The sequence below is a fragment of the Cervus elaphus genome, chromosome 27, assembly GCF_910594005.1.
Source record: "Cervus elaphus chromosome 27, mCerEla1.1, whole genome shotgun sequence".
NCBI classification, from domain to species: Eukaryota; Metazoa; Chordata; class Mammalia; order Artiodactyla; family Cervidae; genus Cervus; species Cervus elaphus.
Genome location: NC_057841.1, coordinates 28,684,908 through 28,745,554, shown reverse-complemented (window position 1 = coordinate 28,745,554; position 60,647 = coordinate 28,684,908). Strand labels below are relative to the sequence as shown.

Genomic DNA, 60,647 nt, shown 5'->3' with positions numbered 1-60,647 from the left:
CCCAAAGAATGCTCAAACTACTGCACAATTGCACTTATCTCACGCGCTAGTAAAGTAATGCTCAAAATTCTCCATGCCAGGCTTCAGCAGTACGTGAACCGAGAACTTCCAGATGTTCAAGCTGGTTTTAGAAAAGGCAGAGGAACCAGAGATCAAATTGTCAATATCTGCTGGATCATTGAAAAAGCAAGAGAGTTCCAGAAAAGCATCTATTTCTGCTTTATTGACTACACCAAAGCCTTCGACTGTGTGGATCACAATAAACTGTGGAAAATTCTGAAAGAGATAGGAATACCAGACCACCTAACCTGCCTCTTGAGAAACCTGTATGCAGGTCAGGAAGCAACAGTTAGAACTGGACATGGACCAACAGACTGGTTCCAAATAGGAAAAGGAGTACGTCAAGGCTTTATATTGTCACCATGCTTATTTAACTTCTATGCAGAGTACATCCTGAGAAATGCTGGGCTGGAAGAAGCACAAGCTGTGATCAAGATTGCCAGGAGAAATTTCAATAACCTCAGATATGCAGATGACACCACCCTTATAGCAGAAAGTGAAGAGGAACTAAAGAGCCCCTTGATGAAAGTGAAAGAGAGTGAAAAAGTTGGCCTAAAGCTTAACATTCAGAAAACTAAGATCATGGCATCTGGCCCCATTACCTCACGGGAAATAGATGGGGAGACAGTGGAAACAATGTCAGACTTTATTTTTTTGGGCTCCAAAATCACCTCAGATGGTGACTGCAGTCATTAAATTAAAAGATGCTTCCTCCTTGGAAGCAAAGTTATGACCAACCTAGATAACATATTAAAAAGCAGAGTCATTACTTTGCCAACAAAGGTCTGTCTAGTCAAGGCTATGGTTTTTTCAGTGGTCATGTATGGATGTGAGAGTTGGACTGTGAAGAAAGCTGAGTGCCGAAAAATTGATGCTTTTGAACTATGGTGTTGGAGAAGACTCTTGAGAGTCCCTTGGACTGCAAGGAGATCCAACCAGTCCATCCTAAAGGAGATCAGTCCTGGGTGTTCATTGGAAGGACTGATGCTGAAACTGAAACTCCAGTACTTTGGCCACTGCATGTGAAGAGTTGACTCATTGGAAATGACCCTGATGCTGGGAGGGATTGGGGGCAGGAGGAGAAGGGGCTGACAGAGGATGAGATGGCTGGATGGCATCACCGACTTGATGGGCATGAGTTTGAGTAAACTCCGGGAGGTGGTGATGGACAGGGAGGACTGGCGTGCTGTGATTCATGGGGTCGCAAAGAGGTGGACATGACTGAGTGACTGAACTGAACTTAACTGATGGTGGTGGTTTAGTTGCTAAGTCATGACTGATTCTTGCAACCCCATGGACTATAGCCCTCCAGGTTCTTCTGTCCATGCGATTCTCCAGGCAAGAATACTGGAGTGGGTTGCCGTTTCATTCTATAGGGGATCTTCCCAACCCAGGAATTGAACCCAGGTCTCCTACATTGTAGGCAGATTCTTTACTGACTGAGCTACAAGGGAAGCCATTTATCCCTATGTATGTGTACTTTTTGCAGTTTTTTCCTTGTTGTTTTTTTCATATTGTTGTGGTTATTAAAGATATTTGATATGATTTCAAGATTATTGAGGTTTGTTTTGTGGCCTAGTATGTGATCTATCCTGGAGTGCAATTGAAGAATGTGTATTTGGCTCGGGTGGGATGTTAACTGTATTTTCCTCTGTCCACATCTGTAAACCTCAAAGGGAGGGTGCCTGGTCCTCTTGTGTCAGAGTTCTACCATGTCCTCTCACTTGGCTTTTCCTCTCTGTACCAGAAATGCTGTGTCTGGTTCCCTCAAAGACCTTCAGACAAGCCCACCTTTGACAGCAAGGAAATAGTAATACTGAGACTGAGAAAGTGAAGTGCTAGGGTCAGGGGAGTGAGGCTGAAAGTGAGGCTGAGGGAGGGTGATGAGGGGATTGAGAAGCTGGTGAGAGGGAGGGGAAAATGATGCCATGACTGGGAATCTTCCCAGAGCATAAACTCTGAACTTTCTAGGAGTCAAGAGGACAAGCTAAAACTTCAGGTGGGTGCAGTTTTGAGACTTCTGGAGGCCTATGCCTTCTCCCTTAATTGAGGCCCCACTTTACATCCCTTCAAACATACTAAAATGTACTAAAAAGTACTGACATTCCACATTATGCAAATATAGCTTCTCCATAAAATATTGGGTGTGGCTCTGCTTTTGAACATATTTGTTTGTAACCTTTAATTTTTTATTGCCTTAAAAAATTTTTAAATTTTATATTGAATTATAGTTGATTTACAATGTTGTGTCAGTTTCAGGTATATGGCAAAATGATCCAGTTATACATATAGTCATTCCTTTTCAAATTCTTTTCCCATTTAGGTTATTAAAGAATATTGAGATTGAGCAGCATTTGCTGTGCTATTCAGTAGGTCCTTATTGGTTATCTATTTTAAGTATAGTATTGTGTGTATGTTAATCCCAAACTCCCTATTTATCCTTTGCTACCCATTGCCTTTCTTAGTAATCATGTTTTTTTGAGTCTTTATAAAGTGAGAAAGTCTTATTTGTACATTTTTTTCAAATGCAGAAATAGTTATGAATATTAAATGAGATGACAAATGAGTTTGACACAGGAGATTTGGTACAACATTTAAGTAGACATTTATTAATTTCACATCTGTAGCTTTGTTGTTAGCTGAGAGGAAATTTTTTTCACCTAGATCTGTCTCAAGCATTTGTGTGGACAGCTTACTGTTAAAGCTCGTTGGCTCTAGGCCCTGTTTCTATGGAGCCTAATGGATAAAACAGCTTGCTTACAGTCCTCTGACTTGATGGTTTGGGCTGCTTCCTGGAACTGTCATGAAAAAACTGCCTGTTCTTTCAAGAGAATTCAGTGCAGTGTCCATCTTGGGGAGATGGGCCACTGTGAAAGGAGGCAGCTTCCATCCTAACATTTTTGGGCCACAAACCCCTTTGTTAGTCTAATAAAGCCGGATCCCTTCTCAGAATAAAGTTTCAAATGCACAAAATAAAATATATAGAATTACAAAGAAAACCAATTATATTAAAATACAGTTATCAAAACAAATATATTTGTGACAGTAATACAAATGTTTATTAATGTATTAAATGACAGGATTTAGCTGTAGTCCTCATAACTATCATAATTCTAATCAGCAATGAGTATAAAGAATATTTTGAGATATCAACACATTGATCTGACATGAAAATATTTTTTTTGTCTTTAAAATTAAACTTTATTTTGAGATAACTATAGAGTCATATGAAATGTAAGAAATAATACTGAGATATTCCACATACTCTTTATCCAGTGTCCTCTCTGGTAATGCCTTGCAAAACTATAGGACAGTATGATAATCAGAATATTGACATTGATATAATGGAAATGCAAACATTACTATTACCATGTATTACCCTTTTATAGCCACATGTACTTCATTCCTGCCCCATACCTCTTTGAAAATATTTGCTATTTTTATTGATGACAAAGTCATAGATACCACTAGGGTTTTTAGCCTATTTTTGTGATGGAGGGAAATGTTATATTTTAACTAGAAGTGAATGATATTAAGATGCAATTATTTCCTCTGTTTAATTCATAGAACCCCTGAATTCTGTTGATGGCTATGGATCTCACGTTAAGCTCAATGGATGGTGAGGGATACCCTCCCATCATGAATTATTATGTGGGAGGATTATAGACACCAAGTAACTCTCAAATCTGAGAGATTCTGTTTCTGATCTCTGTACTGTACTGTGGTGTTCTTAGTCGCTCAGTCATGTCCAACTCTTTGTAACCCCATGGACTGTAGCCTGCCAGGCTCCTCTGTCCATGGAGATTCTCCAGGCAAGAATACTGGAGTGGGTTGCCATGCCCTCCTCCAGGGGATCTTTCTAACCCAGGGATCAAACCCAGGTCTCCCACACTGCAGGCAGATTCTTTACAGTCTGAGCCATTAGGAAAGCCCAAGAATACTGGAGTGGATAGCCTATCCCTTTGCCAGGGGAACTTCCAGACCCAGGAATCGAACTGGGGTCTCTTGCATTGCAGGCGGACTCTTTACTAGCCAAGCTACCTGGGAAGGCCCCTCTGATCTCTAAGTTCCCTAAATCTTCTGATAGCATATCAGTTAGAAAGTAAGTGCCCTGGAGTATTTGAGATGTTCACAGTGATTTCCAATCTGGAAATTCTTTCCAAATTCTTCCTTGTTCATAAACTCATACTGGAAAACACCTATGTAAGTGCAAAAGATAATCTATGATAGAGTAATTCTCAGAAGTTTCTAAAGTCACTTCACTCTACAGGTCTGGTTTGAGGGCCAGTTGGTGAGATACGCAGTTTATTCTTGGCTCCTGGTCCTCCGACCTGAAATGTCTAGTGCTGGTGGTAAATTCCCTAAGCCTACATGTAAGATGACATTTATTTCCATGATAGCTCATTATCTCTATCCTCTCTCTTTTCTCAGATGAAGATGAAATAGTAGCTTGTATGTCCTGCCTGCTTTGTCTGAAAACAATGATGACTTAATCAGCTGTATCTGTGAGGTGTCATTCTTTTGTGTCCCAGGCCCATTCATAACCCTTCAGAACTCTCGTCTGGGGAGCCAGCTCCATGGAAACACTGACCAGTGGCTTGAATTATGACACTTGAAGCAAATGCTTTTCTTTCCCTTCTATTCTTACCCAAACCTGCAATGAATCACATCTTGCCTACACTGTGCACACATTTCCCTTCTGGCCACACAAAGTGCAAAACTTGAGGACCCAGAACCCACAGTGGTGTTGTTTAGGTCACTGTGTCATGTCTGACTCTTTTGTAACCCCATGGCCTGTAGCCTTCCAGGCTTCTTGGTCCATGGGATTCCCAGGCAAGAATACTGGAGTGGGTTGCTGTTTCCTTCTCTAGGAGATCTTCCTGACCCAGGGATCAAACTCATGTCTCTTGCATTTGCAGGCGGATTCTTTACCACTGAGACCCGGGAAGCCCCGGTCATAGAAAAGCTGAGCATTATTTGTCTGTGGCTGCAGGTTCCCATGATGTATGTATGAGGATCAACTGCTGCTGCTTCTCACTGCCGTGGTGGGGGCCCGAAAGTCCGGTGCTCATGGCACTTTTGTTGTGACTGTTCCGCATCTGAGGGCAGAGTTTGTAGTTTAGGGTGATGGGGCTCCCCCTCTCCTTCTTAACTCACTGGGCACTTTGGTGGCCTGTAAACCTCATCAAAGTCAGGCTGTCTGTAGTCTTCTCCCCTTGTATTGGCTCAGGAGCCCATCTCTCCTTTTAAACTGACTTTCTAAATCCAGATAAAGACTCCAAGCAAGTGTTTCACTGCTTGACCTTGGCACTTGGAGCATACCTGAGTCCTTCCAGTTGATTTAAATGTCCCTGTAAACTGTTTAAGAGCAGGGCTCATGTCATTTGTTTCTAAATCTCCATCATCTAGCACAGTGTCTGGCTGTGGCTCTCTATAAGTATTTTGGAACAAATGCATGAATATATTTTTTTGAACTTTTTATTTGTATTGGGGTATAGCTGATTGACATTGCTGTGATCATTTCAGGTGAACAACCAAGGGACTCAGCCATACATATACATGGATCCATTCTCCCCCAAAACCTGCTCCTCTCCAGGCTGCTGCATAACATTGAGCAGAGTTCCATGAGCTTGGTGTCCAGTTTAAATGCAGCAGTGTGTACATGTCCATTCCAAACTCCCTAACTATCCCTTCCCCTCCTCCTTCCCCTGGCAACCATAAGTTTGTTCTCTAAGTCTGTGAGTCTCTTTCTGTTTTATAAGTTCATCTGTAGCATTTCTTTTCAAATTCCATGTATAAGGGATGTCTTATGATACTTCTCCTTCATCTACATCTCTGATGTCTCCTGTGTTGGCAGGTGAGTCCTTTACCACTCGCGCCCACTGGGATTCCAGGCACTAACTTTATATATATAACTTTAAAAGCATACCAAACAGGCCCGTTTGTTTTATTATTTCTATTTCATACATAAAAAATGTTGAGATTCAGACAGTTTCTTTCCCATACTCAGGTAGCTAATAAATAGGTGAAGTTCTTAGCTAAAGGCCTAAACCCCAGTCATTTTGAGTCTGGTTCTATTTTCCCCTCGCTGTAAGGCAACAGCTCTCAAACTATGGTCCACAGACCCCTGAGTGTCCCTGAGACCCTTTTAGGGCTCCACAGGCCAAACTACTTTTGTAAAATCCTGAACTTTTGACCTGGGATTTTTCTGGTGACCCGGTGGTTAAGACTCTGAGCTTGCAGTGCAGGGGGCCTGAGTTCCATCCCTGGTCAGGGAACTAGATTCCACATGCCCTGGAGTCTCTAGTGCCTAGGTTCAGTGATTGTGGTACGCAGGCTTAGTGGCTCCATGGCATGTGGGATCTTCCCGGACCAGATATTGAACTCATGTCGCCTGCTTTGGCAGGCAGATTCTTTACCACTGAGCCAGCAGGGAAGCCCCTTAAATTGTTATTTTAAAATAAATTATGCTCATTTAAATTTTTTCTCAGTTTTTGATTCTTAATAAGGTCAGTATTGTGTGATAACTCAGAACAATAAAATTTCTTTGGGGTTTCCTCAGTCATTTTTCAGAATGAAAATGGGTTTCAAGAGAACATGTTGGGGATGGATACCAGAGGGGAAGAGATGGGGCGGGAGGATTTGGGAGATTGGGGTTGACACTTACACACTATTGATACCATGTATAAAATGGACAATTGATGTGAACATACTGTGTAGCACAGAGAACCCTACCTAATGCACTATAGTGACCTAAAGGGGAAGGAAGTCCAGAAGAGGGGACACATGGCTTACTCATTGTGCTGTACAGTAGAAGCTGGCACAACACTGTAAGGCAACTACACTGCAATAAACATTAATTAATGAAAAAAAGAAGAGCAAAGGTTGGTGGACAGCTATAGAGGACTGTACACGTGACAAGAAGGACCAGGAGCCAGACACGTGGCTGAGTGCTTCAGGGAATCTTCTATTCACAGCTGACGACAATGAAGTGAATCACACAATCAAGCTTTTCTTAGTAGTTTTTGTGGTTTAAGCGGCTCAGGCTGAATGTTACTGCGTGTTCAAAGCTGGAGCCCAGAGAACGGAAGGAAGAAAGAGGACTCAACTCTCAAATGTCCTTTGCTTCTGTCCAGCAAGTTGTCTTCCTCCAGAGGGAGAGAAGGCTTGAGCAGGGCCCCTGATGCTCAGACCCAGCGCAGCCGAGTCCAGTTCCTGCCCCACGGCACCAGTCCAGGCTTGTGACTGGGTGAGACCCAGTATACCTCCTGCTCTCTTTCTGTTGTTCCTTGGCAGATAGTGCCATTTATGTGTTCGTTGCAAAGTAGTTGTCACTTTAGCACATGCCTGGGTGGCTTATCTTCACAGGACACTATAAAACAAAATGAAACAAAAAGCCAATGCAGGGGAAAACAAGCTGGATGACGCATGGGCACATGGAAGGTGTCACCTGCTCGTTGTTAAATCAGATTAATTGCACTTCAGTGATTGTATCTAAGGGCCTAAGAGTGTCACCTTAGCTGACACAAATAGCCAATGATCCGTGCACTCAACATACATGGTTTTGAGGAAAAACACTTACGTGTTTTTTTGATATATGAACTAAACTAGCTGCTTTTCTCATTAGATAAAAAAACCATATTTACTTAAAGAACAACTGACAAACTATGGTAATTGGGTATTTGGCAGAAATTTCCTCAAAAACAAATGGAGTGAGCTTACACTGAATACTGCCGTATTGATGAATAGCTTTTTACACTGTGTTCGTGTTGGACACACACAACCCCACCCCTGGGAAGGACTCTTATGTCACTTTGCACGTAAGTCTGATTTGGCCCAAGGAAACTGTGAAAACTTGATCTGTGCACAGGCAACCCAGAACAATAGGTCACAACAAGGTCTTACTTTTCTTCCCAGTGGGAAATGTTAGGTTTTTTTTTTGTGTGTGAAATGTTAGTTCTTATTGGACAAAAACATACAGGACAAAACCATGTGGTTTTATTGGCCTCTGTGCCCATAAAAACATGTTACGTGACTAGTGCCATTGCAGTAGATCTATAATGAGAGTGATTTCTAGATACTGATTTTCAATAGTTCATTCTCATTTCTTCCAATAAGTGTTTACCAAACACCTATTAAGTGCCAAGCACTGGCACTTACAAATTTCAGTGAGTGGTTTATATATAGTATATATAAATAGTAACTATATAATATATGTAATAACTATAACTTTGGGTAATGACTGTCATACATAAGTGCAACCAGAACACAAAGAAGGAGTGATTAATTCCTTCTTCCAAGTCTTTGCAGGCTTGAGATACAGGAGTAGTAAACTGGATTGGAGTTGGAGGACATTACTCTTTTTTTGGGCTGCACCGTGTGACTTGTGAGACCTTACTTCCCCGTCCAGAGACTGAATCTGTGCCCCCTGCACTGGAAGGCTGAGTGGTTTTTTTAAACTTTTTTTTTAGCTTTTTATTTAATATTGGAGTATAGCTGATAGTCTTAGGTTCACAGCAGAGCAACTCAGTCATAATATATGTGTATCTATTCTCCCCCAAATTCCCTTCCCATCCAGGTTGCCACGTAACATTGAGCAGAGTTCCCTCTTGGGAACATGTAGGTCCTTGTTGGTTATCTACTTGAAATATAGCAGTGTATATATGTCCATCTCAAACTCCCTAATTATCCTTTCCCCCAACCCTTCTCCCTGGTAGGCAGAGTTCTTAACCATTGGACTGCCAGGAAATTCCCTGAGGCCATTAAACCTCTTGAACAGTCCCAGAAAGTAGATGTACAGGTATTAGCTTGGAGCCATCTCAGTTGGGACCATTTCCATCACAGAGTTAATGGATGCTTCCTGTGGACCTGTTTGAGCTTGGGGTGAATTCTTAATGACACCAAGCCAACTGAACTAGACTAGGGTTGCAGAACTTTACAAGCTACCTGGTGCTCCTCTTGTAGTGGTGGGAGGAAGCTGTTTATCTCGTTCTGCCACAGCAATTTCCAACCCCCATCCCCCACTCTTTCTTTGTGGGCTGCCTTTTAGTATAAAACAAGTACAGAGATTTGAAGTAGGATCATCTGTCTCCCCGAGAACAGAATTGTTCCTCAGGGTCTCAGCCTACTGGCTTCTTGAAATCTGAAAGATTACTCTTTGTCCTTTGATATTTCTCTAACATCAAAGATGTGACTGTATTGTCCTTGGTGCTCCTCATGAACTATAATAAATAACATCTTTGTCTTCAGCCAGGGTTATAGCTGACAGTCAAGACACTTGTATTAAGTGGCAACAGTAGTCACCTCTAGTGTGACCAGTAGCCATCTCGTCAACAGGTGATCATCTGCAAATAAAAGAAGAGCAGCAAAACTGTGATGGTTCATTTCATGTGTCAACCGGGCTAGGCCACAGTGTCCAGATATTTGCAAACTCAGATATAAATGACCCTGTGAAAGTATTTTAGGTGATATTAACATTTAAATTAGTAGACTTTGAGTAGCAGATGACTTGCTCCTACTGTGAGTGGGCCTCATCTAATCCACTGAAGGATTGAAGCAATGAGAGACAGAGGTCCCCAGAAGAAGAGGAAATTCTGCCTGCAGACTGTTTTTGAACTTCTTTTTCTTTTTTAAAATCTGCAACATCAGCTTTTCTCTAGGTCTCCAACATGCTGGCCCACTCTGCAGATTTTGGACTGGCAAGCCTCTGCAATGACATGAGCCAATTCCTTAAAATAAATTTCTCTATCTATATATATATATCCTATCTGTTCTGCTTCTCTGGAGAATCCTGAATAATACAGAAACATACCATGATTTTGGAAAAAGGGGTAAGAAATTGTAATTTTGGGGAGGGGCTTAGAAGATCTGTGTGATAAATGTGATTGTGTCTGCTCAACATATGGGGATGCAGATGTCTTAGGAGCTCTCTGCCCTTCACTTGGCTGGGACATTACTGAATTTGTGTCCCCTAGCTGCCCAGGGACTTCTATCATCACCACACTCCCCATTCTTTTAGTTTTTCCTAGATCCATTTAGTTAAATTTAAGTTTGTGTACTTTCCCAATACATTATACAAGTGCTTATAAGATTTCATAAAAGTCTAATATTGGGAAACTAATAAAATAACTTACAAAACTTTTTTCACCCAGTTTTATTGAGATATAATTGACATACAGGACTGTGTAAATTTAAGGTGTCTTGATGACATATATAATAATTTGACTTACCTACATCATGAAACAATGATCACAATAAGTTTACTGAGCATCCATCATCTCATGTAAATTCAAAATTAAAGAAGTAGAAAAAAAATAGTTTCCTTGTGATGAGAACTCTTAGAATTTACTCTTAATAACTTCCATATATAGCATACAGCAGTGTTAATTATATTTACCAGTTGTACATTATATCCCTCGTACTTATTATCTCTCTCTCTCTTTTTTTAACTTTTATTTGCATTTATTTTCTGTGGCATTTATTCCCAGGCCATAAGTTTCTGTTTTTTCAGTTTCTTCTGGGATATCTTTTTCTTCTGTGCAACCTCCTCTTCTGGTTTAGGAACACTGTTCTTTTTCAGTAAGGATCATCTCAATGTGGCAGGGAGAGCTCATGTAGGGGTTGATCCGACCGCGAGCTCTGTAAGTCCTGCGCTGCATCTTGGGGGCTTTGTTCACTTGGATGTGCTCAATGACCAGAGAATCTACATCTAAGCCCTTAAATTCAGCATTACTCTCTGCATTTTTGAGCATATGCAGTAAAAATTCAGCACTCTATTTGGGCCACCGACCCTGCGTCTGAGAGGGTAACAAGCAGGAAGGCCAGGGTTCTCCAAAGGGAAGAAATAGGCTGCAAGTGCCAGACATTTTTCTCTCTCTTAAGCGACAGGAAGAAACAAACTAGCGATATTTTTTTTTTCTTCTCCATACAGATTTGAAAGGAGGTTTCTCTTAAAATGCTGTGTTGCCATGACACCTGGTTTCACCGCTGAAGCTAACTATTCTCAAACCTTGAGTTAACCAATACATTTTTTTTCTTATGGAAATGTTTGTCTTAAGATATGTTAATTTACCCCAGACTCTGTAAATTCCGCCAAATGGCCCAACCTACTTACTCAGATATTGTTCCCCTAATCTATGTAAACAAAACTATTTGTTTGGTAATCTGCCCTTCTACAAGATTCAAGTCAATCGTTTATGGCCGGGGATGAATTATCTGGTGCCATTCCCGATTTTAAGACATTCCTTTCTTTTCATTAACAGACTGTGAGTGACTATATAACATCCAGCTGAAGACTAGAAGGGGGGTACTCTTTCTGCCCCCTTCTGATGCCTATGTCAGAAGCTTTCTCTATGTCCTTTATACTTTAATAAAACTTTATTACACAAAAGCTCTGAGCGATCCAGCCTCATCTCTGGCCACGGATTGAATTTGTCTCCTCTGGAGGCCAAGAATCCTGGCGTCTTATCGTTCAGCAACAACCTTTCACGTCCAGCCCCACTGTTTGGCCTGTGCACACCTACCAACTCCACCACTGTAACGACGGAATGGCACACATCACTTCTTTAAAGTGACATCCTTCAGATACTTGGTGGTTTTTTGGATATGCATACCCTTTATGGCCTGGGCAGTTTCACGAGTGTTCTTAAAGTGAACACGAAGATTTGAACCTCTTGGTTTGCATGATTTTGTGGGGTTTTCTGGGTCAAGTGAATAGCGCACCATTTTTAGGGATCAGCTCAGGCCGCTTACTGGAGAAGGAGCTTATTATCTCTTTTTAAGTGAAAGTTCATCTAGAGAGGTACATATTCCATGGACAGGATGTTGACCGTCTCAGAAAGTGAGTGGATCTTACTTATCTTATGACTGGAAGTCTGTGCCTTGTTACTGTATTCATCCAATTTCCCTCCCCCACTCCTGCCTCTAGGAACTGAAAATCTGATCTTGTTTTCTATGAATGTGTGTGTTTGTTTGTGACCTGCAACACTATGTTAGTTCCTGTTGTACAACATCGTGATTCAGTATTTTTATACATTTCGAAATGTTCACCACTACATGTCTAGTCACTATCTGTCACCAAAGATATGACATAGATACTGACTGTATTCCCTGAACTGTACACTTCATACAAATGACTCATTTATTTTGCAAGTGGAAGTCTGTATTTCTTAATCTCTCTCATCTGTTTCTTTACTCCCCTCACCCTGTCTCCTCTGGTAACTGTGTGTTTGTTCTCTGTATCTATGAGTCTGTTTTGAAAAAAAAAATTTTCTGAAAGGAAAATCAAGTGAAGGAAACAGGTACCACAAGAAGCAAGATACAAAGTCTTTTGGATCTTTGTTGCAATCTCTCTGCTATTTCTTGTTAGGAAGTTCTTTACTCATGGTCTGCTACTCTCAGGTCTAGAATGAACTCATATTCCCTGAGGATGTATAGAACTACATTCCTAAGAGAAATATGATTTCCTGATGGTTTAAGATGCTTTCAGAACAATTCATAAGGCCGAGAATCTCAAGCACAGGATTCCCTGTTTATGAATCCCTGTTCCTTCCATACTACCTGGGAGAAAGGAAGACCAGGGGAGGACCAAGAATCAGAGACAGATGTTTTCCCGGGATCTGACTGCAGGTTCTGAGATGAGCTTGAAAAATTTTCCTGGGGGGCAGGATAAAACCGCAGGTGTGTTAGACCAGGTCAAGTATAATTTCTGCATTAAAGAGTATCACTGACAACCCCAGAAAGAAGGAAATGTAAAAGCTATCCATTAATTGTAGTCAAAACACATTATAGTTGGATTTCAGCTGTGCCTCTACAACTCTGTGAGATTCGTAGTGAGGCTGTGTCCGTTTGTTGTATTAATAATTAGGGTTCAAAACAGACTCTATCAGTCCTAGGATGCTGCCTCCTCTCTTCCTGCTTCTAGTTCCCTAACTTCAAATGTGAACTGCTTGTCCCGACACACATGGAATGCAGTCAGGAGTCTCAGCTTCACGTCTTGGCTCACAAAACAGACACGTGTAATAAATACCTTTAGCTTTTTGTAAACAAAGTTATCATTTTGGGTCCCTATCCATACAAGTGGAGACATTTAATTGTAGCAAATTCAAGATTTCTTTTACCCCTAAGAAAGGGGCTTGTGCCTAAACTTAACAGCCGAGGCCCCATCTGCTCCTGATGTCATCTATCTTCACAAGCATCCTCTGAAACTTCCATCCGTCTGTCTGGGCTGGCTGTCATTATGTGCAGTCTGCTGTGGAGACATTCCTATCCACATGGCCCATCAGACCTGGTCCTTTTCTTTGTTACTTCTGGGCACTCTTGGCCTCAGAGGATTTATTCTCCTCCACTGGTGGCTCAGACAGTAAGGAGTCTGCCCACAATGCAGGAGGCCCGAATTCTATCCCTAGGTTGAGAAGATATCCTGGAGAAGGGAATGGCAACCCCTCCAATATTCTTGCCTGGAGAATTTCAAGGACAGAGGAGCCTGGCAGGCTATGGTCCATGGGGTTGTAAAGAGCCGGACACAACTGAGAGACTAACAGACACACACACTGAAGACATGACTTCTTTTGTAGAGCATTGTTGTTCCCTTGGATCTCTTACCAGGAAATAGGTGTGTTTGATTTTGGATCTCACAAACTATCTGCATGTTCCCCAGGAACAAATGAGAAATTGATCATCCCCACCATCTTTAACTTTCCCTTTTAACTCTTTTCCTATTCTCAGAGGGTGGGCTGATTGCTTATATTCACAAAGAATCCTCCCTTCACAAAGTAAATCTTTTGTCTATGCATCATGTCTTTTCATATCCTTTATTTATTTATGGTTGTGCTAGGTCATCGTTGCTGACGGGCTTTCTCTAGTTGCAGCAAGGGAGGCTTCTCTCTAGCTGTGATGCAAGGCTTCTCATGCGATGGCTTCTTTTGTTGCAGAGCACAGGCTCTAGGGCCTTGGACTCAGTAGTTGTGGCACATGGGTGTAGTTGCCCAGTGGCACATGGAATCTTCCTGGACTAGGGATTGAACCCATGTCTCCTGCATTGGCAGGTGGATTCTTTACCACTAAGCCACCAGGGAAGTCCTCCGATCTTTTTTTACTAGCGCAGAATGCGGCAAAGCCCGGTCTTGAATGAAGGAAATACTGAGGGGGAAAAATTCACATTTCAAAAGTATTATCCTACGTCACACTTAAGCTGAGAGTGAAACTGTGTGAAATGAGAGAGCAGATTGTCTCTAAAGAGAAATTACCCCAAGAAGAAAAAATGAGCAAGAACTGAGAGATGGGTTGGAAACATTGGTTTTTCAGTGTTCTCTTGACTTTGTTTGATGGGAATATTCATGAGGGACATGTGTTGCTGTTTTGCTACTTTAGATGTGAATGTCAAGTAGGCCAAATTTCTAGGATATTAATGGATTTTGTATTACAAATCAATACATTTTTATTAAATGAATGAACAACAAATAGTGATGGACATAACTAGATATATTAAAGCAGCTCAGGGCTAGAAAAGCAGAAAGAACTTCACAGATGTTTACATTTGAAAGATTGAGATTAGAAATTAACTTGGTATTATTGTTCTCAAGTGGCAGTTAATAATCTTGGGGCACAGTATTGCACATTAGAGAACTTATTTCGTTAACAGTTCTCAGTCAGGCGCTTGGCTATTGAATGTTGACACAGGGGAAATAAAAACCTACAAAAAAACAACCAATGAGCTCTGCAGAGCTGTGCTACGGATTTGGACTTTAACTTTTTGATTGGAGGTATTACTACGGCAGTCGGCTGACCTGCCAGAAGGATCATTAAGATCAAAGGCTATACCTTATGATGTTTGCCTTTTAAAAAGTAAATGCTACGCTGAATTTCATAGTTCACAGCTTTCAGCTGGAAGTGACAGCATGAATTCTTGGTATCTGCCTTGGTTTCTGTGCTCTCCTGCCCTCCTCTTGGTTTCTGGCTTGGTAAGGAAACAATATAGGGAAAAAAATTAGAAAAACTGGGGATAGTTGATACTTATTACTAAAGAACAACCTGTCTGTTTTTTGTTTTTTAAGGAATTTCAAAATGTTAATGAAATTAAATATTGTTTGTTTGTTTGTTTGTTTTGGTGAGCAGGGGCAGGCAGAGTACTGGGAGTGAGAAGAAGACGCCCCAGAGGAAAAGTCAGGGACATGAGATAAAATTACGTTTTCTCTGCAGTTTCATTGTTGTGTAACAAGTTTTCTTACGATAAGATGGAAATTTGAAAATCATTCCGTTTTTACTAAGGAATGTGATATGTATTGCTGTTATAGGAATGTGAGATGTGACGGAGTGAATAATGAATGTCATGGGCACAGCCAGTACTTAAGTTTTGTATCATGGAATATCTTCTTCTTCATCAGGTTAGACCAGTCTTTCTACAATGACAGGTAGTTGGTGCCACAAACCAACTTGAGGTTTTATTTATTATTTTTATTGGAGTGTAGGTGATTTACAACGTTGTGTTAGTTTTAGGTATGCAGCAAAGTTAATCAGTTATACATATAATCCACTCTTTTCCTTTCTTTTTTTTAAAGATTCTTTTTCCATATAGGCCATTACAAAGTATTGAGTAGAGTTCCCTGTGCTATACAGTAGGTCCTTATTAGTTACCTATTTTATATAAGTGGTTTGTACATGTCAATCCCAATCTCCCAACTTATCTCCCCCTCTAACACCCCCTGGTAACCATTACTGAGGTTTTTAATGAAGTGTCAGATGCCTGGGGAGAATCTTTATTTGTGATTTTTAAATAACAATTATTATGTTGAGCTAATATTCTGTGAACAGAACTACCTCAGTGAGAACAAGAGATACCATGGGAGACTCATTAAAACTGTAATTATGAATGAATGCTTGGTAATGTTTTTTCGGGAGGTGTGTTGGCATTCATCTGTGAGGGTGTGCCTGTGTATGGCCAAGGTGTGAGACAATCAAGACACTAATTAATATAAAAAAGCGTGGTCACCATCCAACCTGTTTATCCTCACTGCTTGCCAGATACCCCAATTGATTCTAGCATGGAGATTCTAGTACCTACAGGTAATCTGTATTTAAATAAAATTGTCCCTTACATTTGTATGACATTTTATTATAGTTTGTCACATTGTTTCACATTACATCATGTAACTGTCATAATACCCAGAAAGCCAGCACTAACCACATTGTACAGATACTCCAAGTATCCGAGTACCAGGAAGGTGAACTGACCTGCTGGTAATTGGTAGAAGCAGGAATAAAAGCCAGACCTACTGTCTATAAGTCCATGAGCTTTTTAAACTGGACTTCATTATGAAATCTCAGGTTTACTTAGTTTTCTCCACTGGGTATGTGGTCTGGGTTTCATTTAGTCTGCACCTGCCCACTTGCTTCAGTTGTGTCCCACTCGTTGCGACCACATGGACTGTAGCCCACCAGGCTTCTCTGTCCATGGGATTTTCCAGGCAAGAATACTGGAGTGGGTTGTCATTTCCTCCTCCAGGAATCTTCCCGACCCCGGCATCAAACCTGCGTCTCCTGTGTCTCCTGCCTTTGTTGGTGAATTCTTTACCGTTGAGCCACTGAGGAGCCCTTCATTTGGTCACTTGTAGAGAATTTATTTTCAGTTTGTTGTTTTCATGTGCAAAGTATAGCCATAGATTTTTTTTTTTCTGAAGTATTTGGTATTGACTTTGAAGACAAAGTCTTGAGTGAAATGTGACATTAAACCATGGTTAATGAGGTCTTCAATAAAATTTTCTGTTTAAAGCATCATTATAAATTATAATGTTTTAATGCCTAGAATAAGTCATTAGATTTTTCAAATGAAGCTCCATGAATTCTTTAGAAAGTCATGTTTAATGTGAACACTTATTGGAGGGCAGGACTCATGTTCTGCCTTCTTTTGAATCTGAGAACTTGGCTTCTTGCTTCACCCCTTCAAATTCATACAACAGACTGTTTCATTTTTTATATGAAATGAGAAGACCCTTGGGTCAAAAAGTTAACTTAGACTCTGATTTAGTTCTCTTGAATACATGCCAGAAACTAATCCATAATATTAAGGAAAAAACAAAACCCCACAGATGGCTAGATGGAAATTGGAATCAATAAGACTATTATGTCACAGACATCATAATAATATCATTTTTTTATGTGTTTGTTTCCCAGCCAACTCCAGAAATCTTTGGTGAGTCTATTTTGAGTTTTGCCCTATGGGACTGAGCAGGGCACAGCACACATAGAAAAAGAAGGTCGTGTGAATAATAGAACAACAGAACAGAAGAACTTAGGACACACTTCATGCTAAGCACAATGCATGCTTGCACTGAACTTTGATCAAGCACTGGCTTCTTTTGATTTATTGAAGAACATTTTATTGTTTCTGCTCAGGGATTCCACATACTCAGCAAAAAAAAAAAAAAAAAAAATAGATGATGGTATAAGAAAGTCCAACATAGTGACTGACATATTGGCATCCCATAAATGTCTACTATTGTTATTTTTGCTACCTTTGTGCCAAATCAGATAAACCTGATGTCCTTCCTATTCAGTTGTACACTTAGAGACTTGGCCATATTATCTACCTTTTGAAACTTTAGAATAATTCAAATATAGATTAGGAATTTTGCTTGAGAGCTCCAAGGTACACTATTAGCAAGGAATATACATATATGGATTGATTGAACTAAGTTTACCTTGTGTAAACATTTGCTTCCTATATAGTCATCTAATCTAGTCTTTCAAATTAATATTATATGGAGTGACCAATTTCTTATTCCTGAAGTTGTCATTTAAGGGACATGGATAAAACAAGAGCGTATGTATGCAAAACTCCATAGCCCCAAGCCTGACTCAAGGGAGGTTCTCAATCAATCAATCAATCAATCAATCAATGTATATTGAATCAGAGCATGGTACTCTCTTATCTGAGACAAAAGAAACTTGCTTACTCCTAATCAGTGGTTGATAAAGATTTTCTTCTTTCATAAGCACAACATTCAATGTGTTTTTGTTATTTTTGTTAAAGATGTAGATAATGGACTTGACCGGGATATATTTGATATCAATGAAGGTTTGTGGATTTTTAATTTTACATTCTTTATTAAGTGGGGAGTTTGAATCCAATTTGCTAACAAAAATTTTTATCTTCCTTCTTAGATCTGGGACTGGATCTTTTTGAGGGAGACATCATACTTGATGAGGTGAGTTGAAACAATGTAAGGAAGAACTTTCAATTAATCACTGCAAGCTGAAATCAAGTACCTGACAATGATGGGGCAGTGTGGACTTTGTTAAACCCAACTGTCTCTAAGGATGTAGGATCATAGTTGACACATTTAGTCAATGAATACATTATGTGCTAAGGGATTCACATAATGGTATCTTCATCATTCATTACTCAGATTCTTTGTGGTTGAAGACTGTCACTCACCTTGCACGCTTTGCTCTTACTGATCTAAGTGATTTTCATTATTGCAATGCTTCCCTGGTAACTCAGCTGGTAAAGAATCCGTCTGCAATGTGGGAGACCCCTGTTCAGTTCGTGGGTCAGGAAGATCCCCTAGAGAAGGAATAGGCTACCCTCTCCAGTATTCATGAACTTCCCCGGTGGCTCAGATGGTAAAGAAACTGCCCGCAATGTGGGAGACCTGGGTTTGATCCCTGGGTTGGGAAGACACCCTCGAAGTGGGCATGGCAACCCACTGCAGTATTCTTGCCTGGGAAATCCCATGGACAGAGGAGCCTGGTGGGCATGGGGTCACAAAGAGTTGGACATGACTGAACATAAGCACACATGATATTTTTGTTTTTAAATAGAACCTCACTGATTAAAGCTAGTTGAAGCAAAATTAAATTGAATTGGTAAATTTAATGATTTAATTATCACTTATCATTCATAATTATAATTAATTATAATTATAAATATAATTAATATAATTAATATATCATTAATAATTTAATTATCATAAGAGAGAGATTTTGTGATTTTTACTCCGACAGCTGAGAATAGTGTTGCCACGTAAAGATCCTCCTAAAATATTCATAAAGAGTACTGGTTCTTACTTCGCCATCATAGCACACAGATAAACACAGGTATCATGTTTAAACATCCCTCAACCCCCATATGAACTTCAACTCAAGAAACAGAGCTACAGTGTTTGAGGTTTAGTCCTTGGTCTGCTCTTCTCCCCTTCTTGATCCGATCCTGTGTCAGGGCTTTAAATGTCACCTCTATGCTGACGACTCCAAACGTATAACTCTGGTTCATTCCTTCCCCCAAGTTCCCGACTGGTCTATCCTGATGCTAATCCGTCAGTTCCATTGGAATATTTATGAGATACCTCAACATAATGTGTCCTCAATTCAACTCTGATTTCCCACGAAAGCTGTCCCTCTCCAGTTTTCCCTCTTGGTAAAGTCATCACCACTCCCTCTCCCCACTCCACTGAATAATAAGTAAAAAATCCAGGAGTCACCTTTGCTTCTTCCCTTTTCTTCACCTTGCCATCCTCTCCTTCACTAAGTTCTAACATTTCTATCTCCAGTGCATCTATACTCCTAAGAATCCACTTTTCTTCGATTTATCTACTTCAAATGCAGATCTCCTAGAATCGTTTCTACTCTGTCCCTGTCCCCTGTCCTCCACAGCAAAGTGATCTTTTAAATTAGCAATGCCACCTTTTTACTTCCCGCCTTGAGACTCTTCAATGGCTTCCTCTTGTATTTAGAATAATATCCAGATTGACCCACAGCCTCCAGGACCTTGCATGATTTAACTCCTGCCTACCTTTCCTCCCATCTCCTCTCCTCTTTAATCTCATCTCATTAGCACACTGGCCTCAAACATGCAAGAGATACCAAGCATATACCCACCTTGGAGTAGAACAATGACTGTTTCCTTTGTCTAGAATGATCTTTCCAAATTCAGTTCAGTTCAGTCGCTCAGTCATGTCCGACTCTTTGCAACCCCACGGACTGCAGCTCACCAGGCTTCCCTATCCAACACCAACTCCCGGAGTTTGTTCAAATTCATCTCCACTGAGTCAGTGATGCCATCCAACCATCTCATCCTTTGTTGTCCCCTTCTCCTCCTGCCTTCAGTCTTTCCCAGCATCAGGGTCTTTTCAAATGAGTCTACTTGTCGCATCAAGTGGCCAAAGTATTGGAGTATCAGCTTCAGCATCAGTCCTTCCATTGATTATTCAGGACTGATTTCCTTTATGTGGACTGGTTGGATCTCCTTGCAGTCCAAGGGACTCTCAAGAGTCTTCTCCAACATCACAGTTCAAAAGTATCAATTCTTCAGTGCTCAGCTTTCTTTATAGTCCAACTCTCACATCCGTACATGACCACTGGAAAAACCATAGCTTTCACTAGATGGACCTTTGTTGGCAAAGTAATGTCTCTGCTTTTTAATAAGCTGTCTAGGTTGGCCAAAGCTTTTCTTCCAAGGAGCAAGCGTCTTTTAATTTCATGGCTGCAGTCATATCTGCAGTGATTTTGGAGCCCCAAAAAATAAAGTCAGCTACTGTTTCCACTGTTTCCCCATCCATTTGCCATGAAGTGATGGGACCAGATGCCATGATTGTGGTTTTCTGAATGTTGAGTTTTAAGCTAACTTTTTCACTCTCCTCTTTCACTTTCATCAAGAGGCTTTTTAGTTCCTCTTCACTTTCTGCCATAAGGGTGGTGTTATCTGTGTATCTGAGGTTATTGATATTTCTCCCAGCAATCTTGATTCCAGCTTGTGCTTCATCCAGCCTGGCATTTCACATGATGTACTCTGCATGTAAGTTAAATAAGCAGCGTGACAATATACAGCCTTGACGTACTCCTTTCCTGATTTGGAACCAGTCTGTTGTTCCATGTCCAGTTCTAACTGTTGCTTCTTGACCTGCATACAGATTTCTCAGAAGGTAGGTCAGGCAGTCTGGTATTCCCATCTCTTAAAGAATTTTCCACAGTTTGTTATGATCCACACAGTCTAAGGCTTTGGCATAGTCAATAAAGCAGAAGTAGATGTTTTTCTGGAACTCTCTCACTTTTTCAATGACCCAATGGATGTTGGCAATTTGATCTCTGGTTCCTCTGTCTTTTCTAAATCCAGCTTGAACATCTGGAAGTTCTTGGTTCACTTACTGTTGAAGCCTGGCTTGAAGAATTTTGAGCATTACTTTGCTAGCTTGTGAGTGCAAATTGTGTGGTAGTTTGAGCATTCTTTGGGATTGCCTTTCTTTGGGATTGGAATGAAAACTGACCTTTTCCAGTCCTGTGGCCACTGCTGAGTTTTCCAAATTTGTACTCAATATGCCAGCATTTTCACAGCATTGTCTTTTAGAATTTGAAATAGCTCAGCTGGAATTCCATTACCTCCACTAGCTTTGTTCGTGGTGATGCTTCCTAAGGCCCACTTGACTTCACATTCCAGGATGTCTGGCTCTAGGTGAGTGATCACACCATCATGATCATCTGGGGCATGAAGATCTTTTTTGTATAATTCTTCTGTGTATTCTTGCCACCTCTTCTTAGTATCTTCTGCTTCTGTTAGGTCCATACCATTTCTGTCCTTTATTGTACCCATCTTTGCATGAAAAATTCCCTTGGTATCTCTAATTTTCTTGGAAAGATCTTTGGTCTTTCCCATTCTACTGTTTTCCTCTATTTCTTTGCATTGATCACTGAGGAAGGCTTTCTTATCTCTCCTTGCTATTCTTTGGAACTCTGCATTCATATGGGTGTATCTTTCCTTTTCTACTTTGCCTTTCACTTCTCTTCTTTTCATAGTTGTTTGTAAGGCCTCCTCAGATAAACATTTTGCCTTCTTGCATTTCTTTTTCTTGGGGATGGTCTTGATCTCTGCCTCCTGTACAATGTCACAAACCTCCGTCCATAGTTCTTCAGGTGATGTCCAAGGAAACTTTCAAGTCTGGCTCTTTCTTATCACTCTCATTTCACCTTCCATGTCATCCTTTCAAAGAGTCCTGTCCTGACCACTTTATCTAATGCACTCCCCCCAATTCCTTTATTCTTGTTCGAATCTCCCTTTTTATTTCCTCTGCTACTATTAAATAGATCCTGTTTAAACTTTTTTCTTACATGCCATTTGTCTCCTCCACTAGAGCCTGAGAAATGAGGAGACATTGGTACTTTTGTTACCAATGGATCTCTTTTCTCTTGAACAGTGTTCATTTCATTGACTGGATGAATACATTAATGAAATATTATGTTTTCTATTCCAAAAATTTCAATATTTTAAAATTTTTTGAAAACTTTGGTATAGCTCATGTGGAACATTTTCTCATATTGTGAGATCAAGATGATTGAAGTTTTGCTATCACTTCTTTCTTATATGTTTTTAAATCTTTAGTATAGGAAACTAGTCTATGAATCTACCATATTTGTAGCCCAGTTTTACATCAGTCATTATTTACATGATTTTGCATGGTTCCTTCTTCAACTTCATCAACAAAGTTAATGATAGTAATTAATGATTTCCCATCAGGCAATCATAGAATTGTGAATGAACTGATCACATATCCTGTGCCTCCCTCTCACTCATCTGGCTTTTACAAATGCTTTGCCAAAACCCTTCAGGGAGTTAGGGGTTTTGAGGGGCCTGAGCCACTCATCTCCTTGCATGGCCCTGCAGTAAACATTTCTTTGCTCCAAACTCTGATGTTTTGGGCATATAAACTTGCACTAACACTTAAAAGGATATGTAAAAATATGAATAATTGAAGTGAAATAAGATTAAAGGAAATATTAATGCTTGCCATTCTCCTTATTAAAAAAGAGAAGTTAGTGATTTCTTCCTAAAACTTTTGTTATGATATGATAAAAGTAGGTGTATACACACATGCGTACATGCATACACACACAGACAGTTTGTTTAGGTTGCCTTGTTGTTATTTAGTTCCTAAGTCCTGTCTAGATTCTTTTGCGACCTCATGACTATAGCCCGCCAGCCTCCTCTGTCCATGGAATTCTCCAGGCAAGAATACTGGAGTGGGTATTCCCTTGTCCAGGAGATCTTCCTGACTTATGAATTGAACCTGAGTCTCCTGCTTTGGCAGGCAGATTCTTTACCACTGAGCTACAGGGAAGCCCTTAGGTTGCTTGGGAAAGCTTAAAACTTCTTTTATTTCTGGGTTAACTATTGCTTGTTTCATAGTTTTTGACTGATACCTTCAATGACTTCTTTCTCACTTATTTTTGACAGATACAAGAAAGAAATGCCATCGTTGGAGAAAGATATAGGTGGCCTCATACTATTCCATATGTTCTAGATGAGAGCTTGGGTTAGTATGAAATTTGGAGTGTGCACAAATAACGTATGTTCCTAACAGAATAGGATGACGGTATTTTCAAGGGAAGACTCACATGGCCATTAAGCATTTTGTTTGTTGCTTTGTGTGGCTAAGTGTGTGTGTGTGTGTGTGTGCATTATCAGTTGTGCTTGACTCTTTGTGACCCCATGGATTGTAGCCTGCCTAAATACACTTATGTAAAAATAAATCAGCAAAATGAAGAATGAACAGAACCTAGATGATTTTGTATGAAATATTTGCTGAGTTTTGACCAGTAAAGGGCTTCCCTTGTGGCTCAGCTGGTAAAGAGTCCGCCTTCAATGTGGGAGACCTCGGTTTGATCCCTGGGTTGGGAAGATCCCCTGGAGAAAGGAACGGCTACCCACTCCAGTATTCTGGCCTGGAGAATTCCATGGACTGTATAATCCATGGGGTCGCAAGAGTTGGACGTGACTGAGCAGCTTTCACTTTGACCAGTAAAGGGATTAATTCAGCCAAGGTTTACGGAGCGCCTACTCTGTACTGGACAGTTGGAACATAAAGATTCAGAAGCTAGTCTTTATTTTAAAGGAGAGGCTTCATCTATGTTCAGACTTCACTCATGACTGAAAAACAAGCAGCAAACAAACAAACAAAACTCTAGGAACTGTCATTATTTTACTAACATTTTATTTTGCCAAGTCAGGAATTTAGTAAGAACCCACTTTCTTTTAATCATCCTTTTTTTATAAAATAAATAATGTTTTAATACTAAAAAGTCAGAAGAATCTAGTCCAAAAGAAGGGGCAAGTTTTCTGTATTAGAAATTTATTGTCATGGAAAACACTAAACAAAATTCTCATTTTACCCATGGATTAGTAAAAATGATATCACTGACCAGCATCAGTTTAGGAACTGCCATTTGGGAAATTTTCACTTAAGTATCATTTATTTGGGCTTCCTCAGTTGGCTTAGTGGTAAACAATCTACCTGTATACAGGAGATGCTGGAGACAGGGTTGGATCCTTGGGTCTAGAAGATCCCCTGGAGGAGGAAATGGCAACCCACTCCATTATTCTTGCTGGGAAAATCCCATGGACAGAGGAGCCTGGTGGGCTATACAGTCCATGGGGTCACAATGAGTTGGACATGACTGAGCGGCTAACATCATACGTTTCAGTGTGTGTGCTCAGTCATGTCCAACTCTTTGCGACCCCAAGGACTGTAGCCCACAGGCTCCTCTGTCCATGGAATTCTCGCGGCAAGATACTGGAGTGGGTTGCTCTTTCCTACTCCAGGGAATCTTTCTGACCCAGAGGTTGAACTCGTGTCTTTTGCATCTCTTGCATTGGTAGGCAGATTCTTTTTCACTAGCACAACCTAGGAAGCCTCATTTCAGTAGAGATAATTATAAATCAAAAGCTAATTATATAGAATGGAATACATATTATGATTGATATGTTCAAAGAGCTATGGGAGCCCATTGGAGGACATTTAACTCAAACTAGATATAAAGGCATATACAATAGGGGGCAAGTGACCCTGTGCAGTAAGGCTGCTGTGAAGCTTGTGCAAGTTGTACTCCACACATGGGTGCCTGGGGAGGGGGGCAAGTGGGACTGAAATTAAGTTTGCATTATATTCATCAACAGGCATTCATCTCTTTGAATAAAGTGCTATTCATCCACCTACCAAGACAGTCCTGGCAGTATCTGTTCAGATTTGATGCCTGTTTCTTCCTTCCCTCTTTCCATTCTTCCTTCTTTCCTTTCTTAATTAAAGTATGTTTGATTTATAATATTGTGTTAGTTTCTGGTATACAGTGAGGTGCTTCTTTCTAAGCCCACTGTGTGGGCTAGTGCAGCCACTGACAGCAAGCGAAGGATGCTCTAAGCAGACAGATCACTATGTGCAAAGGCATGGGGAAAGGAGAAAATCACTGGTTAGAATTAGGTTGATAGTGGGGAGATAATGAATTTGAACAGGTAGGCAGAATCCAGCCTTGAGTCTTTCCTGTGTTAAAGAACTTGGTGTGTATACCAAGGGTCATGTGGAACCACCAAAGGTTTTAGTGCAGAAATGAGATCATTATCATTCTTGTTGCAGTCCAGAAGATGTATTATCAGTGGGGCAGAAAAAGAGTAGGGAGATCAGTTAGACTGTTGAAGAAATTCAGAGAAGGATTAAAACATTTCTAAACCAAGACTCTCTCAGTGATGATAGACAAGAGTGAATCATTCTAAGAGAACCTTAGGAAGCAATTAGATTCGGTGATTGTGAGAGATCAAGAAGAAGGTGGGTCTAGGGAAAGAGGGGCTAGTGCCCAGGATTCGTTCTTAGGTGACTGGGTGGATGGCAATGACTTTAACAAGAATAGGGAATATGTCTTGAAGAGGGTAAGATGGAGAAGTATGGTGGAAATTGCTTTTTGGCATGCAGAATTTGAAATGCTTCAGGCTCACTGTGGTGGAGACATCATATGATGTCTTGGTGTCTGGTCTGGTCATTCAAGATAGAGAGATCTAACAGGGAGTTACTAAGGGTATGGGAGATGGTTGAAGCCATGGGTATGGATGAGTTTTTCACTGATACCTTGCATATCACACATACGCCATAGATAATGGATCTTTCTGGATGACCCAGGAAGATTGTATTGAGTTAGATGGCAGAGTGGAATTCAGCCTGGGAGAGCAACTTTTTGGAATTGATATAGATGGAAGATCTGATAGAAGTTTTTGAGAAGGCAAGACTGGCCATAAACAAATGAAAAGCCAAGAGTAGGGTAGAAAAAGCCAAACAACAGTCATTCATAGAATTAGAAGCTATGAAGAGTTGTGTAACATGAGGAGAAAATGATGTCCATTGACTTTCGGAATTGACGGGGATCTGAAACACTTTATTAAAATATAAATTTTTTTTCAGCTTTATTGAGGTATAATTGACATGAAATTGTTAGATACTTGGTATACATTGTAGTGATTTTACATGTGTATACATTGTGAAAGGATTCCCCCGTTGAGTTAGCTAACACATCCATCACCTCACGTATTTTTCTTGTGCGTGTTTGTGAGAACATTTATGTTCTACTCTCTTAGCAAATTTCAATTGTGCAATACAGTGCTATCAACTATAACACCAAGTTTTACATTTGATCCTTGGGCCTTATTTATCTTATAGCTGAAAGTTTGTACTTTTACTAACCTCTCCTTATTTAAATATTTATTTTTGGTTTTAATCTTTTGATTAAAAGTTTAAAAATACTTTTGTTTCAAAATCACTTATATGTATATATACATGATTAAAACTTTATATATATAAAACTGTATTCTCCTGTGTTCCATGAAAGACCAGTGAGCTTTTTTTTTTTTTTCTTTTTAAATTTGGCTGCACCAGGTCTTTGTTTCAGCACATGGGATCTTCTATCTTCACAGGGGCATGCGGGATCTTTTTTTAAGTTGCGGCATGCAAATTCTTAGTTGTGGCATATGGGGTCTAGTTCCCTGACCAAAGATTGAACCCGAGCTTCCTGCACTGGGAGCATGGAGTCTTAGCTACTGGACTACCAGGGAAGTCCCCAGTGAGCTTTAATTTGACTGTACCTCTTAGGTTATTTTTGCCATGCATTTTACCTAAAGCTTATATGTCCTAACCATATAAGCTTTACATACCTGTTTCTTTTTTTTTTAATTTTTGCTTTTTAATTGAAGTGCAGTTGATGTTTAATAATATGTAAGTTACAAGTATACAACATAGTGACTTAAAATTTTTACAGGTTATACTACATTTTTGCTCATTATAAAATATTGGCTATATTCCTCATTTGTACAGTATATCCTTGTAGCTTCAGTTCAGTTCAGTCGCTCAGTCGTGTCCGACTCTTTGCAACCCCATGAACCGCAGCATGCCAGGCCTCCCTGTCCATCACCAACTCCTGGAGTCCACCCAAACCCATGTTCATTGAGTAGGTGATGCCATCCAGCCATCTCATCCTCTGTCATCCCCTTCTCCTCCTGCCCTCAATCTTTCCCAGCATCAGAGTCTTTTCCAATGAGTCAGTTCTTCGCATCAGGTGGCCAAAGTATTGGAGTTTCAGCTTCAGCATCAGTCCTTCCAATGAATATTCAGGACTGATCTCCTTTAGGATGGACTGGTTGGATCTCCTTGCAGTCCAAGGGACTCTCAAGAGTCTTCTCCAACACCACAGTTCAAAAGCATCAATTTTTCTGCACTCAGCTTTCTTTATAGTCCAACTCTCACAGCCATACATGACCACTGGAAAAACCATAGCCTTGGCTAGACAGACCTTTGTTGACAAAGTAATGTCTCTGCTTTTTAATATGCTGTCTAGGTTGGTCATAACTTTCTTTCCAAGGAGTAAGCATCTTTTAATTTCATGGCTGCAGTCACCATCTGCAGTGATTTTGGAGCCCAGAAAAATAAAGTCAGCCACTGTTTCCACATTTATTCCCTTATTTGAGCCTCCAAACAATTTTCAGGATAGACACTAGCCTCATTAAGCTTTGATAAAAGGCCCAGACAAGCAAGCTCCTTAGACATTCAATTCAAAAACAGTCATGTGGTGGTCAGTGTCATCACCCCTTATTTTAAGGATGTGTTAAATATGAAGTAATGATCCAAATGTGATATTTACAATACAAAAAATGTAGAAACAGTTTAAATATTTGATAACAGGAATTTACTTATATGTTACAGTCATATAAGGTGGCTATTAAAATGGTAAAAATAGTATTTCATGATGAAGCAAGATTTAAGATGTATTACTTAGTGAAGTGGAGAAGGAAATGGCTACCCACTCTAGTATTCTTGCCTGAGAAATTCCATGGACAGAGAAGCCTGGCAGGCTATAGTCCATGGGGTTGCAAAGAATCAGATATGATTTTGTGACTGAATATTTAGTGAAAAAATAGTTTATAAAATATTATGAAGGCTGAGACTTTATTGTTTATAAAAATATGTGTATTGCACATGTATTCATAAGAAAAGTATGATAAATGTGCTTGGTTATTTCTGTGTAATATTTTAAATCTTTCTTTTTGTTTATAATTTCTAACTTATTTATAATAAACATGTATTATTTTTTCATAGCTACTTTTAGAAAACTTATTATTTAAAAAAATTATTGTTACTTTAAAAATATTTATTTAGCTACATTGGGTTTTAGTTGCAGTGCGAGACCTTAGTTGCCTCTTGGCGTGTGGGATCTTAGTCCCCACCAGGGACTGAACCCAAATCCTCTGCACTGAAAGGTGAATTCTCAACCACTGGACCATGAGGGAAGACCCTGAGCATGTATCATTTGTGTGATATTATAAATGGTTGAATTCCGAGTGCCTGTTAGAGATTCATGGATTTTAGGTCCTATGTGTACCCTGTTCTTTACCTTCACCTAGACTGAGGCATTCTGAATAATGTCTTTAAATTGTCTGTGAAATGGACATGTAAGAAGATAGAAGAAAATAAACGTTTGATAAATGCTCATGTTATAGTAGTGCCGCCTTATCCTTGGGGCATATGTTCCAAGACTTCCAGTGGATGGCTGAAACTGTGGGGAGTACCAAACCCTATATATACTATGTTTTTACCTAATCTATGTACGTATGATTAAGTTAAACTGATAAATTAGGCACAGTAAGAGATAGTAACTAATGAGAAAATAGAATAATTATAATAACCTATAATAAAAGTTATGTGAATGTGGTCTCTCCAAATATTTTACTGAACTGTGTTATCCTTCTTGTGATGATGGGACATGATGAAATGCCTACTTCATGAAATGAAATGAGGTGAATGACGTAGGTGTTGTGATGTATTGTTAGGCTACTATTGACCTTCTGATGACACTTCAGAAGGAGGATAGTCCTGCTTTGGGCAATGCTGGGTCATTGAGCCTTGATGAAGTCGATGAGTGGATACTGAGAGCAGATGATGGACGTCCGAGATTGGGGAATCCCTGGCGGGATGGAGCAGCATGGCATAAGGTTTCCTCAGGCTGCTCAGAGCAGCATGCAGTTTCATGATCATGAACTCTTATGTCTGCAGTTTTCCATTTAATATTTCTGGACTTTGGTTGATGGCAGGTAACGAAAGCCACAGAAAGTGAAACCACAGACCCATGGGGACTACTGTGCTTGGAACTTCACCTCTTCTTTCTGTGCTAGCCTTACAATATTCCTGCAAAGTCGATTTTATTTCCCCACTTAGCTGGTCTTGTGATAATACCAAAACTCCAAAGATGAATTAAATTGGCAAAGATTATGCATCAAAAGTAAATGGATAGAAAGCTAGCAGGAAGTTATTATATAACACAAGGGGCTCGTCCTTGTGGTGTGATGACCTAGAGGGGTGGGATGAGGGGTGGTGGGAAGGAGGCTTTAGATGGAGGGGACATAGGTATACTGATGGCTGATTCACGTTGTTGTATGGCAGGAACCAACACAATATTGTAAAGCATTGTCCTCCAATTAAAAAAAATAGGAAGGACTAGAATAAGAATGGGGCTTCCCTGGTGGTTCAGAATGTAAAGAATCTGCCTGCTATTCGGGAGACCCAGGTTCAGTCCCTGGGATGGGAAGATCCCCTGGAGAAGGGAATGGCAACCCACTCCAGTAGTCTTGCCTGGAAAATTCCACAGACAGAGGAACCTGGTAGGTTACAGTCCATGGGGTTGCAAGGAGTCGGGCACGATTAAGCGACTAACACTTGTCACTTTTCACAGAATAGGAAAATCCACACAGAGAGAATGCAATGGTTTAATGGGTACAAAGTGTCCTCTGGGGGTGATGAAGGTGTTTTGAAACTAGACAGACAAGGTGTTGAAGAACATTAACGCATGTACGAAATTGCCCCTGCAGTGTTCACTTTTGAATGGTTAATTGTTTTTATAATTGTTTAATTTCTAACTTAACAGTTGTTCATTGTTTTAATTGTATAAAAAGCATAAAGTTAGCTGCTCAGTCATGTCTGACTCTGGTTTAGGAAAAAAGTAAGTAGTGAGGATAGGAGAGAACTTAGGTGTGTCTGGTTGGAACCAGTAGACACACCATCCTCTCTGTCACCCACCGCTGGCAGCCACCATCCTTCACTTCACCAGTACCTGCTCTGATTTGTGACCATCTCTTCATATGCACCTGATATGGCCCTTTCCCCCAGATTGCCCTCTGAGCTTCTTTTCCTGCATACCTTTGTTGGTCTCTTGCCCCTGCCTTCTTTGAGCACTTTTCTGTCTAAACTGTTAGCATCAGTCAACTTGGAAGCAATGGTTCTTATTCATGTTTTAGACCCTGAACTCATTTGAGAATCTTATGAATGCTTTCCCCAGAAATTGCACTTTGCTGAGAAGATATGAATAGAGGTATAGACATAATTCTTTGAATACTATCTCAACATATTCATGGTCCCTCTCATCTCAAGGTCCTCAGATTAAAAGCTCTGCTGCGAGCCTTTAAATATATATTATAGCTTCTTAGATGAAGCATGTGACAGTGATGGCTCACTTTGGTTGCCTGTGAATGAGTGTATGTGTTCTCTGAGGTAAGGAAATGCCCCCCACCCTTTTATTTTTGCTATCTGAGCTCTACTGGCTCTAGAGAAATATACATGGGGCAAAATAAGATAATCTGAAGAACAACCAAATATTTACATGCGATACTTAATTGATACTGTATACTAAGTTATGTAAAAATAAAATGCTAAATTTACATAGAGGGACTAACTCATGATAAACAATATATTGCAGGCCCTGTTTCCATGGTGAATTGTTCAATGGTGATAATTTTAATAGGTTTATTTTTGTTTGTTTTCTTCCTTCAGAGATGAATGCCAGGGGGGTTATCCTCAAGGCATTTGAACGCTATCGCCTAAAATCATGCATTGACTTCAAGCCTTGGTCTGGAGAACCCAACTATATATCAGTGTTCAAGGGCAATGGGTAAATTGAAGAGTTTGTCTTCTAAGTGTTCTGAGGAGAACTGTTGTGGCTGGGACATTGCATCAGAGTGATTGCCCTGGACCCTAACCTTGAGGGAGGCTGGGGCTTCCATTGCTATTTGCTGGGTGTAATTTCCCTCTAGCCATAAAACCAGACTGCACTGTCTCAATCTTGTAAAGACAAGGAGGGTGGAGTCACATGCCATCCACCCTAAGACTCTGACCTTCAGTCTGTTTGTAGTTTCTGCACTCCTTATTTCTTTTATTTATTTAGTTGATCAGTGTTCGGTCTTTGTTGCTGCATGGGCTTTTCTTTAGTTGTGGTGAGTGGCGGCTACTTTCTAGTTTTGGTGTGTGGGTTTCTCATTGCGGTGGCTTCCTTGTTGCAGAACTTGGGCTCTAGGGCCCTCAGGCATCAGTAGTTCTGGCACATGGGCTCTAGAGCACAGGCTCAATAGCTGTGGTGCACGCGCCTAGTTGCTCCATGGTATGCGGGGTCTTCCCGGACCAGGGATCAAACCCATGTCTCCTGCATTGGCAGGCAGATTCTTTACCACTGAGGCACCAAGGAAGCCCCTCTTTTTTTTTTTTTTTTTTAAAATATTTACTTATTTAGCTACACCAGGTCTTAGATGGGGCATGTGGGATCTAGTTCCCTGACCAGGGATTGAATTCAGTCCCCTTGCATTGGAAGCTGGGAATCTTAGCCACTAGATCACCAGGGAAGTTCCAATATGCTCCTTATTTCTGCCTTCAAGTAAAAGCCGTCTGTACGCATGCGAGCACATGTATCTAAATTTATTTTAACCCAAGAACTCTTGTTGTTCAGTCTCTCAGTCATGTCCAACTCTTTGTGACCCCATTGACTACAGCACTCTAGGCCTCCCTGTCCCTCACCATCTCCCAGAGTTTGCCCAAGTTCATGTCCATTGAATCTGTGATACCATCCAACCATCTCATCCTCTGTCACCCTCTTCTCCTTCTGTCTCCACTCTTTCCCAGCATCAGGGTCTTTTCCAGTGAGTAAGCTCTTTGCATCAGGTGCCCAAGTTTTGGAACTTCAGTTTCAGCATCAGTTCTTTCAATTAATATTCAGAGTTGATTTCCTTTAAGATTGACTGGTTTGATCTCCTTGCTGTCCGAGAACTCTTAGTACTTTGCTTAAGAAGATGATAGTTATTTGATTCAAGGTCAGCAGTTCTGAGTGGTTGCTCTATCTGTATAAAACCCTTATTCAAGGACCATCTGAAAAATTTTGGGATATTCAGAAAAAATCAGGCCAGGCTGAGTGGAGGGTGATTTACTCCTTAACATTTGGTGTCAGCCCAAGTTCTCCAAAGATCATGTGGTCTGGAAGGCTTTTCATACCTCACTGGGTTTTGGGAGAAATGCACGGTGTTTAGACACAAGTGAAAGATCTAGGATCTTAGGTAACCAGGTAGATTAGGCATTAAGGATTTTGCTCTAAGACCTTAACCTACATCAAGCCTCTTCTCCTTGTACTGTAAACTCCCCTGTCAGCTGCTGGTCTTCAGTGGGGAAGCAACTTACTAGGATGCAACAACTGTCCATCGGAGAGGGCTGCGACAAAATAGCAACGGTTCAACATGAGTTTCTCCATGCCCTTGGGTTCTGGCATGAACAGTCACGGTCCGATCGGGATGACTATGTCAGCATAATTTGGGACAGAATTATTTCAGGTACGTTTATCTTGTTGTTTTACATTGTTTTAAACTTAAATACTGAATTTCTAAACATGTGCTTTCTTCTGCCACTGGTGTTGTTTATTAATAATGGGAAAACTCTGATGTGATCTAATTTCATTTGGCTCTGGGCTTCCCAAGTGGCACTAGTGGTAAAGAATCTGCCTGCCAATGCAGGAGATGCAAGAGACACAGATTTGATCCCTGGGTCGGAAAGATCCCCTGGAGAAGGGAATGGCTACTCATTCTAGTATTCTTGCCTGGAGAATCCCATGGACAAGGAGCCTGGTGGGCTATAGTCCATAGGGTCTCCAAGAGTTGGACATGGTTGAGCACATTTGGCTGTAATTCAGTAAGAGTTGAAGTGCCTGAAGGCCATTGGGGAACAGTTTTCCAGAACCCCAGTTTGAGCTGGATGTGATGTTAGGAACCAGTGTTTCCTAAAGAGCATTTTATGGAGCACTGTCCGGCAATTTTTTCATAGGTGTTTTGTAGAAAGGAATCTGTGGTCAAATTAACTTGGGAAATCCTAGGTTAAAAGAAATTGAATTTAGCTATTTACACTGTTGTACTGTTCAGAGTCTTTGCTCGACTAACACAAACTGCAAATCTCCAGCAGGAGCGTTTTCCAAAGTGACTTGATCTTGGCCTTTGTGTGTGTGTGTGTGTGTGTGTGTGTGTGTGTGGAGTATTTGGTTGTGTAATCCTTTGGAGCCCATATTGGGAAATGCTATAGTAGTTGGACAGCTGGAACTTTTTGTGACTTTGTGCTCAAAGTCAGAAAGATTTTTTTCCCCCCAAAATGTGTTTATTTGACTGCACTGGGTCTTAGTTGTGCCACACGGGATCTTCATTGCAGTATGTGGGATCTATTTCCCAGACCAGGGATCAAACCTGGGCCTCTTGCATTGGGAGCATGGAGTCTTAGCCACTGGATCACCAGGGAAATCCCCAGAAAGATTTTAATAGCCATGTCTGACTATAACTCATGTTTTCTGCAGTGACATTTTGTTTCCCCATCTGTCTTGCCTCCATAGGGTATGGTGAAGGGGATGGGGAGGCAGAGAAGTGAGAGGGGAGGGATGACATGGCTATCAAATGAGGCCAGTGAGGGTTACTCTGTGCTGAGGGACCCTGACACCACAATCCCAACACCACATTACTTGCCCCTGCCTTTGTCCCCACCCCAAGTCTGGGGGAAGACACTATAGCTGAGTCTAAAAGATTTCTAGAGCAAGAGAAGTGCTTAGCTTCAACCCATGGCCTCATTCTGCAGGGTTTCCAATGTCTTATTTTTTTGGGAAACTTCTGCCTTGATTTGATAATGCATCTTTATGTACTGACAATCAGACCCATTTGTAGTGATGCTAAGTGGTCAGGAATCTTCTCTAAGTGTATTTATTTACATACATCTACACACATTCCAGTAACTGAGAAATCACTGATGATGTCAATCCTTCCTGCATTATCATCCCCATCCCATTCCACCACGCCTCCCAAAGTCCTCTTGTTTTCATCTCCGTCCAGTGAAAATACCTACATCTCGTCATTGCAGTCAATGACGCTGAGTGTTTCAACAATATCTTTTAGACCCTTTCTATCTGTTGTTGTTATTCAGTTGCTAAGTCGTGTCTGACTCTTTGTGACCCCATGGACTGCAGCATGCCAGCCTTCCCTGTCTTGATTTCCTTTGACTGGTTTGATCTCCTTGCAGTCCAAGGGACTCTCAAGAGTCTTCTCCAGTACCACAGTTCGAAAGCATCAGTTCTTCGGCGTTCAGCCTTCTTTATAGTCCAATTCTCACATCCATTCGTGACTACTGGAAAAGCCATAGCTTTCCGTTAGCAGTTCTTAGAACCTTAGGACAAATGCTAAAGTCCAACTTTGAGCTGCAATGAAACCTTAGACAAGTTCAGCATGACAAGTGGTATAATTCTAAGTTTGAATAGTCTATTCCAAGACAGGAGTGTTTGAAGCACTCTTGAAATATCATCAAGCATCAGTTGTAACCAAGATTGCGCAATGTTTATTATAGTCTTTATTTCTAAGTTAACAGTCTTTGGAGTAAGACAAACTAAATTTTGTAATTAAAATTTTTATTTATCATTTAGGCAAAGAAAGAAATTTTGACTCCTATAATGATCAAGTGATAGACTCCATGAATGTTCCCTATGATTACAGCTCAGTGATGCACTACAGTAAAACTGCATTCGGAAATGGATCAGAACCTACAATTATAACAAGGGTCCCGGACTTCATGGATGTGATTGGCCAGCGAATGGATTTCAGTGACTCTGATGTCTTAAAGTTGAATCAACTGTATAACTGCTGTATGTGACAGATTCTTTGACATGATTTATCTTCCTTTCTGCTCTGTAGGAAAACATTCTACTCTGTGCTGGGTTTTCTGAAATTATAGTTAATTATAGGTTGATAGTTGAAGTTTTATGTTCAAAAAGGAAAAAAAAAAAAAAAACAAAAAAGATTATCACCCAGATCCCAAATGACAACATGGAAGTAGCATTTTTCTTCTCATGTGTTCTGGGCTTCAGATTTAAAAACCATCTGAGTCCTGTCACAGCGTGCCCCCTTCAAGTTTCTGAAGCTGTTGCTAACTCAAATGTATAGACCAACTATATTCAAAACTCTTTTCAGTCCAAATGAAGTATACAGTCATAATATAAATAAGTTCAAATAACTTGAGTTGTGGTTTATTAATCTGAATAACTAGATGAATGTAGACTCATATTTCTTTCTTTTCAAAATATTTATTTGGTTGCTCCAGATCTTAGTTGTAGCACTTGAAATCTTTGATCTTTATTGCAGCATGCAGGATCTTTTTAGTTGCAGCACGCAAACTCTTAGTTGTGGCATGCAAACTCAGTTGTGGCATGTGAGATCTAGTCCCTTGACTAAGGATGGAACCTGGGCCCTCTGCATTGAGAGCACAGAGTCTTAGCCACTAGACCACCAGGGAAGTGGCTAGACTCAGGTTTCGAACACAGTTAGTTAATCTGATAAACAAGACTCAGGGAGGCAGTTTATACAGAGCTCACAGCTGATTGATTGTCTTGGTTTTGCAGATATATCAAGAGATCTTCAAGCCACCATCACCCTGACTCAGTGACGAGTCCCCTTTAATATCACCCTAGAATTCCTAGTTCTTCTAGATGAGCTGTTTTTACTACTTAGCTTACTGCGTTAGATCTGCATGTCAGTAATTGTTTCTGTTGCTTTGGTAGCCTCCTCCTTGAGCTTTATGGAGTCCTGCGATTTTGAGCTGGGAAATGTGTGTGGGATGATTCAGAGTTCAGCAGACAGTGCTGACTGGCAGCGGCTCTCCCAGGTCTCTGAGGGGCCAGAGAGCGATCACTCCAACATGGGCCAGTGCAGAGGTAACAGCAGTGAGATTCTTCTGGGTTTTATTCTCAGCGCTTCTAGCCTTTTTCTTACTTTCTTCTTTTTAAATTTACTTTTAATTGGAGGTAATGTTTTTACAATATTGTGTTAGTTTCCGCCATACACCAACATGAATCAGCTATAGGTATACATATGTCCCCTCCCTCTAGAACCTCCCTCCCACCTCCCACCCCTTCCCACTCCTCTAGGTCATCACAGAGCACCAGGCTGAGCTCCCTGTTTTATACTGCAACTTGCAACTTCCCACTAGCTATCTATTTTACATATGGTAATGTACATGTCTCCATACTGCTCTGCCAATTTGTGACACCCTTTCTTCCCCTGCTGTGTCCAAAGTCTGTTCTCTACGTCTGTGTCTCCTGCAAATAAGTTCATTAGTTCCATTTGTCTAGATTTCATAGCTATGCATTAATATACAATATTTATTTTTCTCTGACTTGCTTCACTCTGTATAACAGGCTCTAGGTGGCCTTTTTCTTTGCTGCGAAATACTGGGATCTGAATTCTTATTTGTATTAGAATTACTAATGATAGCCCACTAGTGCTACCTAAGAATTGGTTCTGTATGTTATAAGGATATGGTTAATGTCTTTGCTTTTACTATCTGAGTTTGCTTTTTCCCCATGGCTCAGCCCTGGGCTCTGTGAAACCTCAACCCATAGTATATGCCTACTGCAAGAGGGGGCTGCCACTCTCCGGAAGAACTCTTACCTCTGGAAAAGTGGGGCTTTGTTTCCTCAAAGCTTTCAGAATCCAAGAGATCTTCCAGTAAACAGCACCAGACTGGGAATTAATCCATTTCAGAACTTCAGCTGATTGAGGTTATACATTCCTGTTGCAAACATACTTAAAATGAATGTAGCAAGTACAATGTATTTAATTTTACTCAGATGAGTAAAAAATTTCTACTGAAATTTTGTTTTGAATCAAATAATCATTTTTTAGCTACAGATACATTTTTACTTATTTGGTAATTTCTGGCAGCAAATAGGTAAAACTAGACTTCAGAACCCAGGACTGTTGCTTGACAGCTCAGATGGTCTGGGCAAGCCTTGGGGTCTCTAAGAGCTTTTCCTTTTTCTTTTATGGGGGTTGGTGAGGACACGACAGATATTGTTTAAAGGTACAAACTTGTAACAAGTAGTAAATTAGCCCTAGAGATAGAATGTACAGCATCATGAATATAGGCAACAATATTGTATTATAATCATCAAATCTGCTAAGAGACTAGACTTCACTATTCCCAGCACCAAAAAAATGATGCTATGTATCAAATAGAAACACCAAATTATTGCCAGGATGGCAATGAGAAGCCAATATATAAATGTGTCAAATGAACATGCATACCTTAAATTTACACAATGATTCAGTTCAGTCGCTCAGTCATGTCCAACTCTTTGCGACCCCATGAACCACAGCACGCGAGGCCTCCCTGTCCATTACCAATTCCCGGAGTCCACCTAAACCCATGTCCATTGAGTCGGTGATGCCATCCAACCATCTCATCCTCTGTTATCCCCTTCTCCTCCTGCCCTCAATCTTTCCCAGCATCAGAGTCTTTTCCAATGAGTCAGCTCTTCACATGAGGTGGCCAAAGTATTGGAGTTTCAGCTTCAACATCAGTCCTTCCAATGAATATTCAGGACTGATTTCCTTTAGGATGGACTGGTTGGATCTCCTTACAGTCCAAGGCACTCTCAAGAGTCTTCTCCAACACCACAGTTCAAAAGCATCAATTCTTCTGTGCTCAGCTTTCTTTATAGTCCAACTCTCACATCTATACATGACCGCTGGAAAAATCATAGCCTTGACTAGACGGACCTTTGTTGGAAAATAATGTCTCTGCTTTTTAATATGCTGTCTAGGTTGGTCATAACTTTCCTTCCAAGGAGTAAGCGTGTTTTAATTTCACGGCTGCAATCACCATCTGCATGTCACATATTTTCAATAAAAAATATTTTGTAAATGTAGATATAAACAGTGGATAGTGGTCCTCCATAGATACTACTGTAGGAGGGGGGAAGGGGTGGAGAGAGAGGCTAGACTAAGCAGGTAACACTTTTTTCCATTTTTTAAAAGATTTTTTTGATGTGGACCATTTTTAAAGTCCTTATTGAATTTGTTACAATACTGCTTCTGTTTTATGTTTTAGTTTTTTGGCCCGAGACATGTGGGATCTTAACTCCCTGAACAGATTTTGGACCTGCACCTCCTGCATTGGAAGGTGAAGTCTCAACCACTGGACCCAGGGAAGTCCCCCCTTTTTTCATTTTTGAAAACTACCGACTGTAGTAAGAAAAAAGTGATCTAATATTGCTATTTTCATGGTCTTCCTGCTCCAAGATCTGCATTTCAGTGCTCAAAACAGTGCCCTGCATACAGTGGGAACTAAATGGAAGCAGAGCGGCCACAAGATATGCATTCCTGTACCCAGTACCTGTATTCTCAGTTCTGCTCTTATCCTCTTAACAGGTTCTGGCTTCTTCATGCATTTCAACAGTAGCTCTGTAAACAAGGGGGCCACAGCAATACTGGAAAGTAGAATACTCTACCCTAAACGAGGATTTCAGTGCTTGCAATTTTTTTTGTACAACAGTGGAAGCCAAGATGACCAACTGAACATCTATGTCAGGGAGTATTCTGCGGCTCATGTGAGCAGCACTCTAACCCTTGTGGAACAAATAAAAGGTACGATATCAACATTTTTATTCTTGCATTCAAAGTGAGGCAATCTTTTTATTTTTAAAATTTTTGTCTTGTATTGGGGTATAGCTGATTAACAATGTTGTAGTAGTATAGTTTCAGGTAAACAGCGAAGAGACTCAGTCACACATATGCATGTATCCATTCTCCCCCAAACTCCCCTCCCATCCAGGCTGCCGCATAACATTGAGCAGAGTTCCCTGTGCTATCCAGGATGTCCTTGTTGGTTATCCATTTTAATTATAGTAGTGTGTACAAGTCCAACCCAAACAGAGCGAGACAATCTTAACGTTTTATTTAATGCAGCCACTTACAACAGGGTAGGGGTTATGAACCTAGAACCTAGAACCTCATCCTCCTTGTTTTATGCTGTGGTTAGGAAGCTAAAATGAAAATGCTTTCTGTGCTATAGAATATGTGACGCTAACTTAAGAAACTGTAGATTGGTCTCTGGTGTTGGTGAAGTTAGTTCTTGGCAAGTAATAAAATAGAATGGAAACTAGCTTAGGCAAAATGGGAAGAGTTACTGGCTCAACATAACTAAATTATAGGATGAAGAAGAGAGAAACTGGCTGCAGGTAGGATGGGACCTGTCCCTGAATATGGCTGGGGGCCTTTCCTGTTATCTCAGAGGGGCTTTGTCCAGAAAACTGGTGCTTTGGCTGTCTCACTTCCCAGTTTGCATTTTTATATTTTACATTTATATTACAAATGTACCATCAGACTAGAGAAGGATCTCTTCCTCTAATTTGTAGCCTAAAAAAAATAAATTCCAATGCAGGATTCTAATTGTTATGATTTGGGTTAAATGTATCTTCTGGAGCAATTTGGAGTGGAGAGAGGGCAACACCAATGGGGTGGCCACCCTTCCTTCCAATCGTGTGTCTGGGAGTTGGGTCATGTTGACCAGCTATTAGATGGTTCAGAAGGTTCCCTGAGGGAGGGAGGGGTAATAGGCTGGTGACTATATTACTGTTTGCTTCACATATTGACTTCTTGATTTGAATGAATTGACTAAAACCTATGATAAAAATTGATCCATGTTATGCCATATATCATGCCATTTCCCCCCTGTTTAACAAGGAGAAACAATCTGAAACATAGATGATATTTCCCTTCAAGACCAGTTTAAGCTGAGGTTCTTAATCTCATATTATACATACATGTATATATACCATATAGTATACGTGTATATAATATGTATCTAATGCATATGCAAAAGATTATAAATAAAATTATTGCATGCATACATGACTATACATATATAATCCTTTGCATTAGCAATCTGTGGGTGTTATTACTGATAGATAATAGCACAAAATGTACTTAAGAAACCTGTCTAGAAGTCCAGAATTTAAGCTGAAAGTACTGATAAAAATCAAGGGGAAGCTCTCATGAAAGATTTTTATTCAATCCAGGGTCTTTCCAAGGACAACAGTGTTTCCTGTAATTTGGATCTTTCTAACTGATTTTTGAGCAACATGTTTCTCATTAAGTGCTAATACATTTAAGTTTTAAGGCACTGTGTTAACTACTGTTTGACATGAATTCCTGAGCTATTCTTTCTCTGGGTAGGGGGAACTTCTGAAAATTGTTTAATGTACTTCTTCTTATTTGAGTGTGTGATATAAGAAAATAACACAAGATGTCCTATGGTGCACTGTTCTCTAGGGTAGGGAGTAATAGTGGAGGGGGATGTGCGGTTTGGGAAGAAAGGAGATGGTACCAGGTATCAGATAAATACTTAGGACTTTGCATGCTCAGTTGCTCAGTCATGTCCGACTCTTTGTAACCCCATGGACTGTAGCCCACCAGACCGGACTCCCCTGTCCATGGAATTCTCCAGGCAAGGATACTGGAGTGGTTTGCCATTTCCCATGCTAGGGGATCTTCCCAACTCAGGGATCAAATCTGCGTCACCTGCATTGACAGGTGGATTCTTTACCACTGCACCACCTGGGAAGCTTGTAACACTGAGACCCTGGTAAATGATGTAGGGAGTCAATTGTAGGCTGTAGGCCTTCTAGGGTCTGATGAATTCCTGTCTAACACTGCCAAAAACTGATTGAAAATTTTACACGTGAAGGAAATATTCCAATCAAAGTTTAGATAGATTAAAGGAGGCTTTGGCTGAGGACCACAGGGATCTGGGGTACAAATGTAAAGTCTTGGACTTGCCAGTCTGTTTAACCAACTGAAGGGAGGTGACTTATAAGTTGAGTATGGAGTACTCATGAGTTAGATGCTATTGTTTGCTCACATGTGTCTGGAAAATGGTGATCTATCTAAGAATAAAAATGAGCTAGATAAGCATTCAAATATTGCAGAGAGCCACTCAGTCCTACAAAAGTGCCTTGGAGTAACTGGACCTGAGCCGGAGGAAGAAGAAAGCCATACCTTACACCTGCAGGAGGCAGCAGCTCTAGAAATATCCTTTGGCCATGAAAATTAGGACTCTAATGTCAGTTTGTATGTGACCCACATGGTCCTTTATCCTCTTTGAAATAATATACCTCTTTTGCAGATATACCCTCTGGGAGCTGGCAACTTTACCACGTAACACTGAATGTGACCAGTAAATTTCGAGTGGTGTTTGAAGGGGTCAGAGGCGCTGGTGCCTCACTGGGTGGCCTGTCTATTGATGACATCAATCTCTCAGAAACATGGTGCCCTCATCATGTCTGGCATATAAGGAATTTCACACAGCTCATTGGCAGCCCCAATGGGTCTTTCTTCAGCCCTCCATTTTATTCTTCTAAGGGATATGCCTTTCAGATTTACTTGGATCTATATAGTTTGCCTAAAATAGGAATGTATTTCCACCTGATCTCTGGAGCCAATGACGATCAGTTAGAGTGGCCGTGTCCTTGGCAACAAGTCACGATGACAATCTTGGATCAAACTCCTGACATTCGACAGCGTATGTCCAACCAGCGGAGTCTAACGACAGACCCATTTCTGACCATCGGTTCGTGGCTTATCTTTTTTGTTGTTAATACACAATCATTGCTCTAGGAGGGATGGATGATTTGGGAATGAGAGAATGCACAACCAGGCACCTAGGGAATTTTTGAGGCCCAAATCTTAAGATCAGAAGATACGCAGGGGAAGGCTGATAGTCTCTCAGTCATGTCTGACTCTTTGCGACCCCGTGGACAGGCTTCTTCATCCATGGAATTCTCCAGGAAAGAATACTGGACTGGGTTGCCATTTCCTTCTTCACTGTAGGGGAAGGGCTTCAGCAATTCTGGACAGAGTCTCCCAGACAGGGGACTGTCAGGAATATCAGCAGAGATGCCAACAAATTGAGAAGATTTTGGCTGTATTCTTGGAATTTGATGACAACGTCTGAATTCTCAAGGTTGTACGAGGAGTGTGTGCATGCTAAGTCACTTCAATCAGGACCAACTCTTTGTGACCCTATGGACCAGGCTCCTCTGTCCATGGGATTCTCCAGGCAAAGATACTGGAGTGGATTGCCATTTCCTCCTCTAGGGGATCTTCTCGACCCAGAGATCGAGCCCTGTCTCTTATGTCTCCTGCACTGGCAGGCGGGTTTTTTTTTTTTTCCTACCACTAGCACCACCTGGGATGAGGTGTGTTGTTGGTTTTAGAGTCTGACAAGCCTAGGTTCAAATCCAAGGTTTGCTTCTCATTAGCATTGTGACTTTGCACTGATAATCTCTTGAAACCTCAGTGTCCTCAGCAGTAAAACCGGGACTGTAATAATAACCCCACAATTTTATTAACAGTGTCTCTACAGTTCAAGGAGGGAAGTTTGTGGAAGGGCCTGGCAGGGGGAGAGTCTCAGATGCTGAGTTCTCCTAACCCATGCTGTCCTTGTCTTGTCACTGATATTGTCAAAAACAGCTCAGCTTTTGAAATGGGGGTGTTTTTTGATCAGAAAGAAGATGCTAAGTAGATGTTGTTAGTGTTGGGAAGGGTGTGGGAATGGATCGTAACTTCTTACTGAAGGATCCTGGGGGACTTGCCAATAGTGACATCATTCCCCATCTTTCTAGACTGAAAGATGCAGTGCCCAGAAAGCAATGCCCAGAAAAAAAAGCAGTGCCCAGAAAGTATTGATCACATTTCTAATTATAATAATCCTTTGCCCTCTGGGAACCTAACAAAGTAAAACATGGAATTATGACAAGGTCAATATTGTCAAACCTGAATTCCGCATATGAAAAGAATGGACCTAAGTGATCTGGGGGAGAAAAATCTAATCTGATAGGAAAAAAAAAATAGTGTTCACAAAGAGGTGTGGGAATTTGATGTTCACAATTTCTTTACCTTTTTTTCAAAATATTTTTCCCTGAATGATGTTGAACATGGCTCAAGGTTGGATGGGTCATCACCTGTTTTTTCAGAAACAGTGCTTCTCACTGTCTCACTCCTGAAGCACTTTGCTATGTTAGGTGAATAATTCAGTTAATAAGATGAATTGTTGTATGCTAAAATTAATAACTCTCTCAGTAATGCACTGATTTAACTCGGTTTAAAGGGCTGTCTGTAACTCAGAAGGCCACTACAGAATGATTCTAATGGGTAGCTGAATTTCTACACTGGTCAGTCAGTAAAAGTGTAGAACTTTACTACTCAGGCCTCCTACCCAGGAAACTTTCAGGAACCCTGAGTGTGGTCCTCCCTGCTGCGCCATCTCGTTTGCATCAGGACAACATAAATGAAAAACTCCAGTGATTTGCCAGGGACTACAACACAGGTCAATAGCATCATTTAATTATTTTGAGCTCTATCTTAATTGTGCTTCACATTGCCTGCATTTTCCTGCCACCAAAAGCTATGATGATGCTAAACATAATCCATTAATATAAATTGCTTTTTCAGATAATGGAACCTATTTTTGGGACAGGCCTTCCAAAGTGGGAGCACAAGTTATTTTCCCTAATGGAACTCAGTTTCAAAGAGGTAGGGGCCGTGGATTCCCTAACTTTATGACCCAAGAAATGCTGAAAAGCAGAGATTTTATCAAAGGAGATGATGTTTATATCCTACTGACAGTGGAAGGTATGTCAAAAATAGTTTTCTCTAAGCTATTCTTTTTTTTTTTTTTTCTTTCTTGTGGTCACTGATTATTTACTGTGTTCTTCTGGGTTCTATTTTCAGATATATTAGATAGAGATGTGGGAAGAAGTGGGCATGAGTGGGATTTTTTTTTTGTATGAATCATTAACAATATAAAAATAATTTAGATGGAAACAGGCATAGTGCCAGGACAAATTAATTACCACTGCATGGAACAGCAGTGGAAAGCTTTAGTCCAGAAGACTTCTTTAGAAATAAGCTAAAGTATATCCATTATACCCTAGAATTTAATTCTTGGATTCTAGAAGTAAAAATGTCACACAAAACATAAAATGAAAGTGGAAATGGACTTTGTTGTCTCTTTTAAATATGTACACACATGTGTGCACACACATATATGTCTTGTCAGTAACAGCATTAATCTCTTGTCTTCTAAAGTTCTTGGTCATGGCAGCCAACAATAACATTTTTCAGGAATAACTGGTCGTTTCCATGTTTTATGTGATAGGATTTTAACTCATTTACTATTAAAGACCCACTTGCATCTCAGTAAGTCAGAATTATTTTTTATGGCAAAAGGTGGTGTCATTAAAATCCATGAAATTTTGATTTCTGTGTCAGAGTAAATCTAGATGATACTTCAGGGGAAAAACTATTCAGAAATAACTTTCACTGAGGGAGAAAACATTTTAGGTAGCAGAGACAAATTCATATGTTCATCATGTCTGTTTGACCGGACCAGAAAACACCGAAAAGAACAGATTCCTGGTTGTCAGGGGACCTGGTATCTTGTGCTAAATATCTATCTACTTGCTTTGCCAAGCAAGAGACCTGTGATCTTAGGCAAGCCCCTCTTTGCATTTCTTTGCATTTCTGAGCTTTCGTTTCCTTGTTGGTCCCTTGGGGCTGGGAACACAGGCTCCCCTTTGAGCTCAGGTGAGCCCAGACCCAGGCAAACACATGTTCAGTTATAGCCCCACAGGCTGGCCCAGCTTCCCTTTGTGGCTAGCTCTCAACCCACCTGTTTGTTTTTTTCACTCCTGTGAACGTTACTGGACAGTGCTTCAAGATTGCCTGAGTGTGTTACAAACTGAAGGTTTGATTTTTTTTTTTTAAGGAGTTGACTTTTTAATTGACCCTTTCTTTTTATTTATTTATTTGGTTGGTTGCACAAGGTCTTAGTTGTGGCATGTGGGATCTAGTTTCCTGACCAGGGATCGAACCCAGGCCTCCTGCATTGGGAGCACAGAGTCTTAGCCTCTGGGCCACCCCAGAAGTCCCTGAACGTTTGATTTAGAACTTAAATATCAAATGCTCATTAAACCCCAACTGACTTCCCTCCCTGCTCTCCTCCCATCCTCCTTAGACATATCCCACCTTAATGCACAAAATTACCCACTTCCAACCTTGGACGTCAGTGACCTCTGCACAAGTTTCAGGTGTGAGAATGATGGGATCTGCATTCTCCAGAATGGCAGAGCTGAGTGCAGGTAAGGGCGCCATCTCCCCATCCTTTTGTTAGGTATTTGTTTCATTCACAATGTACGATTCATGTGATATTTCATATGAGTGAAATCAGTTGATTCTCATCTCAAAACTGTTCATAGGGTATTTATTGTTTGCTCTCCATTTGGGAGTTTGGGTTGCCAGTAGAACAATGAAATTATTAATGTAAAGTGAGTACATTATATATATTTTTAATTTTATTTATTTATGGCTCTGCTGGGTCTTTGTTGCTATGTGGCATGTGTACGTGCTTAGTCACTTCAGTTGTGTCTGACTCTCTGAGACCCCATGGACTATGGCCCACCAGACTCCTCTGTCCATGGGATTCTCCAGGCAAGAATACTGGAGTGGGTTGTCATTTCCTTCTCCAGTGATGAAGTATGAAGTGAGTGAAGTGAAGTCGCTCAGTCGTGTCCAACTGTTTGCAACCCCATGGACTGTAGCCTATCAGGCTCCTCCGTCCAGGGGATTTTCCAGGCAAGAGTGCTGGAGGGGCTTGCCATTGCCTTCTCCTTGCTATGTGGGTTTTCCTGTAATTGCAGAGAGTGGACACTTCTCTCTAGTTGTGGTGCTTGGGCTTCTCACTGTGGTGGCTTCTCTTGTTGGGGAGCACGGGTTCCAGGATGCATGGGCTTCAGTAGTTGTGGCTCCTGGGCTCTGGATCACAGGCTCACAGCGATAGTTGCTCTGAGGCAGGTGGGATCCTCCCTGCTCAGGGACGGGACCCACATCTCCTGCTTTCTCATGTTGATTCTTTGCCACTGAGCCACCAGGGAAGCCTGCATGTTCTTTTCTAGTTGCCTGAAACAGTCCTCATGAGTTATAAATCCTCACAACAGCCTGGTGTGGTCAATGTGACGGTCCACATTCTGTAGATGGAGATACCTAAATTCTGAGAAGAACCTGGCCATAGTCACAGCTGGGATGTTCTGGACTGGGACACTGAGAACTAAAGTTTCTCCACTACCTGTGCTGCATTTCTTCCCCAGCTGGGAGCTGCTGTTTTAAATCCCAGATTAGGGATAATTTCATTGCTCCTTGCTGTTGGCCCTGCCTGACTTCCTGGGCTAGTCTAACCAATCCTTTCAGTCCGAGCAGGTGACCAATGGTTCCATCTGTCAATGACCTGAGTGTTGACCCACACCTTCAGTGGTGAAGATTTTCAGATTTAAGTGTCAGCTCGTAACTCAGTCATGTTTCAAACGTGTAGGTGTCGGTCGGGGGATGACTGGTGGTACATGGGAGAAAGGTGTGAAAAGAGAGGCTCAACACGAGACACCATTGTCATCGCCATATCGTCCACTGCTGCTGTGTTTGCCCTGATGCTGATCATCACTCTCGTCAGCGTCTACTGTACCAGGAAGAAGTATCGTAAAGAGTCAAGTTCAAGGACAGTCAACACTATTATGGAAAATGTAAGTTGACTCTGATATTTGGTTATTCAAAACCCACTGATTGAATCATATAAAGAAAAATTAGGGCTTTTTAAATATCTTAAAAATTTTTTTTTTTTCTATTCCCTGTGCTGGGGAAAAAGGCTTGGAGACTATGAGTTCTTGTTACCTTCACTATAAATCAATGATTCTTGAATTGGAATCCATGGAAACTTTTGGAGGGGAGGTTTATTATCCTCCTGAAACTGTACCCAGAATTGTGTATGGTTCTGCAGTTTTCTGGGGTGGGAGTCTGTGACCCTCCTGAAAGGCATGACTGATTTTTGCCTACACACTTCAGTCTACCTGGTTAAGTGGAAAGATGAACCATGTAAGTGTCTTTGTTCTAAAGGCTGAGCTCAGGCTTGTAGGAAGGGGGCGCTAGGCACATTTGGGGCATTTGCATTAAAGAAGATCCCAACTAATTCTGGCTTCAAGTGCGATAACTCTTAGGCAAGGTTTTCAAGTAGAAATTTTAAAGTCTTGCCTCAGATGGTCTCCAGAATGGCAACAGACTCTTGAAATTACCCTGGGGAAGCAGAGACTCTGAGATGGGTGTTGGCATAAAGGATGTTTACCGAGGACACCAGTGATGGAGTGAGGGAAGCTGGACCAGGCAGCTCTATTTTAAAGTTATATGGTTTTTTTTTAAGTGGACAGATTTATTTGTTTGAAGACCTTTGTTTGTTAAAGACACTAAATTTTTTTGTGAAGTTATTCGAAAGATGGACAGAAAGCAAACAGTTTTATTCTCATATACAGTTGTCATATTTCCTGAACCTCAGGAAGATATTTAAAGCTAGTCATAAGGCAGTGGATCTCTTCCTTCACAAGCTCATTAGAAAAGTACTTAAAATGTATATATTAATAGGTTGTGGTTTTTTAGAAAAACAGATATTTCCAGCTTATCTTATGACTTAAAAGGGACAGATCAACTAGTGATCCAGTAGGTCAGCCTGGTGGAAACCTGGGGCCGTTAGGGAAGTACTTGGGGGTTGGGGTAACTATGGTGGGGGGACTGATTAGAGAGGAGAGGACTTGTTAGCTGAAGGGTAAGACTACCAAGATATTCCTCTGGAAACTGAAAGATGTAAGCACTATTATAAAGGCTGATTTATCAAGCTAAAGTTGGAAGTAAAATGATAAAACAATAAGCAGAAAAAGAAGGAAGTTAATCCAATAAAGGAACTATTAGGGCCATTAAATGGAAACACACACAAACACACACAACCCCCATAATATAACAACACAACTGTTTTTGCCTCTGGGTCATTTAAACACATGCCCAAGAGTAAGGAATCAACTTAGTGTAGGCATTTCTGGGGCTTCCCTGGTGGCTCAAACCGTAAAGAATCTGCCTGCAATGCAGGAGATGTTGGATCCCTGGGTGGGAAAGATCCCCTGGAGAAGGAAATGGCAACCCGCTCTAGTAATCTTGCATGGAGAATTCCATGGACAGAGGAGCTTGGCGGGTTACAGTCCATGGGGTCACAAGGCATTTCTGCAGTTAATTCACTGATAGCAGAACCTCTACCTGTAGTTTAAATCTTAAATTGAAACGACCTTTTTTTCCAAGTCGGAAGTGTGTGCTCACCCTGATATTTGAACATCTGAATAAAGCGGGACATGTCTGTGCATTTTCCCTCAGCCCAAGTCTTGAAAGGATGCCAGCCAGGAGGGAAGCCAGAAGACTGCAGAGGGCACTTTATTGAAACATTAGACTGTTTCATTGTGATGCATTTCAATGACAGTTTTTAAATTTAGAAATTAAGTCATCAATTGTTCTTCCCCCTTTTAGCAATATGCACTTTGAAGATTAACTCTGCAATACAGCCAGCCAATGAAATGAAAGACTCTTCATCATGGATTCACCCATAATATATTACAACCACTTCCTCCTTCTGTAAATGGATCATCTCTGTAAATAGCTGGGTACACTATAAATCATTATTTTGGTAAAAGTCTAATTGGTGAGATACTGCTTCTGTTTTTATTTTTAAAGGAAGGGGGTAAAAAAATGAAAAATAAAAATAGATAAAGTGGAGACGCAATTCAGGCTGTTGTGGAAGAAAAACATTGTTTATAAGTCGGACAGCAAGAACCGGGAATAGCTTTCCAAGTGACTGATCCTTTTCTTTGGGGGCCAAGTGCCATGGCCTCATAGGCAATTCCCTAGAAATTGCCCAGTGGGAATGATCTTCCATGTAGAACCTCCCCATTGCCATGTTGTCCTGTCCCAGTGGACAGCGGGGCAGAGGGCAGCTCTGTTCTCCCTGGGGACATCTGCCCCTCCATCTGAAACTGGCTACTTCCTTGTTTTCTTTATTATTATTATTATTATTTAATCATGCTTAAGGCTTATAGAATTTTAATTCCCCAGCCAGGAATCAAACCTAGGCCCTCAGCAGTGAGAGAGTGAAGTCCTAACCACTAGACTGCCAAGGAATTCCCTTGTCGCTATTTTTTTATTTTAGCCATCCCTGTTAAGTGATATCTCATTGTGGTTGTAGTCTGCAGGTCCCTAGTGACTTATGATATTGAACCTCTTCTCAAGTGCTTATTTGCTGTCTCTATAGCATCTTCAGTGGACTATCTCTTTACATCTTTCACTTATGCTCTGAATGAGATTTTTGCTCTTACAGTGTTTTGAGAACTTTTAATATATTTTGATCTATCTATTTCATTGTCAAATATGTGGTTTGGAAACATATTTTCCCACTCTGCCACTTGCCTTATTCACTTAAAATAATATTTTGCAGAGCAGAAGTTTTTAATTTTGATAAAGTTCAGCTGATCATTGTTTTTTAGTGGATTGTGGTTTTGTTGTCAAATCTAAGAAATCTTTGTCTACTCCTAGATCCTGAATACTTTCTCCTAGTTAAAAAATGTTTTGTGTATTTTTTGTTTTATATTTAACTCAATAATACATTTTGAGTTAATTTTTGTAAAAGGTGTAAGGTTTAGGTTGAAGTTAATATTTTGGCATTATTTTCTCTGTTGAATTGTATTACATGTTATATATATATTTATAAATAATTTACATGTAATGTTACATCTTATTGATAATTCAGTTCAGTTCAGTCGCTCAGTTGTGTCTGACTTTGCGACCCCATGAACTGCCCCACACTGGGCTTCCCTGTCCATCACCAACTCCCGGAGCTTGCTCAAACTCATGTCCATTGAGTCGGTGATGCCATCCAACCATCTCATCCTCTGTTGTCCCCTTCTCCTCCTGCCTTAAATCTTTGCCAGCATCAGAATCTTTTCTAATGAGTGAGCTCTTCACATTAGGTGGCCAGAGTACTGGAATTTCAGCTTCAGCATCAAGTCCTTCCAATGAATATTCAGGACTGATTTCCTTTAGGATTGACTGGTGGGATCTCCTTGCAGTCCAAATGACTCACGAGAGTCTTCTCCAACACCACAGTTCAAAAGCATCAGTTCTTGGACACTCTGCTTTCTTTATGGTCCAACTTTCCATCCATATGTGACTAATGGAAAAACCATAGCTTTGACTATACAGACCTTTGTCGGCAAAATGATGTCTACTTTTGAATATGCTGTTTAGGTTGGTCATAGCTTTTCTTCCAAGGAGCAAGTGTCTTTTAATTTCATGGCTGCAGTCACCATCTGCAGTGATTTTGGAGTCCAAGAAAAGAAAGTCTGTCACTGTTTCTATTGTTTCCCCATCTGTTTGCCATGATCTTCATTTTTAGAATGTTGAGTTTTAAGCCAGCTTTTTCACTCTCCTCTTTCACTTTAATCAAGAGGCTCTTTAGTTCCTCTTTGTTTTCTGTCATGAAGGTGGTATCTGAGGTTATTGATATTTTTCCTAGCAAACTTGATTCCAGCTTGTGCTTCATCCAGCCCGGCATTTGGCTTGATGTACTCTGCATATAAATTAAATAAATAGGCAGGCTGACAATATACATCCTTGACGTACTACTTCCCCGATTTGGAACCAGTCTGTTTTTCCATGTCCGGTTCTAACTGTTGCTTCTTGGCCTGTATACAGATTTCTCAGAAGGCAGGTAAGGTGGTCTGGTACTCCCATCTCTTTAAGAATTTTCCCCAGTTTGTTTTCTACACAGTCAAAGGCTTTAGTGTAGTCAATGAAGCAGAAGTAGATGTTTTTCTGGAATTCTCTTGCTTTTTCTGTGATCCACCGGATGTTGGTAATTTGATCTCTGGTTCCTCTGCTTTTTCTTTTTTTTTTTTTTAAATACTTTATTTATTTATCTGGCTGCACTGGGTTGTAGCTGCAGCATGCAGGATCTTTTTTCGTTTTAGCTGCAACATGTGGGATCTTATTTCCCCAACCAGGAATCGAACCCAGGCCCCTGAATGCAGACCCTCTGCATTGGGAACACAGCATTTTAGCCACTGGACCACCAGGGAAGTCCCCTCTGCTTTTTCTAAATCCAACTTGAACATTTTGAATTATTAGATTTATAGTTATATATCTAATGTAATACCTAAAGCAACCACTATAAAAGCCATAGACACTAAAAGTCATATGTAATGTATTAAACTTCATATATATTACATTATATATGTATACAAAATCATAGCCTTCTTTCAATTTTGAAAAAAATCTGTACAATAACCAAGTTTAAATAACCATTGTTTGCCCTTCAAGTGTTTTGTTTTTTTCTAAAAGTAAAAGCGATGTTCTATGAGAAAAGCAGCTAATTCATCTCACAACTCAAAAATCTTACAGGTTCTTTCCCTTAACTTAACCATACTTCATTATGAAGCAAAAGTGCCTTTTTTAGTACATTCCATTTTATCAGACAGAATAGAAAAAATGCGTATGCTCAAGGGTTGAGATTTTGTAAAGTTAATCATATTTACTGCTTCATTAAGGATATTTTTGAGTAAGATTGGCTTTAAAATTCCTCATTTATTGATTTATTTAACACAATGTGTCACAGTGAAGATGGCAGTGACTATTAGTACAGTTTGGTACATTGCCTTGATTTGTGCTAAGACACCAGCAGTTCTATTTATCATTGCTTTCTTTCTTTTTTTTTTTCTGATTTTTTTGTTGTGATAAGAATTTTAAAACAACAAAATCCACCATTCTAACCATTCTAAAGGGACATTTAGAACATCACAATGTTATATCACGACCATCAGTATGCAGTGGTAGATCCTTTTCATCACCCCAAAGAACATTCCATATCCATTAAACACTAATTTCTCTTCCTCCTTGCTCCAGCACCCACAACCCCACTGCCGTCCTTGGCAACTACTAATTTGCTTTCTGTCTTTATGGATTTGCCTGTTCTTGACATTTTGTGTAACTAGAATCGCATAATATGTGACCTTTTATGTTGGGCTTCCTTCGTTTAGCATAAGATTTTCAAGGTTCATTTATGTTGTAGCCTATATCAGTACATCATTCCTTTTCACAGCTGAATAATATTTCACTGGATGAATATACCACTAATCAAAGGGAGTTGTAGGGAGTTGTTTTAGCACAAAAGAGAGTGTTGCCCACATGCTGGTGGTTAAGACTCTGAAGCCAGACTGCCCTGGTTCAAATCTTACCACACACTTGTGGTGTGACCTGGGAGAGTTATATAATCTGTCTGTGCCTTCATTTCCTCATCTCTACACTGAGTAGTAATAATGCTTAGCTTACAATGTTGTTGCAGCAATAAACTACATAATATATTCAAAATGCTTGGAACAGTGCCTGGCACATCATAACCACTGTGTAAGTAAGACCCGCTGTTGCTAGAAAAGGAAATCAAGAGGATGATGAATGGGAGGGTAAGAAAGTGGAAGCAAGTATCTTGGATGATAATGGCTTTTTCTCAGTGATTTTTGCAAATTAAAAGTAGTTTTTATAATTGTGCATGTGCCTTTCCTCACAACACATATCCATGGCAGTTTACAATTAAAACCCTGGTTAAGAGAGTTCAGCCCTTCAAAAGCAGATTTCATCACTGTTTTTTCTATGCAGTTCATGACTGTGTTGCAAATGTTATTTGTCTCCTATTGTTTGGTTCTTGGATGATTAACGCACCAAATTATGGGCAAGCTGTCTTGTTATGTAGTTTAGTTACTAGGTTGTGTTCAACTCATTGTGACCCCAGGGACTGTAGCCTGCCAGGCTCCTCTGTCCATGGGATTTCCCAGGCAAGAATACTGGAATGGATTGCTATTTCCTCCTCCAAGGGATCTTCCCAAACCAGGGATTGAACCTGCATCTTCTGCGATGGCTACATTGGCAGGTGGATTCTTTACAATGAGCCTCTAGGGAATCCTGGGCAAACTGTTACTATTCCATAATCTGGAATTTCCAAATTGAGATTGAGATACATTTTTGAGAAGTTTGTGTTTTTAATTCTAGGAGCAATAGAGGAAAACCTCTCCAATTTCTTATATATGAGTATAATCATATTACTCATGTATATATGAAGATTTTATAAAGACACGGGAATGAACAGATACGTAGGTGTGCATGTATGCTAAGTCACTTCAGTTGTATCTGACTCTCTGTGACCCTATGGACTATAGACTGCCAGGCTCCTCTGCCCATGGGATTCTCCAGGCAAGAATACTGGAGTGGGTTGCCATGGCCTCCTCTGGGGGATCTTCCTGACCCAGGGATCGAACCCGAGTCTGTTATGTCTCCTGCATTGGCAGGCAGGTTCTTTACCACTAACACCACCTGAGAAGCCCGTAGGTATGTATGCTGCTGCTACTGCTGCTGCTGCTAAGTCGCTTCAGTCATGTCCGACTCTGTGCGACCCCATAGACGGCAGCCCACCAGGCTCCCCCGTCCCTGGGATTCTCCAGGCAAGAACACTGGAGTGGGTTGCCATTTCCTTCTCCAATGCATGAAAGTGAAAAGTGAAAGTGAAGTCGCTCAGTCATGTCCGACTCTTTGCGACCCCAGGGACTGCAGCCCACCAGGCTCCTCCGTCCATGGGATTTTCCAGGCAAGAGCACTGGAGTGGGTTGCCATCACCTTCACCACGTAGGTATGTATACACTTTGGTAAAATACCATTTATTAATATCCTGCGGCCATACTGGGTTCATATTTGAGTTACCTGTTAGTCTCAGGCTTTAATCTTTTTAATAGTATATAGATTTTTGATTTTACACTGGTTTCCAATGGTTTAACTGGAGCATGTAACAGTTTACATAAATGTCTCCTCTTTTTCAATTATACAAAAACTCCCCTTTCACACTCAATTTTCTTTAAAGTGAGAGGGGAAATGGAGCCATCTCAGCCTGTTGTGATCCAGCACCTGCATGATCCTCACAGCAGGATATTTTTCTTTAGTCATTTTTCCCTTGGTCCTTGTTCCTTGTGATTGTTTAAGACATGTGGCCTGAGGTGTTAGGGCTTCCCCAATGGTTCAGTGGGCAAAGAATCCACCTACAAGGCAGGAGACACAGGAGACACAGGTTTGATCTGGGTCGGGAGGATCCCTTGGAGGAGGAAATGGACACTCACTCCAGTATTCTTGCCTGAAAAATGGACAGAGGAACCTGGCAGGATATAGTCCAAAGGGTTGCAAAGAGTCGTACATAACTGAGCGACTAAGCATGAGCACTGAGGCATTAAGTAACTAACTACTCCTCCAGTGGGGGCAGTTCTAGAATTTTCAGCATTGGTTCAAGGAAGATAGTAGGTCACTTTAATGGAATGTTGCACGCTGTAAAATGAGGTTGCCTTTGATCATCTAAAGACTTCCTGTGGAAGCATCGTTCTGTGGCTCCAGGCCTGCCGTGCAGCATGGTTGTCAAGTCAGACTTGTGAGGCCTATGATTGCAAGTTTGTGATATTAATTGTTTCTACCAGTTTTGACTGACAAGGGACAATGGGTATTTTTGGAAACCAGCTAAAGTGGCACTGCCCTGTGGTTAGGGAATAATCACAGTTTTCAATTCTTGTGGGCCACTAGTTTTAAAATTAAGAGATTCCGAAAGAATTTTAAATTTAAGATGTTTCCCATTATTTTAATTTTGCACAGAGAGACAGAGAGATTTTCTACTAAGACATTTAATACTGTGCTATTTCAAGTGATTCTTTATTTCAAATAAAGAATTTCATACTTTGCATAGAATTTAATTACCTCTTATTTCATAGGCAAAATCATGCCCTTGTCATTAAACACCCATGGAAGCACATTCGCTCTTTCACTCACTCTTCTGTACATTTTGGTACCTGGTTATATTGATGAGTTAATCTGTTCTTTGAAATTCCAGGAGAGAGTGAACTGTATTTAATCTTAGGGTTCAAAATGACCTTAAATCCCTGTATTTCTATGGAGACCACTGCTTGGGGCATGGAAAGAATGGAGCTCCATTCAGATTGTCTTTATTTATTAATTTAATTTTTTTTTTTTAGGTTTTTAAGGTTCATGTTTCTGTATATAATTTTTTATTTTGTTTTTTTTCTACTGTCCTATTATTTGTCTTAGAATATTTCTATTAAATATTTCCACCCAACAGACACTCACACATGTGTCAAAAAGCTTGTGCTCATAGAAACTTCATTCCCATCAGGGATCTAGAGCCCTCTGTGGCACAGACCAGTTAGAAACTGAAATCTTCAAAAGTGAGACTCTGGCCTTGAGCCCTGAAAGACTATATTGAGGACAAGAAATCTCTGTGGAAATTATAAACTCAGATCAAATGTTCTTTGACATGAGCTGGTGGCATTGCTTCCTTCTAGGAAATTTCTCTTTTTAAAAAACAAACTATTAAAATTATTTTACCTTTTATTTTAAAAAACTTTATTGATTATCTTTAATATTTAAAGATATTAAATAAATATTAAATATTTAATTTTAATTAATTAAATATTTATTTATTTAAAAATAATTCAATTCCATTTTAATTAATTTAAATAATAAGTATTTTAATTAAATTAAATACCTATTTAAATTATTTGATTTAATATTTTAATTTTAAGCAAATATTAAATATTTTAATATTTAAAGATCATATTTAAATAAGAACATGAACTGCAGAGAGGACAAATAATTATCCTTTGACATCTAGAATTTTACCATAAATCCAAATTTCACCACTGAAGTCAAGTCTGACCATTAAAGCCTGGAAGCCTTCTAGAACATTGACTCCAGTCCTCAGATGTAGTTTACATCAGAGACACAGTGCTTGCCATCATAAGAGTTAACGATTATAGGAAATTTTCATCAGAGCTCTCAGATGACTGGGAAATGCTGTTATGGAAGCAATTAATCATTGGCCAGTTAAACACCCATTTCAAACCAACCTAGGAGATGAAAACAAGCCACTGGAAATGGACACTCCATAAACTTTTGGGACTTTGGAGATCAGCATGATCAGAAGGAGAACTAACATTCTTGTTCAGGAGAAGAGAACTAAAATTTCTGGGTACGCTTAGTTATACTCAATTCTAGACTTTGTGGGGTGTTTTATATATTTAACTCTCACAACAGTCCTTTGTGATGAATATTATCCTTATTTGACAGGTAAAAAATATTATGTTTATAGTTAGGTCAATTTGGCTTTCAACTTGTAGTTATTCTAACTCTGTTATATCCATGTGGTGCCCTAGGCAGTGTGGTCCACCTGTTAGACAACAGAAAATTCAACTGAGTAAATTTAAAGCTCAGACTGGCTTTATTAAATGACTTATAAATTGGGCTTCCCTTGTGTCTCAGCTGGTAAAGAATCTGCCTGCAATGCGGGAGACCTGGGTATGTTCCCTGGGTTGGGAAGATCCCCTGGAGAAGGGAAAGGCCACCCACTCCAGTATTCTGGCCTGGAGAATTCCATGGACTACACAGCCCAAGGGGTCGCAAAGAGTCTGACATGACTGAGCGACTTTCACTTTCAGTTTCCATCTATAAACTTGAAAGGAGTTCCACCAAGTTGTAGGAAAGGGAAGGGTTTTCTTTTTTAACATAGGCACCTTTATTAAAAAATTATTTATTTATCCACACTGGGTTTTAGTTGAGGCATGTGGAATCTTTAGTTGCAGTATGTGGGATCTAGTTCTCTGATCAGGGATTGAACCTGGGCCTCCTGCATTGACAGTCTTAGCCATTGGACAACCAGATTAGTCCCAGGGAAGGGTATTAAAGGCTTGAAGAGATAGAATAAGGAAATTATTAGTAAAGAATGCATTATTTTAGGCAAGGCCACCTTCCTAAGGGGATGGGAAGAGGTAGATGACCTCACCAGTGCTAACCAGGTGATTTCCAGGTTGACTGGGTTAAAGGTTACTTTCCCAGAGGGGTTGAAACTGCAATTAAGTCAGGTATTAAGTTTTGGCTTGGTGATGCAAGTTGAGCACAAGTGACTACATTTGGGACCTTCTGTCTCTTCACACCACTGAGGAATAGGCTATACCTCAGGAGAGGGAGATGGTTCATCTGGTCTGCCCTTTAAGTGCAACCTGTGCAGAACCTCCATTAAATCTTTAAGGTGGTAATGATCCAGCAAAGCCCAACTAAATGAAACCCCTACTTGCAGTAGAAACAGAAAGAAATTTTCTGCTAAGTGTGAGTGATAATGTGATTTCTAGTAAGAAACATGTATTTGGTCTTCCTGTTCCTGCCACAGAGCTCCTAAAAACCTTGGAATTTCCTAAACAATGAGAACTGTAAAGGAGTCTTATGTTAATGAGGTGACTTTCGAAACTCACCTAAGGATGGGGGCCGGTTGCCAGGGGAACCAACCAAGATCAAAGTGTTGGAATTTTCATCTCACCCCCTGATTTCCAGAGAAAGGTGGGATTGGAGGTGGAATCAATGGCCAATGGCCAAAAATCAAGGGTCAATGATTTAATCAATTGTGATTTAATTAATTGTGCCTATGTAATGAAGCTTCCGTCAAACCCCAAAAGGTGATGGGTTGGTGAACACAGGGTGGTGTGGGCAGAGTGGGCCGCTGAGAGAGCATGAAGCTCCACACCATTTCCCCATACCTTGCCTGACACATCTCTTCTATCTGCTATTCCTGAGTTATATCCTTTTATAATAAGACAGTAATCTAGTAAGTAAAATGTTTCTCTGAGTTCTGTGAGCTCCTCTAGCAAATTAATCAAACCCAACAAGGGGGGTCATTGGATCAGAAGCGTGAGTGATGACCTGGGTTTGCAACTGACTTCTGAAATAGGCCTAAGTCTTTAACCTGTGGGGTCTGATGCTATTTCCAGGTAGAGAGTGTCAGAACTGAGTTGAGTTGTAGGACATCCAGCTGGTGTAGAAGTGCTTGGTGGCCTGGGGAACACCTGCCCTTCCTGCCCCCTCCCCCACTCCTGACATTGGAATTGGGAGCAGAATCCTTCGATGGGGACATGGGGTGAAAATCCAACTCACAGTTTCACTGAGACTCCAAAGGAGTTCCTCAAACTGCAGAGTTTGCTTTACCAAGAAATTTACTATTTGACCTGCCAGTCCAAGGACTAGGACTCAGACCTAAGGTCTTTCCTCATCTCTGTTTTGTTTTTTATAATTTTGGGGTACACCATGAAGCATGAGGAATCTTAGTTCCCCAACCAGGGATCAAACCCATGCTCCCTGCAGTGGAAGTGCAGCGTCTTAACCACTGGACCAATAGGGAAGTCCCCGTCATCTCTGCTTTTAACTGCTCTTGGGCTTCCAAAGACCTAAGGCCTGGGTTCCAGGTACTGTCACTCAGGAAGTCTTTCTGTTCCTGAGTCTTTCTGTTCCTGTGGCCGTAACAGATTCCAAGACTATCAAGAGCTCCTCTCCTGCTCCCTTTCCGGGCACCCATGTGGACCCCACATAGGTCTCCCAGAGGCTTGGAAAAGGCATATGTGGGCAGGAGCAGGAGAAAGAGGAAAAAAGGTAAGATATTCTTCTTTTTAATTTTGGAAGTGATTAAATTGTCCACAGGTTCCCAGTCACTGTATTAGGACATCTACACTGTGAGGAGAATTTTTTTTTTTTTAAAGGAATCTTAGTTGTATATTTTTCATGTAAGTACCTCAAGTGTGTATAGTTAATGTCAGATAATGTGTTGAATTAACTGTCTGGTTCCCCACCACCCTTTCCAAGTATTTCCCAATATTACATGTACTTTTGGGTTGACTTATGTGCTTACTCTGATGGTCGCAATAAAGAGATTTAAGTTTTTATCATCATTCTCTGATAATCATATAAGGAACAAAACCAAAGTCATCCCCAGGTCCTCAAGAACTTCCTTTCTGGATGAGTAGCTTTAGATCAAAGGTGTCCCCTTTCTGGGGAGTGACTCCTTCTTCATAAATCTTAATGAGGATGATTTGGTACCCTCAAAAGCAGCTGGGATTATGCAATATTTCCTTTTAGATGGAGCCTTGGAGAACTGTCACATATAAGGAATACGTGGGGTTGTCAGGATGGTGAGATAATGCATTAACTGATAAGGTAGCTGCAGTGTCATCAATGTACAACAAACCCTTGCTTATCTGTAAACCTTAGCCATAGGAGCGGCCTACTCACGAGTGTGTCCTCCGCTTCCACAGTTCAGCAGTATCTCATGGATTAATTTCCATAGCCTGAAAGCTCCTAGGCTAATATTAAGGTAGCTATAAAAAAAGGTAGTTAATATCAGAAAAGACCAGAATACATAGGGCTTTCCTGGTGTCCAGTGGTTAGAATCCACCTGCTGATGTAGGGGATGTATGTAGATCTTTCGTCCGGGAAGATACTATGTGCTGCGGGGCGACTAAGCCTGTGAGCCACAACTATTGAACCTATGAGCCTAGAGCCCATGCTCTGCAACAAAAGAAGGCACTGCAGTGAGAAGCCCCCACACCACGAGGAGGTAGACCTTGCTCACTGGAACTAGAAAAAGCCTGAGTGAAGCAATGAAGACCTAGTCCAGCCAAAGATTAAAAAAAAGAAAAACTTAAAAAAGAATGGAATACATTTCTCTCCTTGGAAGCTCTAACAGTCCCAAGAAACTTTGTTTTCTATTCTTAATCTCCCTCAAACTTGTGTCATCTCTTGGCTGCTGCCGCCTCTGGCTAAAATTTCTTGGATCATTTATAGCAACAATATAAGCTGGAATAGGGTAGAGAATGGATAAGTAAAGAAAGACTCCCCATTATAGAACCCATTCAAACAGACCGTTTCCTCCAGCAGTCACCACTGTTCTTTGATCTCTCAGCTAGTAAATCCTCGAGCTGAGATTTTATAAACAGATAGGGTAGGGGGTCCCTGGAGAAAGAGAATCAGTCATAGTTTTTTTGACAGAAGAGAAACCATTTTTGGCCTAAGGCATTTGGTGATCTAAGCTGGGCCACTTGCATGCCTGCCCTTGCACAGGTCTCAGTAATGAATGATCTTAAGGGAAGTGAGGGAATGCAGAAACAAAGGAAAAGCAATCAAGAAACAGTTGTTCAGTTGCTAAGTTGTGTTTGACTCTTTGTGACCCCATGGTCTGCAGCACGCCAGGCTCCTCTGTTCTCCGCTATCCCCCAGAGTTTGTTCAAATTCATGTCCATTGAGTTGGTGATGCTATCTAACCATCTCATCTTCTGCCAGCCCCTTCTCCTTTTGCCTTCAATCT

The 60,647-nt window shown here is 40.5% G+C and overlaps 1 protein-coding gene across 2 annotated transcripts; it reads left to right on the top strand.

Moving 5' to 3' along the window:
• The first annotated feature begins 14,866 nt into the window (after nt 1-14,866).
• Nucleotides 14,867-49,160, top strand: MEP1B (meprin A subunit beta). Of its 2 annotated transcripts, XM_043889637.1 has the most exons (15): nt 14,867-15,020; nt 17,230-17,248; nt 18,089-18,133; nt 18,220-18,263; nt 23,282-23,360; nt 31,179-31,296; nt 32,817-32,995; nt 35,110-35,328; nt 36,241-36,393; nt 38,891-39,106; nt 41,646-42,089; nt 43,973-44,152; nt 45,537-45,660; nt 46,887-47,091; nt 48,908-49,160. In XM_043889637.1, the coding sequence occupies exons 1-15, from the start codon at nt 14,958-14,960 to the stop codon at nt 48,920-48,922; spliced, it is 2,103 nt and encodes a 700-aa protein (XP_043745572.1). In that variant the 5' UTR covers nt 14,867-14,957; the 3' UTR covers nt 48,923-49,160. The 2 variants fall into 2 exon arrangements, with proteins under 2 accessions (XP_043745572.1, XP_043745574.1); XM_043889639.1 differs by lacking the exons at nt 17,230-17,248; nt 18,089-18,133 and having other exon boundaries at nt 14,924-15,020.
• Nucleotides 49,161-60,647: the final 11,487 nt, after the last annotated feature.

Coding starts and splice junctions, on each gene's coding strand:
- MEP1B (XM_043889637.1), top strand. CDS start 14,958: ATGAATTCTTGGTATCTGCCTTGGTTTCTGTGCTCTCCTGCCCTCCTC. Junction 18,134..18,219: donor TATATTTGATATCAATGAAG/GTTTGTGGATTT, acceptor CTTCCTTCTTAG/ATCTGGGACTGGATCTTTTT. Junction 18,264..23,281: donor GAGACATCATACTTGATGAG/GTGAGTTGAAAC, acceptor TATTTTTGACAG/ATACAAGAAAGAAATGCCAT.